This window comes from Symsagittifera roscoffensis, chromosome 1 (assembly GCF_963678635.1).
Source record: "Symsagittifera roscoffensis chromosome 1, txSymRosc1.1, whole genome shotgun sequence".
NCBI classification, from domain to species: domain Eukaryota; kingdom Metazoa; phylum Xenacoelomorpha; order Acoela; family Convolutidae; genus Symsagittifera; species Symsagittifera roscoffensis.
In genome coordinates this window covers 45,218,702-45,290,790 of record NC_087062.1, presented here as the reverse complement: position 1 = coordinate 45,290,790, position 72,089 = coordinate 45,218,702, and the positions used below count along the sequence as shown (strand labels likewise).

Sequence of the window (72,089 nt, the reverse complement as noted above, 5' to 3'; positions counted from 1 at the left end):
TGCCTAAAACGCAATTTTTTTGGTCTGTTTTTCAAATTTTTGCCTGTGGCTCAGAAAATTTGACCAAAACAGGGTCTTTTTAGTGCTTTGGGAGGAGCCCCTGGATTCTGCTATGGTGTGCAGTTGTTACAAGAGATTTTGTTCTCAAAATAGTTTGTATATTAAATTGTAAAAATCAAAAAATTTTGTAAAATTTTTTCCTGACACCTTTTGAATTGAATAATTCGAACAAGTAGTTACTTGGACTGACTATTTCTGACATAAAATAATACGGGTCGAACTGCTCTGCATAATACGGGTCGAAATGAGGCAGTAACACGATGAGTCGGTGTGGGAGGCACTTCTTTTTCTTTCTCTTCGCACACACACGGACACACTCTTTTTTCAGGAAGGATTTGACCCCCTAAACACCCAAACAGATTGTAATTAATTTTTCTTATTTAATCAATCCTATTTTAAAATCATTTTAACCGGTCCTTCTTTTTGCACCTTGAAACGACACCTCTCTCTGACGGAGAGAACGCTGTCTAACAATTTAAGGCTTAAATTTTGAAAGGCTTCAATTTAAGGCTTAAATTATATCATTCTTTAATTTTTTTTCCTTTTATTGTGAATAACTAAAGTTCGCTGTAACAAAGGAACACTTTATCTTGGCGCAGTCAAACATTTTGTTCCAAGTGTGAGAAGAATACATCATTTTGGCAAAACCATTCGTAGATCTACCCATCCACCCATTTATAAACAAAACAAAAATGTTAAAAATCTAGTAAGCTTGATACCTTCTAAACCTGCCTTCTTAGAAAATCCGACGGAAGGCGAAACCGAAATTCAGCAAATCGCAAAAGATAAACACTAGAGATCAGAAAAAGATGTACCATGGAAAATTAGCATTGATGAAGACCGAGACAAAACTTTTTGATTGCAATGCAATTTGACAAAGCGGACAAAAAAAATGCGATCGATGTTAAGCCTCGCATTGGAAAAAGAGAGTGACCAAAATTTTGGACAATTTTTAGGAGAATAAAAATCCTTGGACAAATTTCAGGAGAATAAAAATCCTTCGGATTCCATTCAAAGAGTTTGAGATCGATTGGCAACAGATTTTGTGAAAAAAGTCAAATTAACAATCGAGAGCCATACACTGCTTATCGATAAACAACGTGAAAAAGAATTGTTAGAGTAGTTTTGGGAATCGTTATCTAAAAGAGCAAAAAAAGGGAAATTTCCGCCGAAGAAGATGAGTGGAAAGAAAAACTTTCATAATTATTGTGAAAAACTTCCATACACAGCAAAGTTTCCTGGCCGAAACTCTACCCCCGTTTGTAGAATTAATCACCGCAGATCAGAAACGAATTACAAACGACATCAAGATGACAAACAGTTTTAAATCCAATGGCTCTTCTGTACAAAAAAAATTTCATCTATTTCTTGTCAAAAGAGATACAAGGTAACATTGAGCATAAGATCAAATTTGTTAGAATAGGCTGTACTTTTTCATAGGGTCAACTAGCAGTACGCCCACCAAGAAAATCAATTTACAATCTGTCAAAACAAAGATCACTTACCAGTTTTTGTACACCTCGATGTAAAAATGAAATCGTTTTGGATACTCAATTTGTAGATCATACAGAAATGTTTATCCTTTGGATTAACTGGACGTAAAAAGAAACTGAGTAAACACAGAATAATGTAGTGTTATCAATGTTTAGTCAATATCCGGACAGAGCAATAACAAGGATGATTCTGTTTTGAACATCACTACAATCTGCAAAAATGACAGGAAAACAATAAGGAAATTGTTGTTTTTTGGGCTCGGAAAAAAAACAGGTGACTTTAAACATTCAGGTAGACTCAGCAAGCCCAGTTAGTTTTATCTATTTTTATTCAGAAAAACGTCCTTCACGAATTGAAGTTACCAGAGCCACATCTAAAAGTCTATCAAGTGAAACAATCAATCAAGGATTTTTAGCGAATTTGAGACAGCGTAATTAACGCCACAGATAAACAAGCAGTGCCGACTTTCTGGTTTCAGTTGTTTGCCATTTGTTCTTAACGATGACTCCTACATGGTTTCACGATTATCACCATTTTTGCTTTTTGTTTGCCGCATAAATAATATCCTTGTTCACGATAACGTAACCACAGGATTGAAATCGCTCTCCAACACTCTCCTACTTCCACGCCAAAAACTCCGGTAATCACAAAACATTGTTTCTTTTGGCGATGAAGAAAAAGATTCGAAACTTTAAGCCAGATATTCCAACAGTAGTCAAATATTCCAACGATAGATTAAAAATGGCTCTAAAGTTTTTCACTCCTACGAACAATTGAAACCTATACAGTTAAGAGGTAATTGTGTTCGTGCAGGTGCTGACTTCAGTAAGAACAGAACTAAACCCGACTTAATGTACAAGGTCGTATCAAAAAACTATAAAACTGTGATTACTCCAGTCGTCACAACTTATAAAAGGACAAGTTCAAAAATTGGCTTAGACTCAAAAGCCATCAATAAACAGATGTACAAGAACAAATAATAAAGCCCAAAATACACGAATTAGTCAAGGACTTGGCCCCCCAAGTTTTGATTGATTATGTTGGAGAAGTTTACGCAAGATTTTTAATTTAAAAAATGCCTTGTCAATTTTCTCTTAATTTCAAAAAAAAAATAAAAAGCAATTTTAAAATAAAAAGTGACAATAAAACCGGGAACCTATCAACTTCCTACTTGGTTTTACGGATTTTGCATTATGCCAAACAAAATTCCAACTTTAGGCAATTGAATTTCGCCGTTTAATACGTTAAGAGTAAATTTCTCCAAAAGTAAAACGAGAGGCTTGCTCCTAAAGAAACCAAGCTTTTCACAATTGTTTGACAAAATCAAAGCTATTGAAGACATTCGTATCAGTAAGTTTTTTTAAGAAACTAAGATCAATCATCTGTTCAAATAACTTGTTTTTCCACTTTAGGAAGCCCCTCAAGCCCTTTACTAAAAAAAAAACACTTGTTTAGTGGAACGATAGCCACATGGAATTTTTCGAGGAGATTAAGCAAGGAATTTTGAATTTAGCAGACAACACGCATTTTTTAAAGCTAAAAACTACAGTCGAAACAAATGCATCTCAGAATGGACATGGTGCTTCTCTCGAACAACTTCGCGAGACTGACTGAACGATTGTTTTCTTTTGCCTTAAAATTCCAAAACTTTTCTCTTAATTAGAGGAGACAATTATTCTTAGATGACATGAAAGTTGAGAGTTTGTGAAAATTTATACAGATTAACAACAATTTGGACAACAATTTAAATCAAACCTTGAGAAGTGTCTGCAAAATCTACTGATAAGTTGTCCAATCCATTGAACTATTTAGGATAATTTTTAAGCTCTTGTGGTAAAAAAAAAATTAAACTATGGTGGCAAAAATTTTTGGCCTGAATTTTTCTACGCTTCACTTGTTATTTGATACATAGACAACTTTCTTTGAAAGTATAAACTTGGTGTAATGAAATTTGATGACGGGATGGCACAATTTTGGCTAATTTTTAAACATGAAAATGAAGTAATTGAGAAAATGCTCATCGAAAAAGATTTTAAAAAATATATTTCAAGTTGTGCAATAATCTAACAGTTTAGAAAACTTATCATTGAAAGAGCACCAACTTGGGCAAACGCAGACGATGATTCATCCTGTTGAAGCGCCGCTGATAGTTTCCTAATAAATACTATGTCATATGGAACTGATTGTTTAACCTATGTACGATATCAGATTTAAAGAAAAAATTGAAACTTCTTAAAATTTTAGTTCACTTATCTTGCATCTTATTAATGCGTTTTTTTTTCAAAAATAAAGACAAACACAAAATTAGCAAAACAAATAATTTTCAGAAACGAAAATTGTTTTTTAAATTTTTTGTTTTATTTCAATTGAAAGAAGTTTTTCGGGTGTACGCTTTATGACTAAATGATCTTTTTCAAAAAAAATTCTCGAAACTTTTTCAAGGAAACAATTTGTAAAAAGAGTCCCTCTCAATTTATACGTATCTCTGAATTTATGCAGAAGGTTGTATATAGACTATTTGGCCTCAAGTATTTAAGGATGTTTTTCTTAAACTAATTTTTCACAAAGATAAAAAAATTTTGTTATTTCAAGTTATTTTTTTTGTTGTCAGTTCTTTTAATTTTCTAGTGGTATTGAGTAAACTGCCGTACTCTATTTTTGTGAACAAAAATGTTCACATCGTCATTCTTATGGTCTCGTCTTATTACTTTAGAGAGTAATTTGTTTCGTTCGTATACGTGTAATACATTGACTGAGCAAACGCACTCGTTTTTTATTGTCTTTTCTTCTTGTGTTTTTAGCCGAAACCCAATATGAATTTTTAACTTGGTTCTACTTGCAGACTTCTTAAAGTGGTTTTGTTGGCAGCTCCGTATATTATAACACCATATTGATTTTTGAATCTATAACTGATTGTATAATCTAATGAGAAAAGCTGAGTTGAGAAATTGAGAATTGAGTCAAAAACTCGTCCCAGTTATTTAGCTCCACTTTTTAGTTTGCTCGTTTTTTAGTTCTCTCTCAAGGTTTTTTTTATCATTAGTATTCTTTTTCGGTGTTTTCTTTTGTTTGATACAAATTTATTATTTTTCATCCAGTCTGATTTTATTTTCAAATCTTTTTTAAGTTCTGTAATTTCGTTTATTGCTCCAAAATGTTTATTGATATCGGCATAGAGAATACATTCACTGTAATGTAGTATGTACGGAAGATCAGTGATATTAATAAGAAAAGGCAAGGGACCAAAACCAGAACCATGAGGTACCCACAATGGAGCTTCTCTTTTGTTAACGAATTGTTTGAATAGAAAACAGACTGGTTACTATTGCTGAGGTAGGATTGAGTAAAATTAAGGGAACTCCTCTCAGCCTGTAAAGAGGACACATGTGAATAAAAACATTATGGTAAACATTATCGAAAGCTTTAGATAGATCTAAGAGTTTGTAGTGCGCAAATTTACAGATGTTTATGCTCTCAATAAGACTCTCTAAAGTTTCAACAATAGCAACAACTGAAGAGCGTTTCATGCAAAAACCATTTTGCTTGAGAAGTCAAAAATATTGAAAAAAAGGTAAATTGTTTCGGCAAATTTTTTTCCAATAACAGGAACTAACAAAAAGCTCCATAGGGCTTGGAAGTGACTTGAAAACTACTTTTGCTGCTTTAAGACATATGGGATAAAGTGCTTTGCTAAATATCTCGCTAAAAATACTGGTCTAATGGGCTGTTATAATCGGATTAACTATTTTAATTAGGTAGTTTGACAGACCAAAGTCATCTGTAGTTTCTTTGTTGGTTATTCGTTTTATTGTGTCATAAGCTTCCAGCTCATCAATTTGTGATAGAAAGAAAGAATTTGTATTTGTAACCCAATTTAAAAATTTTTTTCTGAAAACTCATATAAAATTTTTGGTCCGATTGTGACTATAGTTCTTTATATCTGGTGCAGTTATAGAGTTTTCTTCAACTTTTACTCTTGATTTATTTTTGCCTTCAACTACTTTCACATAATCATAAGAAGTTTTTCTTCGGTTATTCAGTGTTTTCAAAGAAAATGCCATTATAGCTTTTTCTTTTCCTTTCCAATACTATTTTTCTGACTTTGACAGTTTGTGGTCTCAGTTTTTTTTCGTAAGTTGGCGTTTTATAGCACTCGCTTTTTTAATATCACTCGATAGCCAGTTTTTTTGCCTTTCTTTCTGACAATGGTATATTTGCATCCAGAGCACTTCGAACATGCTGTTGCTTGAACACACGTTTTTCATCGATACTACTTTCACTACTTTCAAGTTCACTTTGATCACTTTTGTATGCAGAAAATAATTGAACACCATTTTCGATTCCTGTTTTTTCAGTTTTCCATAATTTCTGCTTTGACATCTTTCTTTTCACAGACTTCTATGAGGCCAAACATAAAGCCAACTTCAACACCATAGTGATCAGTGATTTCGTGTTCAATATTTTTAGTGACGAATGGAAAACTTCAAAGGCCAAATCTAAGGTTTTTTGAGTTTTCTGTGTAACACACAAGATGTCATTTTGTCCAAACATCACAATGAAATTCAGCAGTTCCACTTTTTCAAGGAGTTGCAGTCTATTTTAAGTCACAGCAGATACATCAATGTTAACGTCTCCACTTAATAAACGTTTATCATCAGTGTCAATTTTAATTCAAACATTTGAATCAATAAAGATTGAAGGAAACTCTCATTTTGTGCACTAGGCTGGGCGACTTGTAAACCGCTGTTAGAAACAACTTTTGTTTGCAACAGAATATCGAGACAGTATGAAGTTGGGTTTTCAGAGGCTGTGCATTTCTAAATTCTTGAAACGTGTTCCTCTCTAGGAAATTTGCTGCTCCTTCTACCCTAACTATCGCTTTATTTGGTTTTAAAAATTAATTTGAGATAGAAAGGTCGAGTTCACAAACTAGAAATGAGTTTGATAGATCATCTTACTACTAAAATTGATACTGTCTGCATTTTATTCAAGACCAGCGAAAAACGCTTCTCTTGAACAACAAAAAGATGAAGTTGAAAAAATAAAAGAAAAACAGGAAAGACACTCGATTATTACATTTTTTCTAGAGTTTAGCTAAAATAGCTTCCATCCAATATATTGTGGAACCCTAGGCTGACCTGCTTTTTACATGTTTTTTGTTTAGGATACAAACATAACAAAAGTTCATTCAAACAAGGAGGGTGCAGCGGAAAATCGTTTTGCTCATGGTTAAAATTTTTCCGTTTCTCATACCTCAATAGCCTAACTTTAAAGCTTTATTTTTTTGTTGAGTTTTCGGGGAAAATCGCTTTCAACTCGATATCGTATTCTGACTGAATCAATTTTGATTAAATTGTTTGATGTTGTTGTGCGTCATTGTTTTTATTGTTGACTTTTGTATTGGAAGAGATATAGATTTCAAACCTGGAAGGTAGGTTGTACGATCCGAAAAAAAACGTTTGTTCAAATAATTTTTTAAACTGCCGATAAGAGTAACGTAGTACCAGCAATACGACAGTGAACAAGAACTCGTAACTTGAAACAGGAAGTCTGTTATTTGTTTTTTTTGTATGGCTGCTATTTGTTATTTGTTTTTTTTTTCATATGGCGTGTGGGTGGTCTAGTTATTAAAAAAATTCTTAACAATAAAAAAAAATCAGAAATGTATCAATTTTTTAAAGCGAACACTGCTCCATAGACCTTAAAGTCAGTCGAATCATTCAAGTCTTCGCCTGATACATGTAGTCTTATTTTTCTTTGAATTTTAATCTGAAGTGATGCAATTTTAATTTTCATTATACAGTGCTGATTGAAATTATCCGGACAAAACGAACAAAACTTGAATTTTCAAACGCGTTTTTCTCAAATTGGGTTAAGATTAGACGAAAAAAAATGAACATAACAACAATTGCTTAAAAGGTTACCAGAATTAATATGGTGCCATTTTTTCTCCGAAATTCTCAACAAAAATTTTTCCCCAAAAATGGGTCATTTTGGCTTCATAGAATTAATCAAGAATTACGCTGAAATTATTTTGTTAATTGATAAAAAAATTATATCACAGGAAGCCTCTTACGCAGCTCAACAAAGTCTATGAAGGATTAAATCTCCAAAAACCAGTATAACAGAAACAATTTTCACTTGATAGTCAATAAATGTGATTTTTACTATATAAAACCCAGAATTTTTGCTTTAAATTAAAATTTAAACAATTTGCGCAAATTTTTGAAGACTTAACCGTTCTTAAACTTTGTTGAGCTGCGTAAGAGGCTTCCTGTGCCATAATTTTTTTATCAATTAACAAAGTAGTTTCAGCGTAATTCTTGAATTTTTGAAAAAAGCCAAAATGACTCTTTTTGGGGTAAAATTTTTGTTGAGAATTTCGGAGAAAAAATGGCACCATATTAATTCTGGTAACATTTTAGGCAATTTTTGTTAACTTCATTTTTTGTCTAATCTTAACCCAATTTGCGAAAAACGCGTTTGAAAATTCAAGTTTTATTCGATTTGTCCGGATAATTTAAATCAGCACTGTACTGTACAACCTTTAATTTTTCATTTTTTGATTTTTTTCTTTTGATTTGAAATGGTGAGGTGAAATTTGTACTGCCTTCCTTGTCCTGTAAAAAAATTTTATCTGAGATTGGCGCTGTAATCATTGCTGATGGGAGCTGAGCTCTCATTTTACTTGGTGAAATTCAATTTTTCGAATTTAGATTTTAATCTTTTGGTTTAATGAAAGGTGTGTTAAAACATGCACTGCCTCCCCTGTGATATAAATAGTTTTTGACTTTAGCTTTTGAACTAAATTCTAAACCATTTGGTTTTTCGTATTCATTGAAGTTGACAGAATTTAATTTGAGCTATCTAAAATCACATTCACTTTTCTGTTTCCAACCTCGCTCTTAAATCAATTTAAACAAAAAAAAAATTAATTCTTCAGAGAAATCCGATATATTTGGTAGTGCATAACCAGCGCACGAACAAGGCAATTGCGGATATACAAATGATTTTTTGTCTTTCGAACATTTTTACAACTTTTTCGGCAAGAAAGCAAAACGCGCAAGGCCATGCCTGAGCAAAGAAACGACATGACATCAGCAGAAACTTTTGTGGGGGGCAATCGATTGATGATAGTTTTGGTTATACTGGCTGAAGTTTGCGGTATCATCAGTTTGGTCCTACTCGTCGACTGGTTGAACGAGTACTACGAGGGATATTCATTCGATAAAGATGACTCAGCTCTCTTCTCCTATCATCCCATCTTCATGTATATTGGCATGATCTTTCTCTTCGGCAACTCAAATATAGTTTTCAGATTCACCAGGACAATCCAGGTTGGTAGTTTTGACCGTTAAACGAAGAAACTCGAGCGAAAAAATTTGAAAATGGTTTTGTGCAGTGGCTCGATTCACTGAGCATCTACAGGCCTTTTTTGGGTTTTTTTACGGAATCCATTTTGACCGCCGGCCTATAAAGCGCACGCCAAAAAAAGCAACTTTTGGTGAAAACCTCCCAAAAAGTGCCCAAAACGGCGTTTTAATAGTGAATTGGGAGACCTCAGCAAAAAAAAATTAGACAAAAAAGGTCGTCGAAAGTATCGGAAACTTTTTGAAAATCCGCACCCGCCCGCACCAAAATTTCATGGGTAATAATCGATTATAATGGATTTTCGTTGACTAAAATGTTGTCTATATAATCGATTATCATGTCAAATTTAGACCACGTAATCGATTTTTAATCGATTATAATCGATTATTTTGGAAAAATTTAAATCAATTATAATCCAATATAATCGATTGTAATCCATTTTTGTATTCAATATAACGGATTTTTTGTTTTTTTTTCATATGGCGTGTGGGTGGTCTAGTTATTAAAAAAATTCTTAACAATAAAAAAATTTCAGAAATGTATCAATTTTTTAAAGCGAACACTGCTCCATAGACCTTAAAGTCAGTCGAATAATTCAAGTCTTCGCCTGATACATGTAGTCTTATTTTTTTGAATTTTAATCTGAAGTGATGCAATTTTAATTTTCATTATAAAGTGCTGATTGAAACTATCCGGACAAAACGAACAAAACTTCAATTTTCAAACGCGTTTTTCTCAAATTGGGTTAAGATTAGACGAAAAAAAATGAACATAACAACAATTGCTTAAAAGGTTACCAGAATTAATATGGTGCCATTTTTTCTCCGAAATTCTCAACAAAAATTTTACCCCAAAAATGGGTCATTTTGGCTTTATTCAATTAATCAAGAATTACGCTGAAACTACTTTGTTAATTGATAAAAAAATTATATCACAGGAAGCCTCTTACGCAGTTCAACAAAGTCTATGAAGGATTAAATCTCCAAAAACCAGTATAACAGAAAAAATTTTCACTTGATAGTCAATAAATGTGATTTTTACTAAATAAAACCCAGAATTTTTGCTTAAAAATAAAATTTAAACAATTTGCGCAAACTTTTGAAGATTTAACTCTTCCTAAACTTTGTTGAGCTGCGTAAGAGGCTTCCTGTGCCATAATTTTTTTATCAATTAACAAAGTAGTTTCAGCGTAATTCTTGAATTTTTGAAAAAAGCCAAAATGACTCTTCTTGGGGTAAAATTTTTGTTGAGAATTTCGGAGAAAAAATGGCACCATATTAATTCTGGTAACATTTTCAGCAACTTTTGTAACTTCATTTTTCGTCTAATCTTAACCCAAATTGAGAAAAACGCTTTGGAAATTCAAGTTTTATTCGTTTTGTCCGGATAATTTAAATCAGCACTGTACTGTACAACCTTTAATTTTTCATTTTTTGATTTTTTTCTTTTGATTTGAAATGGTGAGGTGAAATTTGTACTGCCTTCCTTGTCCTGTAAAAAAATTTTATCTGAGATTGGCGCTGTAATCATTGCTGATGGGAGCTGAGCTCTCATTTTACTTGGTGAAGTTCAATTTTTCGAATTTAGATTTTATTCTTTTGGTTTAATGAAAGGTGTGTTAAAACATGCACTGCCTCCCCTGTGATATAAATAGTTTTTGACTTTAGCTTTTGAACTAAATTCTAAACCATTTGGTTTTTCGTATTCATTGAAGTTGACAGAGTTTAATTTGAGCTATCTAAAATCACATTCACTTTTCTGTTTCCAACCTCGCTCTTAAATCAATTTAAACAAAAAAAAATTAATTCTTCAGAGAAATCCGATATATTTGGTAGTGCATAACCAGCGCACGAACAAGGCAATTGCGGATACACAAATGATTTTTTGTCTTTCGAACATTTTTACAACTTTTTCGGCAAGAAAGCAAAACGCGCAAGGCCATGCCTGAGCAAAGAAACGACATGACATCAGCAGAAACTTTTGTGGGGGGCAATCGATTGATGATAGTTTTGGTTATACTGGCTGAAGTTTGCGGTATCATCAGTTTGGTCCTACTCGTCGACTGGTTGAACGAGTACTACGAGGGATATTCATTCGATAAAGATGACTCAGCTCTCTTCTCCTATCATCCCATCTTCATGTATATTGGCATGATCTTTCTCTTCGGCAACTCAAATATAGTTTTCAGATTCACCAGGACAATCCAGGTTGGTAGTTTTGACCGTTAAACGAAGAAACTCGAGCAAAAAAATTTGAAAATGGTTTTGTGCAGTGGCTCGATTCACTGAGCATCTACAGGCCTTTTTTGGGTTTTTTTACGGAATCCATTTTGACCGCCGGCCTATAAAGCGCACGCCAAAAAAAGCAACTTTTGGTGAAAACCTCCCAAAAAGTGCCCAAAACGGCGTTTTAATAGTGAATTGGGAGACCTCAGCAAAAAAAATTTAGACAAAAAAGGTCGTCGAAAGTATCGGAAACTTTTTGAAAATCCGCACTCGCCCGCACCAAAAGTTCATGGGTAATAATCGATTATAATGGATTTTTGTTGACTAAAATGTTGTCTATATAATCGATTATCATGTCAAATTTAGACCACGTAATCGATTTTTAATCGATTATAATCGAATTTTTTGGAAAAATTTAAATCAATTATAATTCATTATAATCGATTATAATCCATTTTTGTATTCAATATAATGGATTTTTTTTGTACTTAAATTCCATGAAAATTGATTAAATTTTGTAATTAATGACTCTAATTTTTGCAACTTTCTGCAAAACTTGAACGAACACGTTCATCTAGGGGCGGCCAATATGTAATAATTTTCCAAAAAGTGCCCAAAAACAGCACTTTTGACCAGCTCCTCACGCACCCCAACGTACCCCCAAACCCACGACGTACCCCCATCCCCCCCACGTATCCCCCCAAACCCACGACGTACCCCCCTCACGTACCCTCATCCCCCACGTATCCACCAACCACGACGTACCCCCAACCACGGCGTACCCCCTCTCTTTCTAGTTAGGGGACATCTTAATCTAACTGTAGTAACTCAATTGATAATAACTCGATTGAAAATACGAAAAAATGAAATTAAGCAACAGAACAAAATAACTAACTATAATTTAACAAAATTATGAAAAAATGAAAACAACACACAAAAAGATTTGAATAAATAGATTATAATCCATTATAATCGATTAAAATGGATTATTATTTTTTAAAAAATAATCGATTATAATCGATTATAATCGATTATATTGGGATTTTATTGCTTAAAAAATATTATCATTATAATCCATTTTCAATCGATTATAATCGATTATTTTTGTTATTTTGTAGAAACTGACAATGAAAATCCAATAAAATCGATTATTATGCATGAAATTTCAGTTCGGGCGCCGCCCCTCAAGAAAATTGGGGATCTGCCCCCAGGTTTATGTTTGTTTGAAAGAGGCTCATATTCCCCTTCAATTTTAAATCATTTCGAGTAAGGGCAAATTGATGAGCAACTATTTTTAAGCCTCTCAAGTCTTGCCGGTGGTTCTCTCAAGTGCTAGTTTACAGAATAATTAATTGTGGCCTTGATTATTTTTCACTTTGGCATTGGGCAACAGCTGCAGTGATTTAAAGCAGCTGCAGATTGGTAGATTTTGGTTTATTGCGTTTTAGATTCCGAAACTGATTGTCAAGCTATTGCACGGATTTGTCCATGCTCTTGCAATCCTCTTCATCTGTCTGGGGACCTACACTGTGGCACGGAGGAAGATTGTTTTCGGCAACAACCCCATGTACAGCTCCCACTCCTGGTACGGGGCAGCCACCATCGCCCTATTTTTCATCCAGTACGCATTTGGAGTGGTCGCATTTGTCACACCGGTGGTAAAATTAATTTAAATAACGTCTCATCGTGCTTTATAAAATTCTTTTGTTCAAACATCAGAGTTTGGCAGCAATTTTGACTTAAGCATCAGACAAGCATCAAATCTGATACAAAAAGTGAAATGCATATTGTAATTTTTGGTTTAATTTGGAAGACACTTTTGCGACATCCGCAACAAGATTGTGGTTTTGTGGCGCATCGTTAGCGCTGGCGCCCTGCAATCATATGATTGCGGGTTTTAATCGCACGTGCACTGCTATTTACAAGATGAGCGCTTGTAGGATAGCCATGACTTAGTTAACCATAAATATTTAACCTTCGAGTTAGGGCTCTGGCTGGTTAACTATTAAAAAGATTGTTTTTCTTTTCTCTTTATGGTTTTCTTGGCTTTTGCAGAATCCTAGAAACTAATGGTTAAAACACAGTGCACTCACTCCAAATCTTGCTCTAGCAGAATAGTTTAAGGAACTCATCAACATCAGCAACACCCGGGAGTACTGCATTTTTCTGCTGAGTCCAAGTTTTGTTTGCGGGATCCGCATTTTCGTTGCAGATGCGACGCCGAGCCAGTCACAAATTGCGGAACTCACATACAGTTTTCGCTATCCACTGATAAACTGCATAATCCTTTCAAACTAGCCATTTTTGCTTGTTGGGTTTTCCACAACACATTTTTTAAGCCGACAAAATTTATGTTTTTAAAATGTTGGCTTCAAAAAATTGATTCGTAACTTTAAGAAATTGAAAGGTCTCTAAATAAATCACTTGTGATTGTTTAAAGTTAAATTTGATTTCAAAATTGATAAATTTGACTTCAAATGTCAAAATGATCATTTTTTCTTCAAGGTAATTTTTCTAGCTCTCTGAAAGTGTGAAGGCAAAAATGTTGCCATTGCACCGATTTCTGGGAGCAGCTACCTTCATCTTGGCTTTTGTAACAGTCATGACTGGCCTCACGCGCATAAATTCTTTTGTGGAGCGGACCACGGGAAAACGATACACAGAATATCCTGCTTGGGGAACCATCTCAAACTTCTTTGCCGTCTTCACTGGCGTGTTTGTGTTGCTGGTCATGATTCTTGTCACAAATCCCGCGTTCAAACGACAGGCGAACAAAGCTTCATCTTATAAAGATGAAAAAGTAGAAACTCAATTTTAAATTGATACTTAAATCTTTGAATTGAGCTTAAAGCCGCTTTCATAAAAAATGATGAAACAGCCGGAAACACATGAGTGTATTTTTTAAATCTTATATAACTTTTATAAGCTCGCTGCAATCTGGAGAAGACATCTACAGAAACTTCGCTAATGAATGATATGAATTAAATATGTATGTAATTTTTGTACAATTGAAGTGTTTATATAAGTTTGAAGTGTCTCAAACAAAACTTTACCTAATGAAATTAAATTTTTTAAATACAATTGCTTGTAACGAAATTTGACAACGACGTTAGTAAAACGAAGAAATATTTTTTCTGATCATATTCAGGCAACTCGCAGAGTTCTTAGTTTCCAAGGGGTCAGGTATCATATCAAAATGGTATCAGTCATATTTCGTATTCTAAGAAAACAATGACAGCGAAATCTTCTCAATATTCAAGTTTTTTGTAAGTCTTGTGATAATACAACTAAATGAACGCGTGGAATTTTAATAAATTAGGCATTAACAATTCCAATTGTCTTCCAAAACTAAACAAACAAAAACGAAAGTAGTTAAGAAAGGTTTAGGAGGAAAACGCTAGATAAAACTTTCAAAACTAGTTTTTCTTTTGATAAACTCAAAATTTTTTTAGCCCAAATTGATAACTTCCATTTATAACGACCGTTACTCGACCGCTTTAATGCTCAAAAATAGACGCAAAATCAAAAGATTCAAACTAATTTTTCTCAAAACTGGGAAGTTTTAACAAAAAACTAAGGTTCTTTGAATCACAGTTGAAATGTGACTTAAGATGATATATCATTCATTTGAACTCAATAATTGTTTGTGATAACTAATTTTGCGTGGAAGACAAAAAAAAACAAAAGACACCCGAATACAAGGTTCCTCTCCTTTTTCAATGGTGGGAACAATAGAAAATATTTATCGTTGAGAAAAACCAGTCCGCACTCGTCACTAGTTAGACTTTGCTTTCAATTCAAATTACGAGGCCAAACTGTGCACTGTATAGGCGCACAATTTTGTGTTTGTATGTTCCTGGATTGCAAAATCTTATCTTTAAACATGTTACAAAATGAATGGAGATTCCACTTACAAAAACTTCCGTGGATTGCGCCTACATATGAGTGTAACGTAATTTTTGTCGGCACATTTGTTGTGTCGCGGATTCCGCAACAAGCGAATGTAGCTAGTTGTTTTGGAATCCACAACTGTAAGTGGATTCCGCAAAATGTCGGCGGAATCCGCAAATATAAGCGGATTCCGCAAACTGTAAGTGGATTCCGAATTTTGTTTAAAACTGAACTTGCATTATGAACAATTAAAAGCTAGAGCTGGAATTCTTATATCTAGCAATGCGGAATTTAAAAAAAAGGCTTAACCCTTGTCAGCGGAATCCACGAACAAGTCTTGAAACATTGGTTACCTAAATCGGTGGATGTCATCTTTTAGTATTTTGGAAACACAACACCGAATAATTTCAAAACATGGAGTCCTTGAGTAGAGAGAGAATAGAAATACAACACACAGCATATCGCCAACTTAGGTTAGTATTTGGGATTGCGCCAATGCCAAATACTGATTTTGAAAGCATAACGCCGAATAAATTCAGTAATTGTAGTCACTGGGTTGAGAGTGTATGGAAACACAACACACAGCCACACAGCATATCTCCAAACTAGATCAGTCTTTGGGATTCCATCAATTCGAAATACTGTTCAGTGTTTGGGATTGATGGAATAAATTCATTATTTGGTAAATTCAAGTTGAGAGTAATTAGAAACCCAACGCATAGCAAATCGTCGAATTAGTTCAGTATTTGGAATTTCATCAATCCCAAATAATGATCTAATAAACTCCTATTCTGGTGAAATCAAATATTTTATTTAAAAGATATATTTTTAAACGCTACTAGCAACTACATATATACATATATGTAAACGAAAACCGCAAACAAAATGCGGTTTCCACTTACAGTTTGTGGATTCCACTTACACGTTGCGGATTCCGCAACAGCTCAATTTAACTATACGCGTGTCTTATTGTTTGTTTGTGGACTCCACAAACTGATTTGGATTCCGCAAATACGGTTGCGGGTTCCGCAAAATTGTATGTTTTTAGAGCGATTTTGAGAGGAACAGTGTTTTAAATAATTGTTTGTGGAATCCATAACAGCAAAGAAGATGAAAAAAAAATAGCAGTGATATGGATTCCGCGACAAATCTGATTTTGGCCAGTTGTGTAATCCACATACAATGCACAGAATGCACAGATTGGCTCGTAATGCACTGCTAATTTATTTCAACATTTTTTTTATTCCTGTGCAATTAGCTATTTAATTGGCTAAAATTAGCTATTGGTTCACACTTTCGTAACAAAAGTAACGGAAAATTTGTGCACGGTGTGGGTTTTTTCAAACAAATATCGACTTTTTAACTAACCATATTTGACGGAATTTTTGAAATTTCATTCGAAAGGTTTTGTTGTCCTCAGATTAGATTTGAAAACATATTTCATCTGTGATCATTTTTCGTAAAATTAAGGAGGTTTAAAGGTTGCCATTTCGGCCAATTTGGGAAACTAACGCGCGATATATATCGCGCTTTTAACGCGTAAGCGGAGATTTAATCCGTCTTACAAACCATTCCAAAATCGATGAAGGAAGTTTCTTTGCCATAATCGATTTGTTACTAGGATCGAAATCTATCACTTTGTATTTTATATCGTGTGTGGGGGACGAAAAGTTCTCAAATTTCAAAACAAAATTCGTTGTATTTATTACATATAATTTTTTCATGCTAATACTGCTCCATAGACCATACGAGACAGTCGGAACGTTCAGGGAGCAGTCTTGTTACAATTTGTTTTTATATTTCCAGTTTGAAGCACTCCTAAATTTCAAGAAAAAAAACAAGAAAAAAGCTAAAAATGAGACAACAAAAAAAAGGAAAAAAAATCTTTTGATCATAGCCTTGCAAAAACTTTCTATCATTCCATGCCATTGAAGTTGGAATCTCTAGGATTTTGTTTCTGCCAAACCAGTTTTATCTCAAAATTTTTGGAAAAATTTTAATTAATCTCTTTTTTTTCATGAAAGGTTTCAATCCAGTGGAATACACAGGAAATTTTTGAAAGAAGGGAACTGGAAGTTTTGTTGACCTTACCTTAATCTAAGATTAGTCTGGTAGCATGAGGGTTTTTCATCGATAACATTACGAGGCCAACTTGTGCACTTTGTCAGTTTTAATTAGATTCCACAACAAGGATGCTTTGTTCATCTTTTGTTCTTTCGTTTACTTTTTGTTTGAACTTTAACATAAGATCAATTGTCAGGACATGTAGGTAAAGATAAAACTTTAGCAAACATCAAACGATTTTTCTTTTGGCCAGGAATGTATAAATAAATAACACATCTTATCACGGGTTGTCTTGATTATCAAAAAAATTAACAAAAACGACACAATCTTAATTCAATACCTTTCCCATTCCACATAATACTTATTGACATAAAGGACCTATTAACCCACCATCAAATCGGAATAAGCCCTGCTTATTAATCGTAGATTCCTTTTCACAATTTCTACAAGCATATCCGGTAACTTCAAGAAGAGCAACTGAAACTATCAAATCATTGGAGAAGTTTTTACTTACACTCGAAGTGCCAAAAAAATTAGTCAACGGCATTTATGAATGAAGATTTCACTAGTTGGCTTCATGAATTATGAATAACGCGCGCTCCTAGAACGGCCCATTCACTATGGACAAATTATAAAGTTGAAATACAAAATACCACTTAGGAACACAATTTCAAATAGTTTTTGAACACGCTAACGGAAATTGGAGTGAACTGTAAAAAAAAGTTGCGATTGCACCCAACATTGCACCCACTGCTATTTGCGGTTTAACACCATAATAAAATGTATTTGGCCAAAAACCAGAAATACCGCTTTTTTTAAACCGAGGACTACTAAGAAACTCTGTCAGAATCTACCACTACATAGACACACTCTACAGATATCAACCACCACTACTTCTAAAATAGAAAATACACAATTGTTTTTTAATAAGAGAAAACCAATTCAATTTTATCTACAGCCCACATATCAGAAAAAATTCAGAAACAAATGCAAAAATTCATGAATATCGTAAAAAATTCAAGTTAGATAACCTTTAAATCTAGAACAGAAAATTCTCATGGAAAACCACTCTCTGGAAGAGGGAAAACCCAAAAAAAATATGATTAAGATCAGGTACATATGCAGTATTAAAAAAGATAACCAACGCAAATTATGAAAATCAATTAGATTAAAAAAGTAGACCATAAAAACCATTTGATAAACATTTCCCTGTTAAAGAAAACGCAACCAAGTTAGTAAGCGATTATATCCTTAAATAAAATTCATATAAAACATTCTATGAAAAGCTAATGCAAACAGGAACTAAAAAACTCAACACCCCTTTATGCAGTTAATCGTTCAAAATTCCTACCGGGTTATCCGAGTATTTACCGGTAGAAGTTGATCACAGACGTGAAATTAATTTACAAGAACCCGAAAAACGAGAAAAAAAACCCTAATCAAAATTGATTCAGTCTATCAGCAACATAACAGTGATAACTTACAAATAACCAGTACTCCTCGAAGAATTCATAGAAGACTACTTTCGAAGCCTTACCAAACAGATACCACCAATTAAAGAAATTTAGCTGATTTACCTTTCAACCATCAATTTCAAGTCATCAAACTCCTCCCAGACAGCAGACTGCGCAGAAAACAATTCACAACGCGGTAACTCGAAAACGAGCTCGACGACTACATAATTTTTGTCAAGCAGGATACAACTAGAATATACTCTAACTGACTTCAACAAAAACTTCAATGTCAAACATTTAACCCCGGGTCATCACTTTGGATAGATCAGTATATTCAAACAAGGACCTAAATCTAATAGTCAATCCATTAAAAATATTTAATCTGAAAACAATCATTCATTCTAACAATTTATTCTGCAACACAGAAATAAAGGAACGTCATTAGACGGCGACAGTTTGACAGCGTGTGAGAACAGAGGACAACTAAAACACTCCAGCTTTGAATCACACATGCAGAAAGTTAGGCTCAAAGTATATCTAGAAATGAAACAAGTACAAAATCCACTACCACGGACAATACTCGAACGCGGATGCGGTTCGTCATCATTAGACCCATGTGCTTATACATGGGACATTCCCGAAAATTGCGTAGTTACAAAATTGTTTTCTCAGGAATCGAAAATGGTCAAGTACGCTAAAAAGTTGAAATATTCTCAATATTACATACTGAGCGAGGGATATGAACCCAATGGCTAAGACCTAAGTTTTCGCATTTACAATAAGCAGCAAGAAGTCTGCAGTAGGCCACGAGCTCTATATAAAACAATTTTTGAATCTTTGATTGTTTCATAATCAGGTGGTTTTGACATCAACACTGGTAAACGCAGAAACAAGCTACATGATAATAAAAGGCGCAGGCGCAGGCATCTATACCCAAAAAAACTTAAAAACCTATTGGGATAACGTCATTCATAACACCGCATCAACGTCAATTACTAAAAAAAAAACTACAAGAACCGCTCCAACATGGACATATGGATTAGGACAATTCCGACGTTTTAACCGCCGCGATAATATTAAATCAGAAAATCCATCTAGATTCTTTACTCTCACCACGATTTTTCATCAATAATTTTAAAGGAACTTTCGGTTTTGTCGCTTTTTTTTTTTTTTCTGGAGAAAACTGGAAGTTTTCCTGCGTCTTCTCTCTTCGACACGTTTATCAATAAACGTTTAAAATAAACGTAACAATTATCAAAGTTTGAAAAATAATAAGCTAACTAACCGCACTATCAGTTTCTGGAAAATACTGATGAGTGCAACTCATACCCTTTTCGTTTTTTTTACTTTTCTCTCAATCTTTTCAATTAAAAAAAAACCAATAACCTCAACCAAATAGCACACGAAAGAAAAATATTTGATAATCAAGAAAGAGACCAAACTATTTACCAAAGTAGTAGAACCTTAATAAAATATGTCAGAACCTCTTGTTCCCACCGCATCGCTATTACAACAAAATACTATAAATGAACCTGGAATGTATCCAGACCTTTCAGACCAAACTGAGCCAATTACAGTGAAAACATGAAAAATCGAAAAAAAAAAAATTAAGAGGCAGTGCACCAAAACCATCACATTAATAAAGTCATAGCTCCAATTTAAACTTTTCTCTTTCAGAAGTAAGAAGCTGAAAAATCAACTTGAAGCTAAATGTAAGTTGGCATTTAGACCGAGTTATTAAAATTTTGTTACAACCTCCAATTTCTTCCAATCACTTGGATAGAAGAAAAATAGCAGCAAAATTACTTGAAACAGTAACAAAACTAATATAACGTTGCTGGTTAAACTGTATATCAGGAAACGGTTCAAGATTTAGAAATGGTTCCAAACAATAAATATTATTTTTGATTGTTCCTCTAAAGTAACAGGTCGACCGCTTTTACAATCGACTCGGATGGATTTCATTTTTGTGGAAAAATATACCATTACACACTTATGATGTCATCAAACGAAGCAATTAAAACTAATAAATGACCTCATTTTCCGCGCTAATTAATTAATTGCTGATTATTACACTAGATAAAAATTGCGTTAATTACAAATTAGGTGGCAGCAGCTGAGTTACAACTTAATTGAGTGGCAGCAGCTGAGTTACCAAACTTAGAATCAAATAGCGAAATACGACTTTTTGTCAGTGAATACCAAAACAACTACATTCATGAACTCTTGATATCCCCTTCAAATGACAAATTTAAAACATTCCTTCTGTTTTAAAAAAAAACAAGACACATGCAATCATCCAAACCACTGACGAAGGAGTTCTATTTTGTGATTGACAACAAATAAGTATGTAACAAATGGTTTTTCGACATAACAACCGATACCCAACTAATTTCCCAATCATTTATTCAGCAATATAAGTATTTTTATCAAAAACGAAGCATTCCCGAATTTACTACTCATAAATTTTAGCAAAATTCAACGACACATCATGGGAATCTTTATTCTTGCGTGTTTACTCTCAACGAGCATCAAAGAAGTTTTACTTCAAAATGAAGAGCTGTATATAGTATCCGGTTCACTAAAAGTTACCCATTACGACAGCTCACCTATTCAAGTGAACAAAATGTATGCGCTAAGTCAAGTAGCAACGTGCAAAGTAGGCACAGAAAAACTTAACACAACAGAAAGCTCTTTTATATTTTTCAGCGGTCTTATAGAACCTATGTAAATGCAGTTACGTGTAAAGCTTTAAATTTTTAATTCGTTACAACTGCGGAAACTGGGAGCACTCCTCCATTGTTCACAACATGGATATGATTACCTATGAAAGTATTGCACCAACTGAAGATTGTGCAAAAGCAGTGAAAAAAAAATCAGTAATTGAAGATGGATACAACCATGATGAACTAATTAAAAATATTGATGAAATTATTATGCAACACAGAAATGAAGGAACGTCATTAGACGGCGACATTTCGACAGCGTGTGAGAACAGAGGACAAGTAAAACACTCCAGCTATGAAACACACATGCAGAAAATTAAGCTCAAAGTTTAGTTAAGCTAAAACAAGTACAAAATTCACTACCACGCACAATACTCGAAAGCGGATGCGATTCGTCATCTTTAGACCCATATGCTTATACATGGGATATACCCAAATTTTCATCAATAATTTTAGAGAAACTTTCGGCTTTGTCGCTTTTTTTCTGGAGAAAACTGGAAGTTTTCCTGCGTCTTCTCTCTTCGTCACGTTTCTCAATAAACGTTTAAAATAAACGTAACAATTATCAAAGTTTGAAAAATAATAAGCTAACTAACCGCACTATCAGCTTCTGGAAAATACTGTTGAGTGCAACTTATACCCTTTTCGTTTTTTTACTTTTCTCTCGATCTTTTCAATTAAAAAAACCAATACCCTCAACCAAATAGCACACGAAAGAAAAATATTTGATAATCAAGAAAGAGACCAAACTATTAACCAAAGTAGTAGAACCTTAATAAAATATGTCAGAACCTCTTGTTCCCACCGCATCACTATTACAGCTAAATACTATAAATGAACCTGGAATGTATCCAGACCTTTCAGACCAAACTGAGCCAATTACAGTGAAAACATGAAAAATCGAAAAACAAAAAAATTAAGAGGCAGTGCACCAAAACCATCACATTAATAAAGTCATAGCTCCAATTTAAACTTTTCTCTTTCAGAAGTAAGAAGCTGAAAAATCAACTTGAAGCTAAATGTAAGTTGGCATTTAGACCGAGTTATTAAAATTTTGTTACAACCTCCAATTTCTTCCAATCACTTGGATAGCAGAAAAATAGCAGCAAAATTACTTGAAACAGTAACAAAACTAATATAACGTTGCTGATTAAACTGTATATCAGGAAACGGTTCAAGATTTAGCAATGGTTCCAAACAATAAAAATTATTTTTGATTGTTCCTCTAAAGTAACAGGTCGACAGCTTTTATAATCGACTCGGATGGATTTCATTTTTGTGTATAAATATACCATTACACACTTATGATGTCATCAAACGAAGCAATTAAAAACTAATAAATGACCTCATTTTCCGCGCTAATTAATTAATTGCTGATTATTACACTAGATAAAAATTGCGTTAATTACAAATTAGGTGGCAGCAGCTGAGTTACAACTTAATTGAGTGGCAGCAGCTGAGTTACCAAACTTAGAATCAAATAGCGAAATACGACTTTTTGTCAGTGAATACCAAAACAACTACATTCATGAACTCTTGATATCCCCTTCAAATGACAAATTTAAAACATTGACTCTGTTTTAAAAAAACAAGACACATGCAATCATCCAAACCACTGACTATATCAGGAAACGGTTCAAGATTTAGAAATGGTTCCAAACAATAAAAATTATTTTTGATTGTTCTTCTAAAGTAACAGGCCGACAGCTTTTATAATCGACTCGGATGGATTTCGTTTTTGTGTATAAATATACCATTACACACTTATGACGTCATCAAACGAACCAATTAAAAACTAATAAATGACCTCATTTTCCGCGCTAATTAATTAATTACTGATTATTACACTAGTTAAAAATTGCGTAAATTACAAATTAGGTGGCAGCAGCTGAGTTACAACTTAATTGAGTGGCAGCAGCTGAGTTACCAAACTTAGAATCAAATAGCGAAATACAACTTTTTGTCAGTGAATACCAAAACAACTACATTCATGAACTCTTGATATCCCCTTCAAATGACAAATTTAAAACATTCACTCTGTTTTAAAAAAAGAAGACACATGGAATCATCCAAACCACTGACGAAGGAGTTCTATTTTGTGATTCACAACAAATAAGTATGTAACAAATGGTTTTTCGACATAACAACCGATACCCAACTATTTTCCCAATCATTTATTCAGCAATATAATTATTTTTATCAAAAACGAAGCTTTCCCGAATTTACTACTCATAAATTTTAGCAAAATTCAACGACACATCATGGGAATCTTTATTCTTGCGTGTTTACTCTCAACGAGCATCAAAGAAGTTTTACTTCAAAATGAAGAGCTGTATATAGTATCCGGTTCACTAAAAGTTACCCATTACGACAGCTCACCTATTCAAGTGAACAAAATGTATGCGCTAAGTCAAGGAGCAACGTGCAAAGTAGGCACAGAAAAACTTAACACAACAGAAAGCTCTTTTATATTTTTCAGCGGTCTTATAGAACCTATGTAAATGCAGTTACGTGTAAAGCTTTAAATTTTTAATTCATTACAACTGCGGAAACTGGGAGCACTCCTCCATTGTTCACAACATGGATATGATTATCTATGAAAGTATTGCACCAACTGAAGATTGTGCAAAAGCATTAAAAAACAAAAAAAATCAGTAATTGAAGATGGATACAACCATGATGAACTAATTACAAATATTGATGAAATTATTATGCAACACAGAAATTAAGGAACGTCATTAGACGGCGACATTTCGACAGCGTGTGAGAACAGAGGACAAATAAAACACTCCAGCTATGAAACACACATGCAGAAAATTAAGCTCAAAGTTTAGTTAGAACTAAACAAGTACAAAATTCACTACCACGTACAATACTCGAAAGCGGATGCGATTCGTCATCTTTAGACCCATATGCTTATACATGGGACATACCCGAAAATCGCGTAGTCACTAAACTGACTAACAGAAATCGAAAATGTTCAAGTACGCTAATAAGTTGGACCATTCTCAATATCACATACTGAGCAGGGGATATGAATCCAGTGGCTTAGACCTTAGCTTTTGCATTTACAATAAGTAGCAAGAAGTCTGCAGTAGGCCAGGAGCTCTATTTAAAATAATTTTGAGTCTTTGATTATTTAATAATCAGGTGGTTTTGACATCAACACTGGTTAGCCCAGAAACATGCGATTTTATAATAAAAGTTATTATCAAATGTAACTAAATTGAAATGATCAAATCAGAGTGAAGCCTTTGATCTACCCTCTAGGAGGAGGTAAATTTACCATTAACCACGTTGAATGTAATAAAAAAAACGGGATCCTGTTTGGCGCCATGTAGGAACCGATAGAGCTGATTATGAACTTCCTCTGGGTGCATGGTTAAAATAGCTCATGTATTTCAATGCCAAACATCTAAGGCATTCTGAAATTATCTTTTTGCAGAACCAAAGTGAGCTAGAAAAAACACAAATTGTAAAAATGGTGGTGATGCTTGCTCTACAAAATACTAGATTAGCAGGATACATGCAAACTGGTAATTGATCTATATTTTTGGACACTGACGAATTAGTTGGTTGGCTATAACATTGCCAAAAAAATCGCCTCTTCAAGTGCTCGAAAAAAATTTTGTTCGAATACCGGTCTATTATAATAGTCTAACACTGTTTGTCGACCCAACGAACCACCAAATTTTTCTTTTGGCCGACGAAAAACATTGCATTGGTGACTAAAAAAGTGCCTTTCAACTTGATTTAGATGATAAGTTATCTTGGTACCAATTCCTGCCGGCTCCTATTCCTTTCAAGACTCCTTTATTATTCGCTGCGCAAGATATAAGACACATTACGGAATTTTCTGTATACGATTGAAGACTCGCACGCATCTATACCCCAAAACATTTCAAAACCTATTGAGATAACGTCATTCATAACACCACATCAACTTCAATTCTTAAAAAACTAAAAGAACCGTTCACCAAAACGGACTTATGGATTATGCCAATTCCGACGCTTAAGCCGCCGCGATGATATTAAATCAGAAACTCTATTCAGAATCTTTACTCTCACTACGATTTTTCATCGATAACTCTTTAGGAACTTTGGGTTTCTTCGCTTTTTTCCGGGAAGAATTGGAATTTATTTTTGCGTCTTTCCTCCTAATCAAGTTTCTGCTCGAAATCATAGTAAAAATTATCAAAATTTTAGATATTAACAAGCTAACTAACCGTACTATAAGTTTTCGATTAATAGTGTTAAGCTAAATTCATACCCTTTTCGTTTTTTTACTTGTCTCCTCGATCTTTTCAAATGAAAAAAACCAAGAAGCTCAACCAAATGGAACACGAAAAAAAAATTCATAATCAAGAAATAAACGAAACTATTTACCTAATTAGTAGTATAATAATAAAATATGGGACAATGACCTGTTCCCACAGCATCCCCTTTAATGCAAAATACTAGAAATGAACCTGGATTGCATTCAGACCAGTCAGACCAAACTGAGCCATTTACAAAGAAAACATGAAAAATCGAAAAAAAAAACCAAGAGGCAGTGCACCAAAACCATCACATCAATAACGTCATAGCTCCAATTTAAACTTTTCTGTTTCAGAAGAAAAATGCAGAAAAATCAACTTGAAGCTAAATGTTAGTCGGTATGAAAGACCGAGATATTAAAGTTTTGTTACAACCACCAAATTCTTCCAATCAATTAAATGGTAGAAATTTAGCAGCAAAAGTATTTGAAACAGTAACTAAAACTAATATAACGTTGCTGGTTATACTGTACATCAGGAAACGGTTCAAGAATTAGAAATGTTTCCAAATAATACCACTTATAATTATATATTTGATTGTTCCACTAAAGTAACGGGTCGCAGCTTTTATAACCGACTCGGAGGGATTTCTTTTTTGTGTATAAAAAAACCATTACACACTTATGATCTCATAAACGAAGCAATTAGAAACTTATAATTGACCTCATTTTCTGCGCTAATTAAATAAATGCTGATTGATACACTAGACAAAAATTTGTGTTAATTATTAAAATTCGAACACACTACAAAAAGTTGTTTGCACAAGCGGCAGCAGCTGAGTTACCAAATTTAGAATCAAATAACGAAATACGACTTTTTGTCAATGATTACCAAAACAACTACATTCATGAATTCTTGATATCTCCTTCACATGACAATTTTGAAACCATTCACTCTGTTTTAAAAAAACAAGACACCTGCAATCACTCGAACCACTGACGACGGAGTTCAATTTTGTGATTGACAACAAATAAGTATGTACAAAATAGTTTTTCGACATAACAACCGATATGCAACTAGTTTTTCAATCATTTATTGTGACAATATAATTATTTTTTTCGAAATCGAAACTTTCGCGAATTTACTACTAATAAGTTTTAGCAACATTCAACGACACATCATGGGAATCTTTATTCTTGCGTGTTTACTCTCAACGAGCATCCAAGAAGTTTTACTTCAAAATGAAGAGCTGTATAAGGTATCCGGTTCACTAAAAGTTACCCACTACGATAGCTCAGCTATTCAAGTGAACAAAATGTTTGCGCTAAATCAAGTAGCAACGTGCAAATTAGGCACAAAAATTCTTTACACCAGATAGCTCTTTCATTTTTTCAGCTATCTTCTAGAACCTATGTAAACGCAGTTATGTGTAAAGCTTAAAAGTTTTAGTTCGTTAGAACTGCGGAATTTGGGAGCACTCCTCCATTGTTCACAACATGGATATGATCACTAATGAAATTTTTGTACCACCTGAATATTGTGCAAAAGCAGCAAAAAAAAAACAAAAAATAACAGTGATTGAAGATGGATACAATCATGAACTAATTATAAAATTTGATGAAAGTATTATGCAACAAAGAAATGAAGGAACGTCATTAGACGGCGACATTTCGACAGTGTGCGAGAACAGAGGACAAGTAAAACACTCCAGCTATGAAACACACATGCAGCTATGAAACACACAGAAATGAAGGAACGTCTTTAGACGGCGACATTTCGACAGCGTGCGAGAACAGCGGACAAGTAAAACACTCCAGCTATGAAACACACATGCAGAAAGTTAAGCTCAAAATATATCTAGAAATGAGACAAGTACAAAAACCACTACCATGCAAAATACTCAAAAGCGGATGAGATTCGTCATGATTAGACCATATGCTTATACATGGGACATGCCCGAAAATTGCGTAGTCGCAAAATTGTTTTCTCAGAAATCGAAAATGGTCAAGTACGCTAGTAAGTTGGACCATTCTGAATATCACATACTGAGCTAGGGATATGAACCCAATGGCTTAGATCTAAGCTTTCGCATTTACAATAAGTAGCAAGAAGTCTGCAGTAGGCCAAGAGCTATATATGAAACAAAAATTGAGTCTTTGTTTATTTCAGAATCAGATCGTTTTGACATCAACACTTGTACACCCAGAAACAAGCGATATTATAATAAAAGATATCATCAAATGCAACTAAAATGAAATGATTAAATAACAGCGAAGCCTTATATCTACCCTCTAGGAGGAAGTAGTTTTACCAGCAATCACGTTGAACGTAATAAAAAAATGAGATCCTCTTTGACGCCATGTAGGAACTGATGGAACTGATTATGAACTTCATCTAGGTGCAATGTTCGAATAGCTCATGTGTTTTATTACCAAACAGCTAAAGCATTCTGAAATGACCAAAATGCAGAAATAATGTGAGCTAGAAAAAGCACAAATTCTAACAAGAGTGATGCTTGCTCTACAAAACACTATATTAGCAGGATACATGTTAACTGGCAATCGATCTATGTTTTTGGACACTGACGAATCAGTTGGTTGGCTATAACACTACACAAAAAAATTCTACCTCTTCAAGTTCTCGAAAAAAGAATTGATCGAATACCGATCTATTATAATGGTTGAACACTGTTTGTCGACCCAACGAATCATCAAATTTTTCCTTTGGCTAACGAAAAACATTGTGTTGGTGACTATAAAAGTGCCTTTAAACTTGATTTAGATGATAACTTATTTTGGTACCTAATCACCGGTACCTTATACCAAATGATGCCGGCTCCTACTCGTTTCAAAGCTCCTTTACTATTTGCTCAGGAAGATATATGCCACATTACGTAATTTTCCGTATACGATTCAAGACGCGCACGCATCTATACCCCAAATCATTTCAAAACCTATTGAGATAACGTCATTCATAATACCACATCAACGTCAATTCTTAAAAAAAACTAAAAGAACCGTTCACCAAAACGGACGTATGGATTATGCCAATTCCGACGTTCAAACCGCCGCGATGATATTAAATCAGAAAATCTCTTCAGAATCTTTACTCGCACCACGAATTTTCATCAATAATTTTACAGCAACTTTTGATTTCGTCGCTTTTTTCCTGGAAAAAATTGAAAATTTTTTTGAATCTTTCCTCTTCATGAAGTTTCTGCTCAAAATCAAAGTAAAAAATATCAAAGCTTTAAAAGTTATTAAGCTAACTAGCTGTACTATGAATTTCTGGAAACTAAAGTTAATTGCAACTCATACCTTTTTCGTTTTTCACTTTTCTCCTCAATTTTTTTTAAATGAAAAAAACCAAGAACCTCAGTCAAATAGCACAAAAAAACTATTACATAATCAACAAAGAAACGAAACTATTTACCAAAGTAGAAGTATACTGATAAAATATGGGACAACGACCTGTTCCCACAGCATCCCTATTACAGCCAAATACTAGAATTGAACCTAGAATGTATCCAGACCTTTCGGACCAAACTGACCCATTAACAGTGAAAACATGAAAAATCGAAAAAAATCAAGAGGCAGTGCACCAAAACCATCACATTAATAAAGTCAAAGCTCCTATTTAAACTTTTCTGTTTCAGAAGTAAAAAGCAGAAAAAAAAACTTTATGCTAATTGTTAGTCAGTATATCAAACCGAGACAATGAAAATTTTGTTACAACCTCCAAATTATTCCAATCATTAAAATAGGAGAAAATAGCAGCAAAATTACTTGAATCAGTAACTAAAACTAATATAACGTTGCTGGTTATACTGTACATCAAGAACATGTTTAAGAAATGGTTTCAAATAATATCAAATATAATTTTATTTGCTTGTTCCTAAAAAAGTAACGGGTCGACAGTATTTATAATCGACTCGGAGGGTTTTTGTTTTTGTGTATAAAAATACCATTACACACTTATGATCTCATCAAACGAAGCAATTATAAATGTATAAATGACCTCACTTTCCGCGCTAATATTTTAATTGCTGAATGATACACTAGACAGAAATTTGTGTTAATTTTTATATTTTGAACACACTACAAAAACTTCTTTGCACAAGTGGCTGCAGCTGAGTAACCAATTTTAGAATGAAATAGCGAGATACGACTTTTTGCCAATGATTACCAAAACAACTACACTCATGAACTTCTGATATCTCATTCAAATGACAAATTTAAAACTATTCACTCTGTTATAAAAAACAAAAAACAAGACTGCTGCAACCACCCAAACCACTGACGACGGAATTCAATGTTGTGATTGACAACAAATAATTATGTAACAAATGGTTTTTCGTCCTAACAACCAATACGCAACTATATTCCCCAATCATTTACTCTAAAAAAAATATTTATTTTTAACGAAAACAATTTTTTGCGAATTTACTACTGCTGAATTTTAGCAACCTTCAACGACACATCATGGGAATCTTTATTCTTACGTGTTTACTCTCAACAAACATCCAAGAAGTCTTTTAACAAAATGAAGAGCTGGATAACGTATCCGGTTCACTGCAAGCAAAAGGTGAAAATGTTCCGAAGCTTATTGTTTCTTTTGATTACGTTGGTTTGTGGGGATGACGGGATAGTTGAAGTCTACCCATCTTCTCAATATTGGAATTTCATTCTACTTCTGTCAAATTACACTTTATCTGAACTACCTGAGTAAATTTAGGATTTTGAAACAAATGATTCCCCTAGCACAACGTAACTTGTTCATTCGCATTCCAAATTTGCGCTATCAATTAATTGAGGCTGAGTAAAATTCGGAAATTTTTTTTTTTTATGTTTGCAAAGTAAACTCCGTTTTACTCAATATTATCAAAATCAAGGGAAACCACCTTAACTTATTAGAACTATGATTTTTGTTAATATTTTAGAAAAATGTAGAGTAAAAGGTACTACAAAAAACAAAAAAAAAATTACTAACAGTTCTACGCGAACGAGTTTTTCTAGGTCCCCTGATGTTTGGCTTGTTAAGTTTTTTAGGCTTTTTGAGTTGAACATATTCTCAACTCATCTCTGGTCATAGAACGGGCCAAGAAAAGATAATGTTGGAAACTGAGTCGGATCCACAAGTCCACCGGGCCAGATTTACTTCCGAGTGTTGGGATGGGGCATCAGAAGGGCTGAACGAGACCGCCGCGACGTACAAGGTAAAGTTATTTCTCCTAGGAGAACTTTGATGGGGCACTCGGGTCGGTTCTTGCGTATGAGTCTGGAGGAGATGCCAGGTCCACTATGATGGGGCTCCAGGAAAGTTCTTCAATTGCGACTGCTTCTAATGGGTCGGTTCTCCGGGTGGAAATCGTCGACGACTCGAGCTCTCCTGTACGGTCATCAGAGTCTCCTTCTACTAGGCTCGTAAAAACTCTCTCCCCCAGAAGGATTGGCGGCTGGCTTGAACGTATAGGTCTAGTATTATATCTGACCAAATCGGCATGTTTATTCGTTGGGGACGCGTGTATCGGTGACGAAGACTTTTTCTTAGCTGCCACTGAGGGTTCATCCGGATTGGAAGCGGTGAGTTTGGGAGGCGCTGCTACTGGATGTGAAAGTTTAGATGAGATTTTCGTCGTAGGGGATAAAGTGTCTTGATCAATGATCCTTGGCGCTGCTGTCATGGAACTAGTAAGAAGAATTGCTTCTGTGAGAGCTGGTTTTTCAGATCTAATTGGAGAGATAAGCGTTGTATTGGCAGAGTTTGTATCAGCAGCCGTCATCTGATCAGTCATTTTTTTTGCAGTGCTGCTCAAATTTTTCTGCTGATCGGAATTACTGCGGGTGTTGGTATCTCAATGGTAGAGCTCGGTTGCTCCAGCTTCGGCAATTAGTTTTTCCTATACGGGGAGGGTAGAGGCGGTACAAAGAAATTCTTGGATTTCATTATAAACTTGAAGGTTGCTTCAATCATCCCCAGACGAGACTTCTTCAATTGCAGGATCCTTTACCAAATGTGGTGAGTCCTGGATGGTAGTATTTTTTGTTCCGGATTCCAGTTATTGCATTTCGGGATCTGGAGGTACCCGCAATCTCGCTTTCTGCGCCTCATCTTCTTCTCTGACAGTGTTTTCAGAGCTATACATTGCGGCGTTTCGGCGAGCAATGTCTAGTTATTCGAATTTTGCCTATTGGTTTCGGGCGGCTTGGTGTTTTCTTAAACTCTTGAAGGCAATTCTTCTTGAAGTTTTTCTGGGGTACTTAGTAGCGTAGAACTTCAATCTCTGACCTTTCTTTCCGGTGCACCTCGGTTTTTTGTAAAGGTCCTGTTTGTCAGTCTTTATCGCTAAATTAGAATTACGTAAGATTTTCCCGCTCTTAAGTGTTACCGTATAATCATTTTCTCTAACAATTTTGTCCGTGAGTTTTTTGTAGAATGGTTTTTTTTTCTATCTTGAACGCTACGAAAACTGATTGTCTTACCCTGAGATGTATTTCTCGATTTCTCGAAGTCCTTGAGCGGCTCGTTTTCGAGTTTTTTCCAAAACTCTGATTGGTGATCCTGCCCTTGTTGGGACGTATTTTGCTGCATTAGAGAATTCTTGTCTCGAGGAGTCAGACCTGTCTAGTTCGGCATCTTCAATGTGATCCTGTGCGTCCGAACTATCCCTGTTATCTCGACACATCATCCTTCGTCCTTTTTCTAAGCAAAGAATTATTCGATCCCAACTAAGTTTTGTTCCGACGGAAGTTTTACTAGATTGTGCCACACAGTGTTTGCAGTCTTGTCGAAATGAGGATCAAAAAGAGTGCAGTTCATTGATTACTGTTTAACAGTTCCAATGCATTTCAGAACTTTTAGCATAGTAGTTTCTAGCGATTGTTTTGAATTTACCAAACCAGTGGCTCTATGATCCCCCACCGGACTAAGATTAGGTTAATCTTATATTCTTGACAGAACTCTTTGACTTCCTTAGCTATGAATCCCGACCCTTGGTCTGCTCGAATATTTCGTAGGATACCGGGTAGTGCTACTGTAGTTTTGATCTAGTGTAGTAGTTTTGTGAGAAAGTTGTTATGAATTTTGTCGATATACTTGAATTGATTTGCGCGGATGGCTTTTTGGAGAAGCGATCGACACAAACTAAGACGTATTTTTTGTTCTGCACACAACCGGTACAGGTCCGGCGAAATCTAGCTCCATGTTTTTGTTCGACTCAACCGCCGGGGAGAATGTTCTGACTTGAGAAGTGGGTATTAAAAGTTTTAGATTCTTACCGGCCTTGAAACAATCGATACAATTTTCCGCGTGGACCTCTTTTTCCCGATAAATCTTTGCTCACACATACTGGAGGGCTAAGCTCTTCGTAGCAATTTGACCATGGTGAGACTCGTGTGAATGGGATTAACATCGGTGTTCACAGGCTAGCTGGGATATTTAGGCGTCCGTCGAAATAAAAGCAGCCTGCGTTAGTATGTAAGCTGTCTATGCAATGTTTATAGTAATTTCCCAATGATGCAATATCTTATTTTTGATTTTCAGTAATGGCTTTTTTGTCTTTTTTTAGTATAAGATCCTGATCAACTAGCTACCTCATAAATATGGTCATAAATTGGGCCATTTAGAAGGCAAAACTTTACGTTTCAATTATTCACTCTTCTTTGGTGAAGATGGGGTGGTAGGTAGTAAACTTCAAGTTTTCCGGCGTTTCCATTCTACTTAGATCGTAATTGTTGGATTTGAAACGCTAAGTGTTTAATGCGAAATCAGCTGTTTTACACTCTGTGTAAAACTCTGTTCAATTATGAAAGTTTTGACGCCTTTGCGCAATAGTGAATGTTTTGAAGCTGTTCTGCAGCGCAATGGATTAATTGTTCCCTTTCAATTTCTTTCTTTGGTTATTTAATGGTTTTGACCGAATACATTACATTAACAATTGAAGGCTGTCGAGAGCGAGTTGTTCTCTGTCAATTTGAGTTTCAGGTATTGCTTTGTCAAAGCTAGGAGTATCTCGATATTATCCACAGATGCAATAACGAATTTCTCTTCATCCTCCATCCTCTGAAATCGTTGTGGGTTTGTTTGTAGGGCGTCGTGAAAGGAAGTCTCCAAAACCGATATGTTTTCAGGCATTTCTTCGACCGAAAATTCATGAGGGAGTAATTTGACGGCCTATCGAGTTAGGCTCGATTGCGCGTATCGTCGTCTCTTAGTGCTCCGATCAATGCGTTTTGGTCAGTTAAAAACTTTAAGTTTGGACCCCAAGAAAAATTTTTTTTAAGTGGTCCAATGACTAAACTAGTCTTAACAGTTCTTGATTGTTTGTACTGTATTTTATCTCAGCTCCGTTTTAAAAACGTGATGCGAATTAAAGCCCCAAGTCCCGTATGTGAAGCGTCACTTTTAATCCTAGTTTTTTCAGTACGTCGAAATGATGATTCCTTACAGATTTCGAAACAGATTTTAATTTCTCAAAAGCTTCTTGGTGTTCTTTCTTACAGAGTTTTTTTTTATTATTCTGCATTAATTTTCCAAACGGTGATGAAAGTGTTGCTTAGTTAGTTATGAATTTGTTGAAAAGAATTATGGGTCCCAGTAGTGATCTAATATCTTCTATGCATCTTGATTTTTTGAGATTTTTTTTGGGTCATCTTTATGGGTTAGGGTTTCGCTCTGAGGTAGTTTAGTTTAAAGACCAATCATTTGATCTAGTGTGTTAAAAACTGCATTTTTTTCATATGATGGTTAAACCCTCATCGACTAGTGTTTTCAATTTTTTTAAACAGTTTTGCTGTGATCACAAACTTTTCCAACTTCAGCTACAAGTATATTGTCTAGGTAAAAACGTGTCTTTGCTATTTTCCCCTTAACATGACCATATTGGGTTGAATATCAATGGGCATGTCGCCCAATCAGTGAAACCCATTTTTGAAACGGTATGAGCCCGTTAAGTCTCAACCCACAATATAAAGCTTGCATTGATTACTTGCTTTAAAAAAAGTGGAATTTGGCTCTACGCGTACTCGAGGCTTAACAAGGAAAACTATACGTAATTTTCGGAGTTTCCGCTAATTGTAAGCGCCACGTCTTTTATTAGTTCAAAGAGATTTTTCATTTGAAACTGGTTTCTTTATACTTGTTTAGTCAATTTTTTTGTGTGGATGGCTAGCTTAAGTGAGCCGTCTCGTTTAGCAGTTGCTACATTAGGGCTGATAAAAGAATCCTTCGAGCATTTAATTCGTTTTATAGATGGCCGTCATTTAAAATTTGGTCTACACATAGTTTTACTTTTGGAAGTAAGCGTAAAGGGGTTCGTTTTCTTTTTACTTGAAAACGAAAAGTGTTTTCTCTAAATCTTTCAGATCTACCTTTTCTTATAGTGAGTGATATTTGGAAATATTTAAGAATAACTTTTCTGAACTCATTTAGTTCAGCGTTTTCAACAGTTGGGTTGATGGGTTTGTCTGATTCAAATTGATTTTCGTACTGTGCTGCAGCGCTGCATGGTCAGACTTGGCAGATTTATTTGTAGCTTGTTTATCTACATCGAGGGGCAGGAATTTGTGATACTTTGATACCCAAAATAAATAGAATATCTTTTATCAATAAAAATTTTCAGCTGCCTCCGTGATAAATAACTTCTGTTCATTGGCTGTCCATCCATTTGACTGGATTCTTACGATTACTCTTCCTATCTCGTTTATGATACTACCGAACCCTTGACATCATCCCTTTGTGGGTTGATCTACTGGCTCTTTTTTTACAAGAAGATTTCTGATCTTGAGTTCAAGTAGACGGTCTCATTTCAAAATACTGGCCGAAACGATTTGGATTTCTGTTTCGAATGAGTTATTGTCCCCAGGGGATACCCTTATTGTTTTCTTCATTTCTTGGCCTTCTTGTAAGAGTACGTTTCCAATACTGTTTTCTGCTCTGTCACGTAGGTTGTTGATTTCGGTTTCTTCGTCAATTGCCAGTTTTTTAAAGTCATCTAAGTTGACCTGAAGTTCTGGTTCGGCGTTGATGTCTTCGTGTTGACTTGCTCCTTCAGCCTCTGTAATTGCTTGATCGACTACATTGGTTTAAACTTGCGGTCGTCCTGTGCTCCTACAAGGTTTTGCTAAGTGTTCTTTTCGTCCGCACTTTCGGTTGCACGATGTTTCTCTGACTGTGCATACTGAGAGATATCCTTTTATAAATATTTGTCCACAATTTTGACTTTTCAGGGCCTCTGATATTTTAAAGGTAGGTTCGTTTATGGCATTCCTGTTTCTATCTGATAAATAAGCATTAGGTATTTTTCCGCATTGTTGATGTATTCGAGTTCCTTTTTCCTGAACTAAAACCTAAGTTAGGACGTTATCGGGAGTTAAGTAATCAATACAATTTTTTTTTGTATTTCCACGTTTCTCATGTTTGTTATGAAAATTTACCTCATCAGTTTTGACTCAAAATCTGCCAAACTAAACATTTTTGCCAGTTTGTCAAAAATTCGTAAAATTTTTCCACAATTTTGTTTTCCCTTTGGCGTCTACTAAAAAATTCAAAGCGCTCAAATGGAAGGATTGTTCCTGATGTAAAATTGTTTTAAGCAACTGCCATAATTCCAGAATCTATTCTACAATATCCAGAATCTATTTTTTCCATGCATTTTATGAACAAAGCTTTTTTGAAAGTCTTTACCTAATGCTAGGTAGAAATGGTGTTTAGATTTCTTGTCGATACCTCCTTTTCTTAGGCCGTTAACTTGTTAATGTCTTCTTGTCTGCGTCTTTTCACTTCTTCGGTGTGATAGTTTACGGTTCTGTGTACTTGCTTCTCTATTTGTCGCCGCGTAACATCTTCGTTTTCGGCTGGATGTTCAGGAATAGGAGCATGTAAGGGTTCGCGTTCTGGTGAGTCAATAACATCCTCTATATCTACGGAGTCTGTTGCTATGATCGTAATGTGAAATGTTTTGCTCATTTTTCCCAATCTTGAAGGATTTCAATTGTTGAATGGTTCCAGAAGAAATGCAGTCCTCGTAAGTTCGAATCGGTTGACCCCGCCATGTAAAGAATTCCCGTTTTGGTTCTTAGTTCGACATCTAAGGTAAGGAGGTTAAGCTGGAGTCAGATATCAAAAGTGTTCTAAGTACGCTGATTAATTCTTAAAATTAGACTGAAACGAAGTTAAAAGATTGGTTGAACTAAATAGGCCAAGATTAAAACAGTAACTTAGCTAACAATTGAACATTCACCGTCGAGAAGCTTCATCAATTTTGGCAATTACCAAATTATTGACGTAACAGCCATTCTACTTAATGATTGTAAAACAGTACTGCACGATTATTACATCAAGGTAATTATACTTTTCAGATTTTTCACACTTCCAATACTGCCTCCCCGTGTCTGCGAGTAACCTTGGTATATCATTAGGAGCTAAAAGCCAGCTTTGGTTTGGTCGAGACAATTGGTACAAATTATTTCTTATTCAATTCAAGATTGTTAGACACAAAAAGAGCTAACAAAAAAATTGAAAGAAAATATAGGCAAAATACTTAAAACTAAGTTGAAAACGATTCAAAAAAGAAACATGAAGTTTTTCCAAACGTAATTTTCATATTTGTCGGGCTGGAAAAGCGCAGACCTAAGCTTTGAAAACTGTTTTTATTTCTAGTTGAAAAGCTCATTTTGGCGTATAATAAAAGTTTTCCCCCATCTGCATATCAACTGAATATTTTCAGGGGCACTGTTTGGGCTCTACCAAGTCATTAGATCTAGTCAAACGAAGTGAAATTCTCCCATTGCGAACTGGTTTATTTTTTCTGAGGTAACTAAGGAACTCATAACGCTAGATTCTGCATTTTTTGCCTCTTGAATGTACGCACCGAGACAGTGTCTCCATGACTCGGCCGCTTGGATTGACCGATGAGTGCAGAGCGGACCCTGTAGCAACTCATTAACCGTGCTAGTGCCTTGGTTTGATGCAAAGACAGGCCAATTCAGTTGGGATGCTGAGACGGTGAGTTCTGATTGGTTGACCTATTTCAAATGCAAGTGGATTTTTGCATGTGTTCAGTCTAACCACTATCATAGACATATGTCTCATTACAGTCTCGTAAAAGACAACAAAATATTTTTCTTGGACCCCTTTTACTGGACTGCTGGGAAATATCTGTGTTTCTTTCAATTCCTTCTATATTAGCAGCACTGTCAGAGGTCTGAACCGAGGGTTCATAATGTTTGTCTCGGAGATTTTTGTTCCTCTCTTCATTGCTAAAAAGTATTCTGTCGCAGTTTCCATTGGCAAGCTGAACTCTTTGCGACTTTTTGTCGATTTCAATTGCTTTAAATTTCCCACTCTCCGTGAAGCTAAACTTGATGATCGGACTGTGCTACCGGTTGACCTCGTCAGTTTTTTCATGAGCGCATGGTGAATAATAAATGCCAATTACTGCCGCTTCTAACTTTTCGCCGAACCTTAGTTGTCCATGTAGTCCATGTAGGCTTTTGACTTCGATGTTTTCGGAAAAGCATTCAGTTTGACGCTTCTACAGCATAGTTGATGTGCGACTGGTGTTGTTTTGATTTTTCATTCACTTCCTTCGTCTAATACCGCTTTTTCTAATCTTATGCACGTTTTTATATACTGTTGTATAAGTGCTTTTTAGCTACCACGATCAAAACACCTGATAAAAAAGGGTCTTTAAGCCGTATACGAGGACTGGCTTTACGAAACTCTCAAACCCTTGTTCCTGAGAGTCAGTTTTCTTACACAGCGCTGGTCTATTACTTAGCATTGATACCCTTATCTTATTAATGCGAGCGCTGATAAATTTGTCAGGACTGCCCTCAGATGGACGGATGCTGCAGAGTTCCCTAGGGTAAATATCCTATTCATCATGTTCAATGAAAGCATTGGTAGGGACATATATATTGGATATTAGTAATTTTTTTCCCGCAGATTAATTTTATTGAGCCAATTCAAAGTTTTTCTACCTCATTTTGAGACCTTGTCATATATATACATTTCATAGGATGATTTATTGAGTTCAATTAGATTGTTTATATTGTTTATTGAGTTTGATTTCTGGCGCCACTGGTGCTGTCGAAGACCTTGGTTCCAATTGGTTAAGTACCTGTCAGCTAACATTGTGTGTGCTCGTTATCTGAAACAGTAGAAGGACTGATAGCTTACGGTATAAGTTTGAGACTTATTGTAAAGAAATATATTATATCGATTCTCGTTTTTCTCATGGCGCAGCAAGCAGGATACGTTGAGGGGACGGGAAAGAATCCACTAGCAATTACGGCATTTTGGCCTAGCAAGTGCACGGAAGCACCAATGATAAGGGAGCATTGGATTACTCGTTTTAACTGGGGGGCAATAGCGAAGCATTCATTTAATCCGACGGCATTTTTTAATTTGCTCGGGCATTAATTGAGGCGCAGATTGCGGATCTGCCAGCGGAATTGAGCGGAAAAAATTGCCTGGAGGCAGAGCAAACACTAATTACTAATCTCTAACTTTGCCTCGGGGAGCGCGGCCAGGATGAACTGCACAACCGAAAATCCCATCTGGATTTGGCGGCTACCCGGTACCAACGCGTATTAGACAAAATCGAAAGCGTGTTTAGGAAGGAAAGAAACGAAACGTTCGAGACATTTCAATAATTATCCCGAAAGCAACGAGAGGGGGAGACACTGGAAACGTTTCAATCGGGTTTTAGTGGATTAGCAGCCATATGCGATCTGGGAACTCTGGAGCGACGGATTTTACGCGACGTATTTATAGTAAATATGTCCAAAAAAGAGGCACAAACGGATATCTGTCGCTCAACTAAGACGCCGGATGAGGTCTACCGAATTGCTCTGTCATGTGAGCGGGAAGATAAATACGCCAAGACGTATAAAGTTTCCGGCGGCGGCGCTGCAAATAAGGACAGAGCCAACAAATGTCGTTCGTGGTGGCTATCGCCGACCACTCCTACGGGGCGGCCGAGGGTTTGGCAGAGGAACTAATCGTGGCGGCGGCGGAGCGGACCGGAAGTGTTTTAACTGTGATCAGAGCGGTTTTACCCTGGAACATACTGCTCGTGTAATTTTTGTCAAAAAATTGGACACTGACGTGCCGGGGTCGCAGAGCAGCTGGAAGGGGACGCGTGGGGTTGATTCACAAAGATGGCACCGAGGGAGAGCTTAATCAAAACGATCCGGAGAAAAACATATCGAAATATGGAAGTTTCGTCGAATAGGTAACCGACTCAAACGCGGTAGCACATGGGTGGGATTCAGACAGTTCGACGGAATATGTTGTCATGTCAGTTACGCGAAAACAGGAGGAGGAATTGAAAGTCGCGGGGCCAAAACTGGCACTAAAAATTAACGGTCATTTGACCCAAGCCTGGACCGATAGCGGATTACCCATTTCTAGTTTTACTATAGGAGAACTAAAAGGTACCTTAGGGACACGTAATGTGCAGCTGCAGCAGTTGCATCCAAAGGATGGATGACCAGTTCAATCCACTAAAACTTATGGACAAGATGGTCGTTACACTTCAATCTGACATATGGACAACGCAAGCGGTCATCAATATGATCGGAGGCTGTCGAACATCCATCATTGGTCGGGATTTGATGCCGGAGCTGGGGTTGATATTGGTTCAAGCGCCAGCGGAGCAAGGTGTGCACAACATCCAGAAGCAAATCGAGGCCACTGAGCCGAGAAAAGATCTCGAAGACTGGTAGAATCGTTTTAGTAAGCAATTCTATAATCGTTTTCATAGGGTAGGGCGCATCCGTAACTATAAACCTGATGCCGATTCATTAAAAGGGCAGAGGAGTGCCCATTACATTGCAAGAGAAAGTAGGTAAGGAGATTGATAAACTCCTGGCACAATTCATATTCAAAAGTTAGAAGAATTTTCAGATAATTACTTCGTCTCCCCGATCGTCATTACCGTGAAAACGGATGGGTCGGTAAAACTTAACAGATGCCGAATATTGAGAAGCTGATGGATATTGTGGGACAAACAATAAGTGAACGAAAGCAAGGGTATGTTTTTTTTCTACAACAAGGGATCTGACGTACGCATACGGGCAACTACCTTTGAATGAAAGTACTAGTCAACTCTGCAGTTTTTCATTAGTAGGAGGTCGATCCACGGGAATGTACCAGTATAAAACGCGATTTTAAGGTTTAACAACTATGCCGGCGGAATTTAAACGGGTCATGGACGCAATTCTTTTGGAATTTCCATGTGCGCGCGCATGTATCGAAGACATCCTAGTTATGTCAAAAGGTTGTAAAATTGAACACATCTCCTTAGTGAAGAAAACTTCGGGGAAACTTGATTTTAAAAAATGGCACTTAAATTGGAAAAGTGTAAATTCTCATGAAATGAATACGAATGGCTTGGCCATCGGATCACAAGTTCTGGTGTTACACCATTGGTTCGAAAAACGGACCCTTTTGATAAATTAGCTTCTCCTAAGTCTTTATCACAACTCAAGTCATTTATGGGTTCGATACATAGTCTTCATAATTATCTACCGGCACTAGCGGAATATGCAGCGCCATTGCGGCCGCTCCTTAGCAACAAAATGAATTCGTTTGGACGAACGAATGTCAACTAGCGTTCGAAACGCTAGTAAACAGGTCGCAAATTTTCCTCCTGTTTTCGCCTAACACTTTGACGTGCATAAAGATATCCGTATTGTTTACGATGCGAGTCATAATGGCCTAGGAACGGTTCCCGAACAATTCGGATCCGAAAGGTGGCGGCCTATTCCGTTCGCTTCCCGATTCTTAAATGCGGCGGAAAAGAAGTACTCAATGTTGGCAGTAGGTAGTCTGGGATTCGGAATACTTTAGAAACTACGTTTTTGATAAACAATTTACTGTTGTAACAGATCATAAAGCCTTAGTAACCTTGTTGAACGGAAATAACTTGAAAATTAAAATCATGTTTAGCCGTCTGACACGTTTGATTGATAGAACTATTCCATTTGACTTTAAAATTGAACACAGAGCCAAAAGAGGACTGGACGATTATTTATCACGGCAACCATCTGGTGACGGAGGCATCGCGGGTGAGCCTTTATGATAATACGTTCACGGTAGCAAAAATGAGATCATTTAACATTTCCCTCGGTTATCAAGTGCACAAAACCACCGGAGTGGCAAATAGCAAGTCCAGTAAACCAATTTTTGTTAGCTAATGAGAACAAAATAGGACAGAATAGTCGCAGACCTCTAACGGATGAGGCCAGAAAATCATGTGATTGTTCAACGACCAATCAGAATGCAACCATGTGCATAATTGCGTGCAACGACCGCAAAGGCGCGAAAATAGTCAAATCAATTGGTAATTGGCAATTGCGTGAGTCTAATTTTAATTCTTATTTTCAGTTTGCAAACAAAAATTTCCAAAAAAAGAGCAAAAAATTGAAAAATTAAATGAACTTCTGTTACGATCGCCAGAAATTAGCAGCGTCAGCAGCAGTAAGATGGAACTGATGGACGGGAGATTGGACGCGGTGACGACACGGGTCAGAGATATTGAATGCAACACGGTTATTTCTATTCCATCGGCATTTGGGGGGAGTTGTTTCCGGCGGCGTACCCCGCGAACGTTGTTATGTCAAGGATAACATGGGATTGTAAAATTGTCAGGAAGAGTGACCCATTGCCAGAACTGTTTAACATGAAGTTAGTGGAAGCCAATTACAAGGGAGACCCTCAAATGTGAGCAGTCAAAGAATTAGTAAAGGCCAAGGACCCACAAATCGAGAGAAAGATCCGCGCAATGGGTGCGTATTTAGGACTAAAAACTCACAATTTTGTTGTTCGTGAGAATTGTCTCCTGATGGATGAACGACTCGTCATCCCGATCCCTCTTCAAAAGGCGGTGGTAAACTGAACTCACTGTTTCCACAGTGGCCGGGCGAATCTGTTTGATGCGGCTAGGGATGTGTGGTTACCTTAAATCCATCGGAGTTTGTTGGCGGCCAACGATGACTGCAAGTAATGCACCGAAGCAGGTAAAAGCCTTAAGCCAATGTGCGGCAAATATGACATTGGGAAGATTTACGAACCTAGGGAGCCACATGAATGCCCTCAATAAGACTTTGAAGGGCACGATTAAGTATCTGAATGAGTCTGAAAAAACGTGTTCTTAAGGCGGTGGACCGTTTTTCTCGGAGGCCATTGGCGATGATTTGAAGAAACAGTAGGAGTGATAAACTTCTAAAATTTTTGAAACACTATATATCTCATCACGTAGTGCCTAGGAAAGATCTTATGAATCAATGTTCTAGTTTCACGTCAAAGGCGGTAAAGTCTTTTTATAACTTCGAGGGAATATAAATTGTCCACTCTCCTGAAAATGATCATCGAGCCACCGGGTGCGTGGAACGTACAATTGGTAGTCTGAAAAACTTTGTTTTTACCTATGCGAAAGACAAAGATCATGGAAATTTTGGGCCTATGATAGAACACGCGCTTAGTGCCCTTGGATTTGCTCCTAATGCTACACTCAAAATGAGGCATTTCTAAGCACATCACGGCCGGAAGGCAAATACAGTTCTCCAAAATCTTACGAAAAAACCATCGTTACAAAACCTCAATATGGAGAGAGTGTTGATACAAAATTTTGCGTGTTTAGATTCTAGTGATCCATGCGCGGGTAACCTATTTCATCCAAGAGCGACCAATTGGGGCGAGAGGTCAGATGCTGAGTACGATGTTGAGCATATCAATCATCCGCGAAAATTCGCTGAGGATCAATTGCTGGCTATTGCTGATAATGGTCCGGCGCCGAGTGATACGAAGGAACACGGTAACTCAGAGGGCATGCAGAAATCGGGGTTGGAAAATCGGACGCCTAGGCTTCCAAGCAAACGGGCGGAACTTTTGCTTCCAATCAAAGGTATAAACTATTAAAAGAAAAAGTGATTTAAGAATCTAAACACACGTTAACACTACAAAATGAGTCTGTTCTTAGTCGCGGAAAAAGTCAACAAATCGGCACCGGAATCGCCAAAAGAATTTTTTCGAAGCCTCTGACTATGATTGACGTCAAAAGACAGGTCGAGCAGAAAAAGGCCGAAGCGAAAAAGGCTTAGGAAAACGGCTCGAAAAATGTATGGGGATAGACGCGACAGAAGTCGCCGAACTGGGACAACGACAATGAATCAGATTCTGATTCCGAATATGAGCCACTCCGAGTAACAAAGAATCTCGCAGTGGGGAGACGGTACGAGATAGAAGCTGGCCCTAGCCATAGGAGTGTGTCGAGCCCTCCAATTACAACCACGAGAACGCAAATCGGAACGCAATCAACCGACGGAGAGTATTTAAATACCGAGCGTGCGGAAACAGTCGAGGTCGGAGAAGCAAACAGTGTGCCTAACGTGAGTGAAAATGTAGTGGCGAGCCAAACTTCGAAAAAAGGCGGAAACTGCAAAGAAGCAAAGATTAGTTTCTTATTCGAGCCAAGAATCGCAGGATTCGGACGGAGCGGGATCTCAAAAAAGATCAAGAAAGCAAACGGCGGTGATAAAATAAGGAGGAGTCATGATTGAGAGTATTTTAAAGCGTGGCGAAACAAGGGGGAAGGAAAGAAGGAACGGAACACAAACAAAAAGGGTGACATCCAGAGGATAGTTACAAACTGTTAAAAAATAAACTTTGTATGTATGTCTAGGGAAAGGGCGGACCGCCGGGTCTAAAACTCAAAACTTAAAATTACAATTTAAAATTAGTCCAGTTGAAGGAATGTCATGTTTATACATTTCATAGGATGATTTTGTGAGTTCAGTTAGATTGTTTATACTGTTTATTGAGTTTGATTTATGGCGCCACTGGTGCTGTCCAAGACCTTGGTGCCAATTGATTAAGTACCTGTCAGCTGAATTGGCGTGTGCTCGTTATCTAAAACAGTTGAAGGACTGATAGCTTACGGTATAAGTTTGAGACTTATTGTTAAGAAATGTATATTATTGATTCGCGTTTTTCTCAACCTGGTAGCGTTTTATTGGTTGTCAGTAATTAGAGCCAGATTATCAGCTCATGCAAACTTTCTTTCTCGCCGTTGGTCTTTATAGCTATTTATGGCCCGGTGCCTGAACTCGTAATTCTAGTTACGCGTCTTACTTCCACTTGTGAAGAATTCAGCAAAACTTGTTTCTTACTCAGTTACTTGAGTTTGTCTTTAAACGCCTGACAGCAAAAAAAAATAACCCCAGTTTGACAGCAGAAAAGATACCCAGTTTTCTCACCAGTTTTCTCACCACCAGTTTTTTCCGTGCTTTTCAGTGAACCTCAGTTGGTTGGAAACAACTCCAAACTGTTCATCGCCCTATTGGTTTTGTACAGTTGCGTGTGTTGCAGTTTTTTAATGGAGATGATTTTTCTGAAATATCATTGACACTTTTAGGTCGACTAAATTGGTTATCTGAGCTCTGACCATAAACAAAACAGAATTTTTTAACCAAAATAACCCTGCGCGGCAGATAATTTTCAGTTAAATGGCAAAAAGCAACTTTCTTTTAAGTACTGTTTGAAAAGGTTTGACTTATCAATCCCGATTTTTTGGCACCCTCAAAATTGGTGTTAATTGGCGCCAAATGCATTTTTATTTTTTTTTATTTGGTCTGCGAAAAATTGATGTCATAATTTACTACAAAAAGGGACCTACCAGAATTGAGAGGAAGCATCTCCTACATTATCTCAGCACGCAAACGGTTCTCTATAACCTGATTTCTCTTAAAAAAAACTCAAAAAGAAAAAATTCTGGCGCTAATCCATTAATCAACGTGAAACATGAACTCTCGAAAATAAATGGATAGGTTTCAGCGTTGCTAGTCTATGCATTGAAATTTGATGCATGAACTTTTAAATTGGCGATGTAGTTTTTTTAGAGGTGCTCTCATTAACGATGTAAAAAGCCAGGCTGAACGTTCTTAGTGCCAATTTCGAGGTTGTGTGCAGTTCATTTGTTTATATTTTTTTATTCACTTTGTTTCTCTATATTCCAGAGCAGCTGCTCAAAACATAACAAACTAATTAATTACAACGTTTAGATATTAGACTTTTGATGCTAAAGTGATCTGCAGTGCCACTTTTTGGCCAGCCAAAAAATCAAAAGTTGTAATTTTGTTATGAAAAGATCTGTGTTGTTTTCTATCAGCATTTGCGTCATAGAATCAAGAGTTTGTGTGTTCACGCGTCTCCGCGACAATGAATAAGTCATTCAAACTAGGCGCAATTAAAAATAATTAGTTGTGCTAACATTTGACGTGTACATTTAAAGAGAAATCTCTGAAGAAACAGTTGGAGCAAGAAAAGTAGTGAAAGTGCACCTTTTGAGTTTTCTAACTGCGACCTTGAGTTAACTATTGGGCGTAGTAATAAACATGGGGGCCGATGACGATGACAAGACTATTGTTGAGAAAGTGATGGGGAACAAGATGGTGATGATAGGTGTGATTGCGATGGCAGAGGTGTTTGGCATCATAGGTCTGGCTCTGTTGATCCACTTCTCCAGAGAGTACTACGGTGGCTACGAGTGGGGCGACATGAAGGACGGACTCCTCTTCACCTACCACCCCCTCTTCATGTATCTGGGCATGATCTTCTTCTTCGGAAATGCAATCATGTCCTTCAGAGTGATGAACATGCTTCCTGTAAGTGACCTACTCATCCCGATGAAAAACTTAAAAATATATAAATCTAAATCGAATTTATACTATCATTTTGAAGCGTATTCACCGAGCTCTCCTAAGACATTTTTTTAAAATAGTACTTGCACGTACTCTTATATGATTTTGAGAAAACACAACTTAATTTAGGGCTCCTATAATAAGATTAGCAGTGATAACTTCTCCATGTGCTGTAGATCCCCAGGGTAGTGGCCAAGTGTATCCACGGTGGTCTGCACGTGTGCACGATGCTGTTCATCAGTCTGGGTCTGGTGGCGATCAACAGGGTCAAGAAGAATGCGTGGATGGGCACGAACAACATGTACAGTACCCACTCCTACTGGGGAGCTGTGACCATAGCAATCTACGTCCTCCAGTTCTCAGGGGGGCTCATCTCATTCCTCATACCCGTCGTGAGTGACTTTCAGTAATATACCTAGTTATATACCTACCCAAAGCGAAGCACCATTAGAATAGATCATTTATCAAGAAGCTCCGATACGCAGCAGGCAAAAAAGTTCGCCAAAAAATTTAAGCTTCAAGTGAATTCGTTTTCAGTCGGGGCTCTCAGAAAGTTGGTCTGTATATTTAGTTCATGTCGGCAGCACGAATTGCGACACCATTCATACAGCATGCTGTCGCTGCGATCGCATGCTGATTCTCAATTGCATTCCTTGAGCTACGTTTTGTTAGAAGCAAACCACTCGGAAGCAAAGGCTGGTGTTTTCTCCGAGATGTCAGTTCTCAATTTCTTTTTGCGCATCTGTCAACTGATTTTAAGATTAGTTTTCGTAAAATCAATTTGGATGTTTCTGCTGTCGGACAGAATCAAGCGCACCTTCCTGCCAATTCATCGGTTCCTGGGAGCAGGCATCTTCCTCATGGCCCTGATAACAGTGCTCATTGGACTGACCAAGATGGCCAGCACCGTGGGACAGGTGACGGGCAAGTCCTTCAGCTCCTACCCCGAGTGGGGGACAGTGCACATATTCACATCCTGCTTCATCGGACTGTTCGTGCTCACAGTCATGGTTGTGATTATCAACAGTGGATTCAAAACACCTCCAAAAACCACCCAAGAAAAATAGACGCGTCAAAATTTGGACGAGAAATTTAACATGGAATCTATTCTGTACCATATATCATCTATCAAATCACATATCATGTATCATATGAACTGTTTAATTCATATTACTGGAATTATTTTCAAAATCAACTGCATGCTACTTTAATAACTCAATGTCATTTTATAATGTGAATGTAAGCCGAGAGAGTTGTCCAGCTCCCTAGGAATAAATTACCTTCGTCCCTTGTGCATATCCTTTGCTAATGTCTTGCGATAGTCCATATCGACTGGTCAACTCTGAAAAAATCAGAGACGATTCTTGTTACAATATTAGCAACCCGTTCAAAGTTTTGTTTATTTTTCTGTTTATATTTATCGAATTATTAGCGGAATAACACGCCAAAACTGCGATGTCGAAACACCGCAAAAAATGAGGGTATTTTTTTTTTACAGATTGTCTGTTTTGCAAAAAAAAAACAAACGGCGTGACTTCTAAAGGCTAAGTCTTCACTAATGTTTTTCAAAATTTGGCTGTAAATATTAGCAAATTTGCATCAAACTCACCATTGCGAAGACTTCTTAGCGCAAAATGTTATGCAAGCTTCAAGATCCCTGCGTGTCCCAAAATACAATTAGCGATGCAATAAATCTGATCTCCAATAGATTCATATTTAAACTTCTGAGTTTTCGACTAATATTCGAATGGAATGATTTTGATCGCGGATTAGTTTGGAGGTTGGGCGTTGATTGAAAAAGTCTGTGACGCGTAATAAAAGGCCAAGGCTAGCGCTTTTGAAACAAAGTTCAAACAAAAATACTCAAACAAAGATCATCGCAGGTTTTGTTCAGACTTTTGCAGAACAGACGGAAAATTTTGTGCTCGAATTAATTTTCTCCCTCCAGACAATTCCAAAATTTTTAAATAAGTTTTTCGACGGATCGTTCATACCATCTGCAAACCATTGATGTCTAGAACTATTGAGTATTCAAAATCTGAAATATAATGCGAATTTTCCATCGAATATGTAATTCAATATTGGCCGAATGCGAAATCAGCAGGTAATTCAATCGTGCTGATACGTGTTGCCAGCTTGCCAGAACGGAAATATAAAATGTTTATAATAACAGTATTTATCAGCGCAAGGCCATCGCTAGGCCACTGAAAGAAAGTTATTATAGCAGTAAAAATGCATCAAACGTTTTTATTTCAACTTTCGAAGAAAGTGACGGAATATTTGAGCCCGGTTATTTTTTTCCCAGACTAGTTTCAATTTTTTTACTAGGCGTTTTCGGTTTAAAAAAAATTATATCAACCAAGCGTCTATTTGTTGTCTTGAGCACCCAAGAATTTGTTTTTGTCGCCTGTGATTTATTTTTGTAAAACTATGGGGGTTTAAACATTTCACAATTAGCCAAGTGGGGATAACTAACGCGCGATATAATATGAGCTTTTAACGCGTCAGCAGATATTAAATCCGTCTTAGAAACAAGTCTGAATTGAATTTAGGCATGCTGTTGTGTATACCGAAAACTTTGCTAGTTTTAAATTACCAAACTTTTTGATAGGGGAAAATTTTCCCATAAAAGGTTAGGAAAACTTTTTTTCCCTTTGTTTTTGACGAACAATTCTATCTTTCATTCTTATATTCTAAAGCGAACAGTACTCCATGGAAAATAGGCAGTCCGAACCTTGATGGCTTCTATCTGATAGGAGCAGTGTTTGTATCGATTTTCTGCATAGTGTGATCATATTAAAATGTTTCAGGTTAGCTTGATAAACGTGCAACATTGGGGTGAAAAATTTCAAAATATTCTTTCTTTTTAAACATGGCTTGGATTCTGAACAACTTCATTGTCAACAAAACTGCCCAAATTAGGGGGAAAGCCTGAATAATCCGACTGTCCTTATGTGTCAAATGCAGTTTTTAGTTCAAAAAACCTGTTAAAAATTCCAAATTGAGAATTGAAACTTTTTTCATTTCCTTCTTTCCAACCGCTACGTCAAGTAACAAAATGATTTAAAAAAAGTTTTTTTTAAGGTAGCTTTTATACCAAATAAATTGCTGAGTTTAATTTGGACTAGTTGTTTCCCGCAACCTACTGCGTCGGATTAGTTCATAGCTTTTGAGCTACATTAAGTTTTGACTTTTCAATTTCCAAATCACAACTTTGACACAGGTGAACACAATTTTAACTTTGGCTCAGATCATCAATACTTTTTCTATTGGTATTTAAAAACTTTTTTCATAAACTTTTAGTCAAAAGTCGAAAATTGTGTGAAAAAAAAAACAAAAAAAAAACAATTCTGGGCTAAAAATGTTCCGAAGGTTGAATGTTAAAACACGGAGGCGAAGTTAGGTTTCGCAACATTTGCGATGCATTGAAAAAATTCTAAAAAACGAAGTTAAAAAAAATTACTTAAAAAAATTTCTGAAATATTAAGTTGAAAAAATAACTTGAAAAAAAATTGAAATCTTGAAAAAAAAACAGCTACAAAAATTTCAAGTTTGTATAAAAAGACGTTCTTAAACAAACTTAAAAATCAAACATGGTTAAATTAGAAATTACTGACATTTCAATTATTGTAAGGAATTCTTTAAATTGGGACAAAACAAATATTCTAGAAAATAGGCAAATGAAATTTTCAGTTGTTTAGCTGTTGTTTTTTGTGTTTTTTCAAGTTTATGTTTAGTAATCGTCGACAAATGGAACTGTTCCTGAAGTTCAGTTAAAACTGATTTCTGAAACAAAAAAAATGAATATCTTAAATTTTGCAAAAAAACTAATTGTTCATGTAAAATAGTGGGAAGAAACTAAGAAAAGTGAGCCTATCAAATTAGCTGCTTTAGAAAAATTATTCACAGATTTGCCATTTTTTTGTTTCATACTTCTTCTTAACCATCCTAGCACTATTTAAGCTAATGAGGCTAAAAATCACCAATCAAGTACAAATCTTACATTTAAGGGTTTATATTGAAAAACCTATGGTAAAAGGGTCACTAAAAATTTTGAATACAGTATATTTTTTTGAAACTCAATTTTTCTGTTTATATTTCTGAAAGTTTCTCTATAAATATGTGCCAATTCTTCAGCTGAGTCACAAAAACCATTGCTTTATTTGAAGTCTTTCCGAGAAGAGCTATTCCTTTCACAAAGTAGAGAAAGCCAAATATAAAAAAAAATATTTTTTTCTTGAAAATTTCACCAAACACCTTAGCGATTCCAAACACGGTAACCTTAACATCACCTAGAAATTCATATTATTCACTGTCGCTGATTATATGCAAGGGTAGAATTAAGGGAGTCCATGCAGTTTCTTGATCTTATTTCGGCCTCCATTTTTCTCAAACACCTTAACAGTTTCAATTTTTGAAATTTAACTCTGAAATATGTCTATAGTTATAGAGAAATTCTGATTTCGAAAAATCATTAAAAAAATTTTTTAAAAGTCATTGAGATCAGAGAACTTAAATTCATTCATGGCTGATTGCGTCATGATGTTTGCGTCCAAATGAATGACGATGATTCACTAATTTGAACTTTGTTGAATCTCAGCACCTTTCATGATTTGTGGGTGTTGGTTAAATTAATTTTACTATAAAAAGAAGACTGATTCAGGTTCTGGAGGTTCTGGAGTAAAACGTTGGAGGAATTTAGGGCGTATTTCCAGAAAATTTTGAAAAAGAAATTATTTGGTCTGTTTGGTGTATTAAAAATGCTGCTAGATTCAAGGTATAACATTTTGTGTTCGGGGGTTGACTTTTGAAAAAAATGGCTATGAAAAATATTTTGATTTTTTTTTAAATTTTTTAAAATTTTTTTGGCGTACAACTTTAATCTTTATTCATCTTTTAAATTGAACGCTACTCTAGAGAAAATTATCTTGAAGGCTTCCATCTGATTTTGGCAGTGTTTTGTTTCAATTTTCTGAATAATGTGATCATAATAAAATGTTTCAGGCTAGCTTGATAAACTTGCAACATGGGATAAAAACTTCAAACGAATCGTCCTATTTAGAGAATGATTTGATTATAAACATCTTCACTACCAACAAGATTGAGCAATTCAAGGGAAGACCTGAATGTTCCAAGTGTCCTTACATGTCGAATGCAGTTGCTCGTTAAAACAATCTCTTAAATTTTCAAAATCAAGAATTAGCATTTTGTTTCTTTTTCCTTCTGCCTGTACTTCAAGTATCCATGAAACTTGGGTTTTTGAACGTATCATTTGAATATATTTTCCCCAACCTACGCTAATGAGTCGGATTAGTTCACCGCGTTAAAGGTACACTTTAATTTTACACCATATCGTCAAATTTCAAACTCTAAGTCGTAATTTTGTCACAGGTGAAACATAATTTTAACTTTGGGCTTAAGGCATCAATACTTTCCTAATGATATTCAAAAAAACTTTCAAAAGTTTTCAGTCAAAAGTCGAAAATTGTCTCAAAAAAACATGAAAAATAACTATACTGATCTAAAATGTTCCAAAAATTGAATCATAATGCACAGAGGCATAGTTTTGCATTACTTGCAAAGCAAAAAAAGTTCTGAAAAACAAAGTTGAAAAAATGAAAAAATTTCTGGAAAATTGAAGGATTAACCGGAAAGTTTAAAAAATGCTAGCAAAGTTTCATGGTGGTATATAAATTCAAAAATAGCCCTAAAAAGAATTGAAAGTTAGCTATTTTGAGCGGCAAAAAAAATTTGGGTCAAAACTTGTTTGAGCCGAAAACAAAAAAAGTTGTCATAAAACAATTCATAAAATTTTAAAAAATTCGACCCATCCAATCTGAAACACTTAATCGCATGCGACTATATTGGCCCTCAAAATTATGCAATAATAGTTGACTGACACTGAACCGATACAACATAAGTTGAAACGAATGAAAAAAAACCAAAATCAGACTAGATATACTGGTAAACTTACAAATTACTGAGCTATAGTAAAAAAACTGTCTAAATTGGAACAAAACAAATGCTCGAGAAAATAAGCTAAAAAAACGGAAAAACCGAAAACCGACAGAAAAGAAGTCGAAAAAAAAAACGTACAACGAACCGAAAGAAACTAGGGCGAAAACCACAAAACCCCAAAAAAAGAAAAATTTGTTGAAAAATTAATTACACCTGAAACGTTTTGTACCTAATTTCTAGTCAAATTATAGTAATTTTAATTAAAATTCCAAACTGAGCACGTCAAAAGATGAAGGAGTCCAAGAAATGAAATGATGAGTCCTGTGAACAAAGTTGTTTAAGGGAAAAAGTCTTGTACTCGATTTCAATACCCTTACTTATCGCAAGGGTTACAAATGAAAAATTAAAAAAAGTGCGCTTGGTTGAAGTTAAACTATTTCACGAGATACATTTGCTTTTTGAATCGTTTACATAAATAAATTTCTTCTCATGGCAAATAAATGTTCATCCGTCAGGCACTTGATGTTATGGGGTGGGTCGTCATCATTGCAATCAGCGACTGCAGTACAATACTCACACATATGAGACAAGATCCGACAATCGAAAGTACCATTGGGTCTTCCTGAAGCCAGAATACTTGTAGAATGTAACATAGCACGATACTTAGTAATTTAATGAGAAAAGACAGAGAAGGCAGCGACTTTCGGGAGCCGAGAATCCCAAAGAAGCCGACGGCCACGTACAACGAGTAGCCAAAAATTGCTAGAATCCTGTCGGCAATTGAGGCGCTTTGGAGCTCCATTTTATTATTTATCATTTCAGGCAATGGAAATATGCAGCATCCCGTAAACGAAGCGGCAACTAAGAGAGACACCGGAATGTTGGTCAACTTGTGCATGTTGATGAAAGACAGTGCTCCGAAAAATCCCGACAATGTCGATAAAACTACTCCCAAAATGTAACTGAGATCGAAATCGAAGTCGTCGCCCGTCTGCGATTGGCTAATACAAGCTAGTCCAGCTAGACCAATCAGAGTTGAGAGGACAGTGCACCAATGAGGAACGAACTTAAGACAGAAAATTTCTAATATGAGACAAAACCCGAATGCAGAGAAGTAATTAACAGCAGTAGCGTCTCCAACTGTCATAAAATCCAGAGATAGAAAGAATAAGAAGTTGAACAACCCCGCACAGAAAAATCCATTGAGGAAAACTTTGAACAATTTATCTCTTGGGTATGTTTTCCGACTGCAAGCAAATAACCCGACTAAACCCGAGAGCGTGCCAAGATATCCGACTCCAAAGGAAGCAGTGCATCCGCCGAGTTCCGAGAACTGAATGATGGCGCCTGACAGGGCAAGGGATATCGCAGCTGCCACATTCAGTAACAATCCACACAGTTTGGTTTTTCTGGTCGGCGTTGGTCTGTTTGCTAATGCACTGGCTTCAACTGCATGACTCACATTTGTGACTGAGCAATCGAAAGTCGACATAACTTCAGCCTCGTGTAAAGATTAAGAAAACTCTGTCTAACAGAGCTTACTTTTGTAACTTTTCTTCCTCGATCCACCTTCAGTTTTTTTTATTTCGAATAGATGCACGGCTGTTTTCCTCTTTTAAGCGTATTTTAGACATTGCAAATGGTTACCATCGACAGATAAGGGCGAAGAAAAAGAGCGCGCTTTGTTACTTCATTAATAGTCCATTTCGACTATTGTTTTTGTTTTTTTTTGTTTGCGGGATTTCTATGTGATAGGGTTTGTGTTCAGTAACCGTCGACGCTCGAAACCATTTCTGAAGTTTAGTAAAAACTGAACCCTAAAACATAAAACGCATGCCTGAAATTTTGCAAAAAAGTATTGTTCATTTAAAATAATTTGTATGAACTAATTAAACCAATTGGAAGAAGTTAGGAGAGTTGAGCTTATTAAATTAGCAGTTTTAAAAACACTGTTTATAGATTTGCCCATTTTATTGTTTCGTACTTCTGCTTAACCATCCTATCTTCATTTATGCAAATGAGGGCAAAAGTCAATTAAAAAGTACAATTCTCACCTTCAAGGGTTCATCTTGGAAAACCTATGGTAAAAAAGGTCACAGAAGTATTGACTTGAAATGATTTTATTCAAACTCAATCTTTCTTTATATTTTCCAAAACAACTCTCTATAAATCTGTGCCATATCTTCTGAGCCAAAGAGTCTCAAAAACGTCGCTTTGTATGAAGGACACTCGAGCACCACACGGAGAAACTTGGCAGTCTTGCCGATGAGAGCTATTCCTTCCACAAACTAGTTCAGGTCTTCTCAAATGCCAAATACAAATGAAAAACCCATTTTTTGCCTTTGAAAAGATTACCAAGCACGGTAACGGTAAAATCAGCTAAATAATCATAGCGCTGATTTAATTTATCCGGACAAAACGAACAAAACTTGAACTTTCAAACAAGTTTTTTTTCAAATTCACAAAAACTGAAGAGAACAAAAGTTGATTAAAGTTTCATCAGAATTAATATGGTGCAATTTTTTCTCCAAAGCTCTCAACCAAATTTTTACCCCAAAAATTGGCCATTTTGGCTTTTTTCAGTTAATCAAGAATTTCGCTGAAACTACTAAGTTAAATGATAAGTAAAATAGATCACAAGAGCTCAACAGAGTTCTAGAAGGGCTAAATCTCCAAGACTTTGAGTAAGTTGTTTAAAATTTGTTTTTAAGCAAAGATTTTGGGTTTTATTTAGTAAAAATCACGTTTCTTGACTATCAAGCAAAAATATTTTCTCTTATACAGGTTTTTGGAGAATTAACCCTTATAAGACTTTTTTGTTGGGCTGTGTAAGATGCTTCATGTGATATTTATGCCTTATCAATTAACTAAGTAGTTTCAGCGTAATTCTTGAGTAATTGAAAAAAGCCAAATTGACCGATTTTTGGGGTAAAAGTTTGGTTGAGAATTTTGGAAAAATTGCACCATAATAATTCTGATGAAAATCTAAGCAACTTTTGTTCTCTTCACTTTTTGTCTAATCTTAAATCAATTTGAGCACATCGTGTTCGAAAGTTCAAGTTTTGTTCATTTTGCCCGGATAACTTGAATCAGAACTGTATGCTAGGGCAGATTTAGGGAGTTCCATGCCGCTTCTTCTTATTCTTTCGCCTCCCCTTTGTCTGAAGCTGTTTTTCGATTTAAGTTTGAGGTCATCTAACTCTAAGCTATGTCGAACAAGAAATTCTAAGTTCGTAAAACTGCAAAATCATTTGAAAGTTTTTGATATCAGAGAATTTAACATCACTCATGGTCAATTACCACATTATGCTTGCGTAAAAATGGATGATTATGATTCAATTGTTTGAGTTTTGTTGAATGTCAGCACTTTTCATGATTTAAGGGTATTGGTCATATCAATTTTAGCATAGATACTAGCCTGATTCAGGTCAGATCTAAAAATTTATAAGAAAGTTGGGGCGTATTTCCAAAAAATTGAATCTTTTTAACAATTACCCCCCTCGCCTATGATACCTTGTACCGAGTCTCCCCCCCCTATGAAGAGACAACTGATCAGTTAGGCATTTCCAAGTTTGGTACCTTGTTAAGAATATCGCCGCTTCTTCTTTCTTCTTCGTATTTCGCCTTCCCTTTGTCCGAAGCTGTTTTACAATATAAGTTTGTGGTAATCTAACTCTAAACTATGTCAATCAAGAATTTCTAAAGTTGTAAAATTGTAAAATCATTTGAAAGTTTTTGATATCAGAGAACTGAACAACACTCATGGTCATTTATCTCATCATGCTTGCGTAAAAATGGATGATGATGATTCAATTATTTGATTTTTGTTGAATGTCAGCATTTTTCATGATTTAAGGGTATTGGTCATATCAATTTTAGCATAGATACTAACCTGATTCAGGTCAGATCTAAAAAATTTGTAAGGAAGTTGGGGCGTATTTGGAAAAAAAATGGATCTTCTATGGTACCTTGTAACGAGTCTCTCCCCCCCCCCCTATGAAGAGAGAATTGATCACTTAAGCATTTCCGAGTTTGATACCTTGTTACGAATATCGCCGCTTCTTCTTTCTTCTTCATTTTAAGCCTCCCCTTTGTCCGAAGCTGTTTTACAATATAAGTTTGTGATCATCTAACTCTAAACTATGTCGATCAAGAAATTCTAAATTCGTAAAATCGCAAAATCTTTTGAAAGTTTTTGATATCAGAGAACTTAACATAACGCATGGTCAATAACCTCATTATGCTTGCGTAAAAATGGATGATGATGATTCAATTATTTGAGTTTCGTTGAATGTCAGCACTTTCCATAATTTAAGCGTATTGGTCATATCAATTTTAGCATAGATACTAGCCTGATTCAGGTCAGATCTAAAAATTTATAAGGAAGTTGGGGCGTATTTCCAAAAAAATTGAATCTTCTTAACAATTTTCCCCCTCCCCTATGATACCTTGTAACAAGTCTCCCCACCCCCCTATGAAGAGAGAACTGATCAGTTAAGCATTTCCCTGTTTGGTACCTTTTTACGAATATCGCCGCTTCTTCTTTCTTCTTCGTTTTTCGCCTCCCCTTTGTCCGAAGCTGTTTTACAATATAAATTTGTGGTCATCTAACTCTAAACTATGTCGATCAAGAAATTCTAAATTTGTAAAATCGCAAAATCTTTTGACAGTTTTTGATATCAGAGAACTTAACATAACGCATGGTCAATAACCTCATTATGCTTGCGTAAAAATGGATGATGATGATTCAATTGTTTGAGTTTTGTTGAATGTCAGCACTTTTCATGATTTAAGGGTATTGGTCATATCAATTTTAGCATAGATACTAGCCTGATTCAGGTCAGATCTAAAAATTTATAAGAAAGTTGGGGCGATTTTCCAAAAAAAAATTGGATCTTCTTAACTATTCTCCCCCTCCCCTATGATACCTTGTAACAAGTCTCCCCACCCCCCTATGAAGAGAGAACTGATCAGTTAAGCATTTCCCTGTTTGGTACCTTTTTACGAATATCGCCGCTTCTTCTTTCTTCTTCGTTTTTCGCCTCCCCTTTGTCCGAAGCTGTTTTACAATATAAGTTTGTGGTAATCTAACTCTAAACTATGTCAATCAAGAATTTCTAAAGTTGTAAAATTGTAAAATCATTTGAAAGTTTTTGATATCAGAGAACTGAACAACACTCATGGTCATTTATCTCATCATGCTTGCGTAAAAATGGATGATGATGATTCAATTATTTGATTTTTGTTGAATGTCAGCATTTTTCATGATTTAAGGGTATTGGTCATATCAATTTTAGCATAGATACTAACCTGATTCAGGTCAGATCTAAAAAATTTGTAAGGAAGTTGGGGCGTATTTGGAAAAAAAATGGATCTTCTATGGTACCTTGTAACGAGTCTCTCCCCCCCCCCCCCCCCTATGAAGAGAGAATTGATCACTTAAGCATTTCCGAGTTTGATACCTTGTTACGAATATCGCCGCTTCTTCTTTCTTCTTCATTTTAAGCCTCCCCTTTGTCCGAAGCTGTTTTACAATATAAGTTTGTGATCATCTAACTCTAAACTATGTCGATCAAGAAATTCTAAATTCGTAAAATCGCAAAATCTTTTGGAAGTTTTTGATATCAGAGAACTTAACATAACGCATGGTCAATAACCTCATTATGCTTGCGTAAAAATGGATGATGATGATTCAATTATTTGAGTTTCGTTGAATGTCAGCACTTTCCATAATTTAAGCGTATTAGTCATATCAATTTTAGCATAGATACTAGCCTGATTCAGGTCAGATCTAAAAATTTATAAGAAAGTTGGGGCGATTTTCCAAAAAAAAATTGGATCTCCTTAACTATTCTCCCCCCACCCTATGGTACCTTGTAACGAGTCTCTCTCTCCCCCCCCCCCCCCCCCTTCTATGAAGAGAGAATTGATCAGTTAAGCATATACGAGTTTGGTACCTTGTTACGAATCCCCCCCAACCCCCTAAGGTGGCCAGTCTATAAAATTCTATGGCAAATTGGCATTTTCGTAATTCGAGTGATTTAGGCTTTTTGTAATGATTTCAGAAACTTCATGAATCATCCGCACTTTCCAAGAATAAAAACAATTATTTTTCCCAAGACTTTCAATTTTTATATAAAGAAAGCGTCTCTTTGATTTGAGCAGACAAAAATGGTCACAATAATATATAAAGACAAGACTGCTCGTATATCAGACCAGGGTGTTCTTTATACACAGAGACGGAGTTGCACTTCGCATACACAAGCAATATATGACCAAAAACGCTACAGGGAAAAATTGAAAAAATCAAAACTGTGAGCCTACAAAAAGTGACGCACGCCGGCTCTTTTTCCTCCCCTCCTCACCTGCAAATTTTTTAGAGTAATTTTTCATTACGAGGCCAAACTGTGCATTTTGTGCATTGTAAGCGGATTACACAACAAGGACGCTCCCTTTGTTCTTCTTTTGTTCTTTCATTTTCTTTGATCGTTCCCACAAAATTTTAACATGTTTAAAGACTTGTCAATGGAATCCAGGAACATACAGACACAAAATTGTGCGACTATCCAGTGCACAGTTTGGCCTCGTAATGTTCTGTTTACATTGTCGGATTGTTATAAAGTTTGGCATACGAACTAATTAGGCCAGACAGACATATTTGGTCTTCATACTCAACCTTGTAAAACCACTCGTTACACCATGAAATTAATGCTTATGTGAGAGCCCGCGCGCCTAATATGAGTCTACATAATTGCTAAGTGAAGCAAACCAATTATGACGCATTAGCAGTACCAGTCAATTTGACAAAAAAAAGAAATTCATTAACTAACATGCCTCAATTTATAGAGCGGACGCATTTTAGCTAGTATACGAAAAAGTTCTTTAAAAACATCTGACCCTGTCCAGGTTTGAACCCTCTTATTTAGTTGCGGTTCGCCATCCCTACCTCTACGCAACAGATCCATGATAATTTAAAGCTAAAGTGCTATTTGTAAAATAATAGTCTGTGTTAGTATCCTTAGCATTGGCTGCACTTAATAGCTGGTTATTGATCAAAATGAACACTTTCAAAATGAACTTGTTTTGTCGCAACGATATTTGCTTCTTATGAGGGAGAAAAAGGGAGTTCATACTATAACACAAGCCTTGCTTTGTAATCAAGGCATTCTTCATATCTGCTCGTATATCAGGGCAATTTTTCACCTCAGCACCTCCCAAATGATACTCATCAACGCAGTTTCCTTATTTTGATTATCGCCACTAATACTTTGTTTTCCAGCCTTAAATTTGACGTCAATAATTGTATAACCCAAAAATTGCCCGCTCTGACGGATCTCCCTCGCCAAACTTGACTAATCCTAAGCATTCGATATTGAGCATGATAGCACATTTGAGGAGCTCATTCATTAAGCAACGCTCTTCAGAGATCTATTTCAATGGAAAAGCACTAAACTAAATGATCGAGAAGCAGCCCTCTGTTTTCAGAACACAACTAGGTCTAGCAGAGTCTTGTAGATAGCACCAGCGGATTTGGGGGGGGGGGGGGAGAGAGCGGGGAAGGCGGATGCTCCCCTCATGGATTCGACCCCCTGCCGACCCAAAGGGTCCCCCATTTGTACATTTTTGAGATATCCATTTTTGGCTGACTGGCACTAAAATTTTTCTAAAGACGCCTCGGCGCCAAAATGTACTCATTTCGAGGGGATAGCGCGCGCAGAAAAAAAAACGCAATTTTTTTGGTCAAAACTTTCCAAAAAGTTCCTAAAAAGGCCTTTTTTGGCCTGTTATTTTCTAATTTGCCTGCGGCGCAAAATTTTTTTGTCGAAATGGGGTCTTTATAGTGATTTGGGAGAGCTCAGAAAATCAATTTTGGCGACCTAAAAAAAGATCCGCCCCCGTCGAGAAAATCCTAGATCCGCCCCTGTTAGATAGCGAGATGCTTTTTCAATGTAGTTGCTTAAGAACGAGGAATAATAATCATCTACATATGGGCCAGTGTGATCATTTATGGGGGAAAAGATTGTCATGGTCACCACGATAAAAAATGGCTGACAGAACAGTCCTCCATGCAATTCCACAGTGAAGCTTTTTGTAGAAAATCCAATGACCATTTTCTTACTGCCGTTAAGTCAGCCTCTACGTTTTCTAAAAGACCATTTTGCCTTTTCTTTGAACAACAACAATTTTAACAGAACATTTCTGTAATTTAAAAAAAAAACATTATAAACACCCTCAAAAAAAAACATTTTTGTCTTTAAAAACAATTAACAACCTCTAAACAAAACCCTAAAACTGCGTTTGAACAGTTTCTCTTTTTTGTCGAGCATTTTAAACAGTTCCTTGACAAAGCTCAACTCAGACCAAGAGTTCTAACTGCCGTAGCAGGATCTTCTTGATGCCGATCGAAAGAAACGCTTCTTTGATTCTAATCATTTTAAACTATGCCTCCCAAACCTGGCTATAACTGCCAGCGAAACCTCCATAATTACTTGCAAGTTTCCCAAAAACAAGCTCAAATGGTAATTAGTGGGTAATCATTTATGAGTGTGACTACCCTTCTGCCCAAGGAAGCCTACCTACCATTCAATTTTTCCAAACAGCTTTGACCACGTCACATGGCCTCCACCCACGGCAATCAATTTTTAGCTCTTCCAAATCAGAAGCAGATATTTTTCATCAAACTCACACTTCAGCCAAAGTTCCCTCAAATTGTAATAACCACGAGTTGATCTTTGTTTTCGTTTTTAAACGCCTTCTACCGTAAATCAAATTTTGCTTACAAAAGCTGTACCTCTAAGCAATAGCTTTCCAAAACCACTCACTGTCAGCTCTTTCAACTCCACTCAATAGCTTTCCAAAACCACTCACTGTCAGCTCTTTCAACTCCGGTCTAGTAAAACCTGCTTCTGAATACCTGTCTTTCCAATTGCTCCAGTTCTTTACTTTACTTAACTTGTTCCTTTGCACCATACACTACTTAGACTCTTTCCAACTGTACAAAAACTCTAAGAAAAATTTCAAATCCAAACTCATTTATACTAATATTTTTGCTTGTATCAGGATGGAGCTCTAATTTTTGCGAAAAAAAAAACGAAAAAATTGATGATATCAACATTGACTATTTTCACAATCATGCCTTCATGCGCAATTAAAATTCAAAGTGACCAATTTAGCATCTAGTTATCTTTTTGGATACTAAACGACATTTGTCGAACCCAATAAAACCCTAAGCAAGAATCACAGGCAAAATAGAGTTATGGTAATTTAAAAACTCTGAGAAAATATGGTATTTAAAAAACTCTGTTCAAAAAATCCTGTTTTGTCAGAAAAAAATGGCGTGTTATTTAACGCGAGTTTGCAAAAGAGGCATTTTTCCAACCTGCTACCTTTACCGAAAAAATTTCAGTTCAAATCATTTTTGACAAAGCAACTAAAGCCATTGATCTTTTCAGATAATAATTGAACCTTTAAAAAAAAACTGGTTGCTCAAAAATTTGATTTTTTTGTTGTTAAAACTGCAGGAGCCAAGTAGGCCGACAATTTCTTCGAAAGTTGGAAAAAAATTGTTTTCAGCAAGAAAATGATTTTCTGAGAATTATTAAGAACAAGCCTCCACCTTCAGAAAAGGGTGAACAGAAGCTAGTTTCATATAAACTTGAGTCTTAATTTCATTAAAAATACGCTGTTTTCTCAGCTTGAGCTTTTTTCATTCAAAATAAAGATTTTTTGGTTATTTTTAAAGGTTTGTTGAAAAATTTTTTTTTAAATGGCAGAAAAAATTAGAAAACGAATAAGTTCAAATTAATTGGCGCATACGGACAAGAAAAGTCAGCTTTGATTTACGAAAAAAAAAGATAATATTGAGAAAAAAAATCAATTCAGAAAATACTAACTTGCTAAAAAACTTAAGTGTTCCAAATTTCAAGCATAGTGATTTCAGTTAAAATATTTTTGAAAGTGAACTGAAGCCGTTGATCTTTTTCAGATGATAATTAAAACTTTAGTTAAAACAGGTTACTCAAAAATTCGACTCTTTTGTAGTTGAAACTAAGGAGCCAAATATGCCGTCAATTTCTTTGAATGTCACAAAAAACTGTTTTCAGCAAGGAAACGATTTCTGAGAATTTATAAAAAATAAGTCTCATCTTCAGAAAAAGTAAAAGAAAACAGCTAGCTTCATATCAACTTGTGTCTTCATTTCATTGAAAGTACGCTGTTTTCTCAGCTTGAGCTTTATTCATTCAAAATAATGATTTTTTGGTTTTTTTATAGGTTTATTAGAAGTTTTTTTCAATTGCAGAAACACTAAGAAAACGGATAAATTGAAATTATTTGGCGCATACGGACAAGAACAGTCAGCTTTGATTTCCGACGAAAAAAAAAGATAATTTTGAGAAACAATTTCAATTTAGAAAATACTAAAATACTAACTTGCTAAGAAACTGAAGTTTTCAAACTTTCGAGCATTGTGATTTCAGTTCAAATATTTTTTGAAAAAGAATTGAAGCCGCTGATCTTTTTCAGATGAAAATTAAAACTTTAGTTCAGACTGGTTACTCAAAAATTTGTTTTTTGTAGTCAAAAATTAAGGAGCCAAGTATGCCGTCAATTTCCTCGAAAAACGGAAAAAAAACTGTTTTCAGCACGGAAACGATTTCAGAGAATTTATAAGAATAAGTCTCATCTTCAGAAAAAAAAACAGCTAGCTTCATATCAACTTGTGTCTTCATTTCATTGAAAGCACGCTGTTTTCTCAGCTTGAGCTTTTTTCATTCAAATTAAACATTTTTTTTGGTAATTTTTAAAACTTTGGAACATTTTTTTTCGTAAGAAAATTGCCAAAAAAATTGAGAAAACGAATGAATTCAAATTAATTGGCGCTTACGGGCAAAAACAGTCTGTTTCGACTTCCAAAAAAAAACAATCAAAATTTTGAGAAAAAAACCAAATTCAGAAAATACTACTTTGCTTCAAGAAAATAAGTGTTCCAAATTTCGAGCATATTGATTTCAGTTCAAATATTTTTTGAGAAAGAATTGGAGCCATTGATCTTTTTCAGAAGATGATTAAAACTTAAGTTATAACTGGTTACTCAAAAATTTGAATTTTTTATAGTTAAAATTATGGAGCCAAGTATGCCGTCAACTTCTTCGAAATTCAGATAAAAACTTTTTCATTACGAGGCCAAACTGTGCACTAGATAGGAGCACAATTTTTTGTCTGTAAGTTCCTGAATTCCAGATACAAGTCTTAAAATATGTTCCAAAACGTAAGTGGATTCCACAAAAAAAATTTCAATGGATTCCGCATTCAAATACCTATAACGTAAATTTTGTCGGCACATTTGTTTTGTGTGACATTCGACCAGAATGTGAAAAATGCAATCTCTGCAGAATTCGAATTTTTAGCAGCGAGCCTTCCGGATTGGTGATTATTAAGAATTAAGAACGTTATTGGAACGATTGGCCAAACGGTGAGGACTGGAATATTCTGGTATTTTAAAATTTCAAAAATTCTAATTATGACGTCATATTTCTGAGAAACGTCAGAAACGGCCATTTTGGCTAGAACAAGAAAGAAAAACAGAACAACATTAGCTGCGCTAACAACAACTACGAAATCGAGATTGGAAAACGACAACGAGTTACAGAGTAACAGAGAACACTCCGAGTTGCAACTATTGTGCCGCTACAATAGTTGCAAGGCCGTTGCGAACAACGGTGAAGGGTGAAAGACGGCCTTCCGGATTAAGAAGAAATCAGGATTAACAAGCTTGATCCAGCGGATTCATCAATACGGAAGGATAAAGGAACTGAAACTTTTAGCCTGTTACATAAACATTTAGCTTCTTGTCATGTCCTGATTTGAATTTAATTAACATCTAGATTCATTTTGATAAGGATGAGAAGCTAGGAGTTGGGGGAAAGGGTTGATCCATCTTCGATGGAGATGATGATTTTTATCTACTGAACAAAAACAATAGTAATATAATAAGTAGTAGCCCTGTTTTTAGGAGTGACCTCGTGGTCTGGGGATACTGAGACCCAGCCATGAGCTCACTATTTCTGCATGTAATCTAGTTAAATTGAGTGTTTTGACCGAAGCCGAAAGCAGTAACGTTTTTGTCGACCCGATGTTAGAAAGACCACCGAAAAGTACTGGCTTGGTAGAGACGGTGAAAAGCATGCAAAGCTCTGTTTAGACGTTAGCCAGTCGTCTTAAGACTTAGTTTTGTCTTCCGTCGATATGTATCTTCCGGGCGAATGTTACATAGATGTTTTTTTGGCGCTCCTGGGTGTTATTCTTTTTAACATCATGACCGGCGGAACCGTTAACGAGCACTCCGCGCCGAGCGGATGCTACATTAACGCCCTTAATAGGCCTAAACCGCCGGGGCGGAAGCGTAGTTCGGAACGCGGAAGCCTTCCGGATTACCGTGAATAGCTTTTTAACTTAGTTAAGACCGAAAATTCACGAACCAGGAAGGGTGGGGGGATTCGCGGTCCCGTCATCTCCTGAATGGTTTGTGACCAAAAACACTTAAAGATATATATAAAACCAAACAAAAAGTAGTATAGTACCCGAGAAAAACAAAAAACATAAAAAAGTATACGAAAAAACCAAAAACAGTTAAAAAAAGTAAAAGATCAGTAGAAATCATCCCCCCAGACAAGATGTGATCCGACCCCCCCGTTTGTTGTTGATAGATATATTGTTGTTACAGGCATTTATATCAGTCAAAATTGTTACGATCAGTTTTGGAGCCCGTTTGTGAGGCTTGTACTGTAGGGTTATTTGAGCATTTAAGCACGTTAATGATAAATTGCGCTCAATCCGGAAGGGTCAGCTGATTTGCGCTCAATTCGGAAGGGTCCTGGGAGAAGACTGATCCGGCAAGCAGTACAAGGAGCAACAAGAAGGGGCTCAACGACAACAACAATCGACTGTTGGGTATCGTTAGCAAGTTTTGTGTCCCTTTTGGTACAAAAATTAAGATAGTAATCTGTGGGGGGCTCGACAGTGCTGCACTGTAGTGACCCTTCACCGAACTGCGAATATCCGAGTTAAGCACCTTAATTCGGATATTAAACAAACCCGGAGGGGTATAGTATTACTACTAGTACTAATTATATAGCCTATATTAATAGTCTTATATCGTTTTTCAGTCAAAAACAACGAAAACAGACCGGTTTTTAGGGTCAAAATAGCGATATTTTGATCCCCCCACAGGTCGCGATTTTTGAAATATCGATATTTTTGAAACGGAAAAAAGCGCTAAGTTAGTGTGTTACATCGTAACTGCACTACCATAATAGAGAGAACCGGTTCGAAAGTGGTTGGAACTAAGTAAGTTTAGTTCGAAAGTGGTAGGAACTATTTTGGTACCGAGAACCGAAATTTGGTGATTTTTGAGAAAACGAAACACTATAAATTTAGAAAATTTTTTGAAATTTTTGAGTTACAACAGTAAAAATAGTTGTTCGGACAACTTCCACTAGTGAATCTACAAGTTTTAAAACCCGCTACCCGAAAACCTTCCGGGTTGCAGAGAAATCGAACTTAACGTGTTTGATTTGGTGGATTCATCAATCCGGAGGGGTACAGGTAGCATAGTTTTTCGCAAATTTTTTCAGCAAAAGCGTTTTAGATCGGGTCTTTTGCATTGAACTAGAAAAGTATAGGCCTTCTGAGCTCGGATCAATAATTTTTAGGTCGAAAGGACCTGATTTGCGGAAAAAGTTAGGCGGAACCTATAAGAGAGAAAAATTTTTGAGCTTAGAAAAAAGACGTTTTGGTTAATAACTTTGGAACTACTGGGCATATCGAGTTGATCTTGGTACCAATAGATCAGAAATTAGCTGAGCTTACTGATAGGGACAAAAGTTTTTCGGAAAAGTAAGCGTGAAAATTTTTTGAGATTGTTTTTAGCAAATTCCTCAATTTGGAAGGCTACACCCTTCACGTTTTACAAATTTTTTTTAGAAAAGCCCTTATACCCCTGACAAGAGGTAATAGCGGTTGAATAAAGTAACTTTAGGCTGTTCTAGACGAAAAGGGAAGGCTAAAGGCACAGCAAAAGCTTAAGCGAGCCGAAGTTAGGCGAGCGATAAGACCCTTCACCGTTAGTGTGAATTGTCAAATAAGAGGCTTAACTTCAATCCGGAAGTATCTAGGAAAGCAGTGCATACCCTTCCTAGTTAATTGAAAGAGCAAAATTGCATCGGAGAACGTATCCGGAGGGGTATAGGTTGAAAGAAGGAAATCTCCGAAAAGCTACTTTTCCCAATCCGGAGGGGTCAAATTTTTTAAAGTTAGGAGGGGTCCGAATCCGGAGGGGTCTTATAGTTGCTAATTCGGAGGGGTCCAAATCCGGAGGGGTCTTATATTAACTAACTCAGAGGGGTCCCAATCCGGAGGGGTCTAGATTCTGCCAGTCCGGAAGGGTCCTATTTGTGCCAATCCGGAGGGGTATTATTTTATTAAAGGACTTAGGTAGACGAAAGAAAGACTAAAAAGTGAGAGGTATTAGGTTATTAGCAAACAGGCTAGCTATCAGTGACTGCACTGGTAACTTGCCTTTCAATAAGAACCAGACCAAAACAAAACAGATCCGAACTCGGATATTCGCGACACTAAGTCTAAATTAAAAAGAGCGTGATTCATTGGTGTGGATTGTAACATAATACGTTTTTGGGAAAAGTGACTGCCCTGAGGATTTTAGTAGGTCTAGCTCGGGCAGTCCGAAGGCAGATAGGTAACACAGTACTCGGTGGGTGCAATAGCCGCCTACTTGAGAAAATTACTGCCTTCAAAGTTTTGTCTGTTTGGTGCAGCACCGAGCAGGGAAAGCTTTTTCTTTAAAAGACAAATTCGGCTATTGTACTGCGACCGACTAAGAGTACATTACACATACGTTTTTTTTAGAGACATTCATATTCTGTCAATATATATATTTTTGTTTTTGATTTTAAGTCAACATAAACTGTGCTTGATTGGGTAGTGAGTACACTATCTTTTAAATTGACTGATAACATTATATTGTGCTAGTTTTCAAATCTTACCACCGATAATCGGTTAGTGTGAATAAATTTTATACAAACTGTACTCTGATAACATACAGGGATTCGTGGTCACTATTTAATAGAATCTTGTGAAAATTATTGTGTTGTGTCATTATTATTGTTAATAAAACTATAAGGTATCTAGCAATCGGGTTAAGTATAGGCATTAATAAGTGACAAATAGAGAATGAGTCTAGACAAGTCAAGGATACCAAAACGAGGTGATAGCTCTGGGAAATTCATACCTGAAAATCCAAGAAAAACGATGACCGATCCTTTTGTGGATTGGATCAAGCGATCCCGGTCCGATAAAGGGGAGACGGTTTCAGGCAGAATGGTTGAAACGAGAAGTCAGAAGACCTCAGAAGAGCGAAAAGAACTGTTAGAAGTGGAGGTCAATACGGACCATACCATGAACGACAACCAGGAAGTAAATGGACTGGAAGGGAGAGGCAGAAGGCTGGCGAGTGAATCTACTCCGGTAGAACAAGGCCATGATTTTGCCACTTCCACCGGGACATTGGATCGAGAGGAGATGTCGGAACTGTCCGACATCTCAACTGAAGTAGCGGCAACTAGGAGATCTCCGACAGACAACACTATGATGGCAGGAGGAACTGGGAAACAAACAACGTCATCATCATTCTCAGAAAGAATGAAGAACACCTTCGGAAACATCTTTCCATTCAGCATGGGAGGAGGAGCAGGAAACGACGGTGAATCCCAGGAGGAAGAGGATGAAGAGGAGCAAGGGGACTTTGGATCTCAAATCAGCCTCAATAGTTCGATCCAGGAAAATGAGGCACACGTCGGAAGAGAGACTGGAACCATGGACAAATTTGGTGTAGTGACGACGATAAGCAAAGAGGCAAACATAACGGGCCAGTCAAAAGACTTCGCGATTAGGACAAGTTCAGAGCCACAAACTGGAGAGAGTAGAACCAGAGGGCTAGGCAACGCGTTAGCGGATCCTGAAATAGATAATGAAAAGACGTCGAGGCAGAGAGTTAAGGCCCGGATCTCGACCAGCACGAAGCTACCTGGGACCGACAGGGTTACACCACCACTAGTGACGCCACTCGTGGATAACGGGCAGCACTAGAGGAAGCCTTAAACAACATAGTGGACAGTTTAGGAGAACAAAACGAGCAGATGTCAATAAGGATGAGTGAACTAGAAAGGGCAGTCCACATTGAAAGAGAGAGTCTGAGGGAAGAAATAAACCGCAACAGACAAGAAGTTGGCAGGAGCGAAAAACGCTTGAAAGAAAGAACGGATGAACATATGGCGAGGAACTTGTCGCGAATGACAAGAGAGGCGGAACAGCGAGAGTTACGCTTAAGAGACGACATGGAGAAGTTAAGAATTCAACAAGAGCAGTCTCTTGGGACTCTTGACACAAAGATAGACGCGATGATGGAGAGGCGAACTCAGGCTATCATGGATAGGTTGGATGGGCTACTAAGCAGCAAGAGTGGACCAAAAGAAGGAGAACCGAACTCGGGAAGTCCCAGCAGGGAACCGAGGGTGAACTTCAATGAACATCAAAAGAGGAAGACGTATGGATCCACTAGAGGCAGGGGCAGTTCATCAGGCTATGCCACAAGGGGTAATGGAGCATGGGGCCCGAACAGTAGAGCAAGTTCAACGGGGAACAGACAGACCTCTAACGAACGAACGACCAACGCAAGGCACACATGCGACTGGGAGAGGTGATTCCGGCAACAGGGGGCATGCAAGCCCGAGGAGGAGTCATGTGGGCCAAGCGGGAAACACTCACGGTGATTCGGTTTGCAGGGATGAACCGCACACAGAGCCTTCGACGAGGTGTGAGGACACTCAAGCAGGACACTCAAGGGATGCTACGGCAATGGCCACGGCATTTGAACCCCTAAACAGGTCTTTGGAGACATTCCTGACAAGGTTATCAAGAACCAATGAACGCAGTGAGAAGTCCAGAAGAGTCTTTAAGAAACCAAGATGCTACAAAGACGAATCTGATGGCTGTATTGATACCTGGGTAGAGGTAATGAAGCTGCATTTCGAGGAAGAGGACTTGTCGGAGAGACAGGAATGCAGTGCGCTCACCAGCAACTTGGAAGGGACAGCCCTGAACTGTGTCATGGCCAAGAAGCAATATCAACGTGACACTGCTGAGAAAATCTTCGAAATCCTGTTAAACCGTTTCGGATCAGGGGTGCAGGGGTACCAGGCGATGATGCGCTTTGAGAAACGGAGGCAACGAGAAGATGAAACGATAGACAATTTCTCGATGATTTGGAAATGCTGAGAAGACGCAGCCAACCGGATGAGTCAAACCGAAGGATGGACCTGGCCGTAGCCTCGAAATTTATCGATGGTGTGAAGAATGATGAACTTCGTACGATGCTAGCAACGCATTACACACCACTATCAACCAATGCTCCAACACCGGAGGAGTTGAGGCTCAAATCAAAAGAGTATCTTCTGTTGAAACCTCCTTCGAGATCTGGATATTACAAGAACAATTATGGCAATTTTAACAACGGACCAGCGAACCAAGGGAACAATTGGTACAAACCGAGGGATGATATGGACAAGAGACGCTCTTGTGCTAATTGCAGTTCAACGGACCATCATGTGTCAGCATGCCCAGCTTACAAACAAGGCATGAAAGCAATAGGCTTTAGCCTCGAGGACGAAGATGCGTCAGAGTTGGACCATGAGGGTTTCATGAGAGGAGTAATTGCGAAATTCGGCCCGAGATGTTTCTTTTGCAACTTGGAAGGTCATTTTAAATCAGATTGTCCGCAATTCTGGGATGCAGTGGCAGACATTAAGCATCCAAGACATGAAGAAGCTTTGTCAGGAGTGAAAGCCAGCAAGGCTCGACATTTGAGTGAAGCAGAAGCACGCAGAAAGGATAAACCTCAAGAGCTGGCGGCAAAGAAAATGCAAGCGGTAATAGAGGAGACACGTGAGCCGGAACCAGCAACTGCGGCTCACGACTTCAAGATCGATTATAAGGCAGCCGCGAGGGATGCTCTAAATAGAGTGCAGCAGGAACTAGTAACGAAAGAGATCGAACAAAAAGTGAAACTTGAACTGGAGAATGAAAAACTTCAGGAGCAACTGAATATCTTCGAAGCAACGGAGTTCGCGGAAACTAAAGCACCAAGCAGTTTGAGCATGAAGCTTAATGTGATCTCCGGTCAGAGGTTCGGCATGGTGCCGCAAGGAAGCAAGATACAGTCGATAATCTCAGTGGCTGGACATCAGGTGATCAGAAATCTGAGTGAACCATCCGAGTTCACTTTGATGCATTTGGACACATATGCAGATTATCTGAGGCAGGTGGAGCCACGCACCGAGTCGAGAGCTGTGCGAGCACTACTAACGACGGGTGGCCCTCGCATGAAGAAACTTCATGGACGCTACCTAGAGGTCTATGGGCCGGATCAAGTAATGCTGAACGTGGATGGAATCAGTATCTACACCAGGACTTATGTAACAACAGATGATGACCAAATGGGGCAGATCTATTTGGGAGAAGAGGAACTCAAGGTCCGCAGGATAGGCCATGACGCCATGATGGAACAAGACGCAGTACACATTGGGTATGAAGCAGATGTGACCGCACATCTGCTCGACACCAACGGAACAAAACTCGGAGTCACAGGGCTTCTGGGCACAGGAGCGGTAGTGAGTGGGATGCCGATAAAAACTTGGGAAAGAATGGGCTTCACGCGGGAAGATCTAATTCCAACGAATCTCCGACTGGCCGCCGCCAATTGAGGAGCTATCTACGTGGCCGGAAGAACACCAATAACGGTCCTCCACATGGGAGGACGGGATCTTTGGATGAGCTTCCTGGTGGTAGAGAATCTGGACGACGCCGACCAATTCATCTTGATCAGAGATTTTGTCAGGAATTTTGACGTGATGATTGACTTGAACAACGGTCTGATACGGATTAGAAACCCGGACCGAAAGTATGTTAAGAGACCAATAAATAGAATAATAACAGACGAAAACAAGGTACCAATTTTCTTGGATAGAAAAATAAAATTACAACCAGGACAAGCTGTGGTAGCAATTTTTAGAATGAGAAATTTGAATTCGTTAAGTGATAGTAAACAGGTTTGCTTAGTACCGAATCCAAATAGTCAGAGTTCGGTGACTTTAGGCCGGAGCTTCTCGGTAACGCGAAACGGACTGTGTGTCAGTGTGTTGTTGAACACACTGGACACCACGGTTTCAACCCAGCGTGGAAAGAAGCTTGGCTACGCTTTGCCGATGAGGACCGACTATGAGGAGACACAAAACTTGAAGAAATATAGTGTGAAAGACTGTCCTTATCACGCCAATAAAGATACAATTTTAAAGAGGATTAATGAATTAAAATCTATTCATAATTTGTTTTCAATGAAATCCGAAACGGACGACGGCTTATCAAGCTGCTCGAATTTTCCGGAACGCCCCTCGTCATATGAACTAGAATCTGACAAACCGGTTTTGCCAGAGATAGAACATTTAAAAATAGGTGAGGGAGATTTCAAAAAATTGCGGGACCTCCTAAATCGGAACGTAGATGTATTTTCAAAACATAAGGCGGATATCGGTTGCTGTAATTTCGTCGAACACGAAATCGAACTAGAAGAGGGCGCCGTTCCCCATAGGGAAGGCGCAAGGCGAATGACGCCACACAAATCGGAAGCGTGCCGAACGGAAATAGAAATGTTGCTTGAATACGATATGATAGAACCCTCGAAATCGCCATGGGCTTGCGGAGTAGTAATGGCGAAAAAGAAAGGGGGGCAGCTTAGATTTTGTTGCGACTTTCG

At 36.7% G+C, this 72,089-nt stretch overlaps 3 protein-coding genes across 3 annotated transcripts; 2 read left to right on the top strand and 1 right to left on the bottom strand.

Annotated features, from left to right (window-relative positions):
* The first annotated feature begins 10,628 nt into the window (after positions 1-10,628).
* LOC134856771 (putative transmembrane ascorbate-dependent reductase CYB561 homolog) lies at positions 10,629-14,052 on the top strand. Its single transcript, XM_063873042.1, has 3 exons — positions 10,629-11,132; positions 12,599-12,808; positions 13,669-14,052. The coding sequence occupies exons 1-3, from the start codon at positions 10,866-10,868 to the stop codon at positions 13,966-13,968; spliced, it is 777 nt and encodes a 258-aa protein (XP_063729112.1). The 5' UTR covers positions 10,629-10,865; the 3' UTR covers positions 13,969-14,052.
* A 31,557-nt stretch (positions 14,053-45,609) lies between these two features.
* LOC134856770 (transmembrane ascorbate-dependent reductase CYB561-like) lies at positions 45,610-47,428 on the top strand. Its single transcript, XM_063873041.1, has 3 exons — positions 45,610-46,210; positions 46,423-46,638; positions 47,041-47,428. Exons 1-3 carry the CDS (start codon positions 45,941-45,943, stop codon positions 47,311-47,313), a joined length of 759 nt encoding a protein of 252 aa, XP_063729111.1. The 5' UTR covers positions 45,610-45,940; the 3' UTR covers positions 47,314-47,428.
* A 5,221-nt stretch (positions 47,429-52,649) lies between these two features.
* Positions 52,650-54,374, bottom strand: LOC134856769 (uncharacterized). Its single transcript, XM_063873040.1, has 2 exons — positions 54,259-54,374; positions 52,650-54,021 (listed from the first exon to the last, which is right to left on the bottom strand). Exon 2 carries the CDS (start codon positions 53,694-53,696, stop codon positions 52,716-52,718), a length of 981 nt encoding a protein of 326 aa, XP_063729110.1. The 5' UTR covers positions 53,697-54,021; positions 54,259-54,374; the 3' UTR covers positions 52,650-52,715.
* Positions 54,375-72,089: the final 17,715 nt, after the last annotated feature.

Excerpts from the sequence above, each read along its gene's own strand:
- LOC134856769 (XM_063873040.1), bottom strand. The coding sequence starts at position 53,696 with ATGTCGACTTTCGATTGCTCAGTCACAAATGTGAGTCATGCAGTTGAA.
- LOC134856771 (XM_063873042.1), top strand. The coding sequence starts at position 10,866 with ATGCCTGAGCAAAGAAACGACATGACATCAGCAGAAACTTTTGTGGGG. Across the intron at positions 11,133-12,598 it reads GATTCACCAGGACAATCCAG|ATTCCGAAACTGATTGTCAA; the intron begins GTTGGTAGTTTT and ends ATTGCGTTTTAG. Across the intron at positions 12,809-13,668 it reads TCGCATTTGTCACACCGGTG|CTCTCTGAAAGTGTGAAGGC; the intron begins GTAAAATTAATT and ends TAATTTTTCTAG.
- LOC134856770 (XM_063873041.1), top strand. The coding sequence starts at position 45,941 with ATGGGGGCCGATGACGATGACAAGACTATTGTTGAGAAAGTGATGGGG. Across the intron at positions 46,211-46,422 it reads GAGTGATGAACATGCTTCCT|ATCCCCAGGGTAGTGGCCAA; the intron begins GTAAGTGACCTA and ends CATGTGCTGTAG. Across the intron at positions 46,639-47,040 it reads TCTCATTCCTCATACCCGTC|CTGTCGGACAGAATCAAGCG; the intron begins GTGAGTGACTTT and ends TGGATGTTTCTG.